Source organism: Artemia franciscana, chromosome 4 (genome assembly GCF_032884065.1).
Source record: "Artemia franciscana chromosome 4, ASM3288406v1, whole genome shotgun sequence".
Taxonomy (NCBI): Eukaryota; Metazoa; Arthropoda; class Branchiopoda; order Anostraca; family Artemiidae; genus Artemia; species Artemia franciscana.
Genome location: NC_088866.1, coordinates 678,242 through 750,330, shown reverse-complemented (window position 1 = coordinate 750,330; position 72,089 = coordinate 678,242). Strand labels below are relative to the sequence as shown.

Sequence of the window (72,089 nt, the reverse complement as noted above, 5' to 3'; positions counted from 1 at the left end):
ATTATGTAACACCCCCATGTGCGCTTCCATTATGTAACACCCACGTAGGCGTCATCATTACGTAGCATCCAAGTGTGTGCCGTGCTTTGTTACAAAATGGGATTCCCCACGGGCCCTTGAAGGAACAAGTCATGTGAGGTAATGTTATTTCCAAAAAATCTAACAAGTCATGCAAGATTTTGTCACCCTCAACATAAGTAAAAAAAACCTATTACGTATTATACACCTACATCTTGAACAAGTTTTTTTTTTTAAAGTGTCCAGATCGGGATTCGAAGGTATAGGGCCCCTTTTAAAGCCTTCTTGGCCTCACTGCTAGAAACTTCTAATGCCTAGTATAAAATCTAATAGAATAAAATTGACAGAAAATGGTTGCATCATTTCAAAGTTTATGTGCACTTAATGAGTAGCTGCGTATCTTTTTAGTCCATCAATATATGAGCTAAGTGTCTTGGTGGCCCATGGTCTGGGTTGCCACTAACTTGTAGATAACAAAAACAGGTGCATGAAACTTCTAAAATTCTGTAGGCTAAAGGAACACCGAAAAAATTGAACGAGAATTACGAAGAGAATTACGTCACGGCTTAACATTTTTGTAGAAACTAAAAAATTAAATCTTAAGTTACTAAGTACTTTCAGAGGAGCCTTATATTTTCTAATATAGATTTGTTTTAAAGCGTCTGTGGACTTCAAGGGTACTCTGTTTTTGTTTTTTGCGCATTCATATATGACCAGAGAATCTTGACGGCCAATGGTCAGGGTTGCCACTAACTCGCAGACTACAAAAAAAAGTGAACAAAATGTGCAAATTTTACTAGACTGAACAAATACTAGAAAAAACATAAACTTATTTGATCTACGTCACAACCTGGCTTTTGTGTCAAGGATATCAAGTTCATTTTTGTTCTATTGGAACATTTTAACCAAAAATTTCAATTGGCCTTGGTTTTAAGCTAAAGATTCTATAAATAATTTTTGTTGACCAATGCTCTTTAGACTCGAAATACATCTTTGCTGGAAATCAGGCTCGCAAAGCTTTTACAAAGATTTCAAATATCTGAATATTTGGAACCATTTCTTTAACTTATACTTTCATTTCTCTATTTTTGCTTTCTCTTCCATTTTTTTGTTTTTGCTTTCTCCTATTTAGGAACCCCCCACCCTGTAACAGATTCACTGGTGCATTTTTATTGTACGCGGTTGAAAATAAGTTCTTGAACAGAATTGGCTGAGATTTAATTGATACCAGGTCAACAGCCAAAATTTTTTAACACATTTTTGCAAAAGCTGTCACCTGTCCAAGGCAAATCGAATACTATTTATAATTTGCATACATTTGCAGTTCAACCATATTACTTTGCGTTGAGTACCATAATAGAAATGAAGTTAAACTGGTTTTAGTTTAGTCGTCCCTGATGGACTAAACTAAAAAATATTCTTTTGAAGAATATTTCAATTTATATGCTATACAACTTTTAAAGTTATGTTAAGAGCCCGAACTACGAGCTTAAGAAAACATGCTCTATCTATTTGTATTGTCTTCAGCATATTATGGATTATTATTGCAAAGGGCATCGATAAACCCTTTGAGTGTGCAAAAGAGAAAGTTGAGGTTATTAATCTAAAAAGGAATGTCGTGAGACTGGAGGAAAGGGCAAATAAATTGCTCATTAATAAGGAATTACTAGTTTCGGATACTGATTTTTTCAAGCAGAATACTGGAGCCGCCTGGATTGATGCAGTGCTTCTTATAGAAACTAATTCTCTCAATGATAAGAAGGTAAGGGTAATTATTTTTTGGTCAGTCGCATACAAGCGAAAACCTATATAGGTGAGGTTCTAGGCTCACCCCCTGAAATTCTAAGTTTTAATTTCTAAGCACTTCTTGTTAAAATTAATCTTTTTTATTTCCCCCCTCCCAAAAAAAAATCCTGGCTATGTGTATTCAAACCAATTAAAATAATTTTGAAGTCAAGTTTAGTGAGACTTCCTAAGATAAGTTCAATTCCAGCATTTGAGGATGCTCCGAAGTCGGTGATTCAGTATAGTGTTGTCATAGGGCTAGAATCACGCTAAAAACTGAAAAAGAAAAAAAACTAATAAAAGGAAAAAAACTGACAAATAAAGGGAAAAAGAAAACTAAAAAAAAAATTAAAATAAAAAAAACTAAAAAAGGTAAATGTATTCAAGCCAAAGTAGCTGAGCTGGTAAAGCGTTATGTTCCAGGTTCTAGGTCCGAGAGGTTCCAGGTTTGAACCTTGGCTTTAGCATTAATACAAAAGAAAAAAAAAACTAAAAAAGAAAAAAAAACTAAAAAAAACTAAAAAAAGGTAAAAAACTAAAAACTAAAAAAGAAAAAAAAACTAAAAAAGGGTAAAAACAGCAAAAAAACTAAAAACTAATAAAAAAAATTAAAAACTGAAAAAGAAAAAAAAACTAAAAAAAGGAAAAAAACTGAAAAAAAAGGAGAAAAAGAAAACTAAAAAAAATAAAAATAAAAAAAACTAAAAAAGGTTAAAACTACAAAAAAAACTAAAAAGAAAAAATAAGAAAAACTAAAAAGCTAAAAAATAGTTAAAAACCAAAAAAAACTAAAAAGAAAAAAAGGAAAAAACAAAAAATTTATTTCATCATATACCAATTCAAAAACGAATGTATATACAGACCGGGACACAGGGAATATAAATGACGACCGGGACACTCAAAGAAAAATTACAGACAGGGACACCGGGACACAAATGACGACTGGGACGTGTGTGTCGACTGACGTCATGTTTGTCGACTATAAATGACGACTGGGACACAGGGACAAAAATACAACGGGGACGCCGGGGGGCACAGGGTGATATATAAATGACGATGGGGACACAGGGAATGTTTGATTAGCAATCGTCATCAACAAAGCTCAAGGGCAATCATTAGAATAATGAGGTATAGATCTGAATACGGATTGTTTTTCCATGGGCAATTATATGTTGCATGTTCAAGAGTCGGTAAACCTTACAATCTATTTGTATGTACAGACAATGGGACAGCGAAGAATGCTGTATATTCGCAAGTTTTACGCAGTTAAAATATATATATATATATATATATATATATATATATATATATATATATATATATATATATATATATATATATATATATATATATATATATATATATATATATATATATGTATATATATATATATATATATATATATATATATATATATATATATATATATATATATATATATATATATATATATATATATATATATATATATATATATATATATATATATATATATATATATATATCTATATTCACAGGTGGGACACAGGGAAACAACTAATATGGCGCGTAACGACTTACGCGTGGGGGGGCTTGGGGCCCCCCCGTTTGAGTGAAAAACTCAAAAGAATTTTACAAAATAATGGCTTAAAGGTAGCTTTAAGAGGTAGTAATACTTTGGCTAGTTTTTAAATTCTGGAAAGGATCGGACTTCTGTAGAGCAACAAAGTGGGGCTTATAAAATCCCATGTACTTATGGAAGCTCTTATGTGGGACGTACTAACCAGAATTTAAAAATGAGATTGCTACAACATCATAATTCTATTTCATCGTCTTTAAAGCAAAATACCAAACCTGCAGCTTTCATGTCGGCCCTCTCGGAACATATCTTTAATTTTCCAAATCATTTTATTTTGTTTGAAAATGTTTCTTTGATTTCTAGGGAGCAAGGTTTAAAGCAAATTTTCAGGGAAACAATCGAAATTAAAAAATTTTTATTCAAGAATAATTACATAAGCAGAGATACAGGTGAATTTGGATTGAACTCAATTTATGATAATTTACTTAGGTCAAATAAAGTAAATATCACCTCACCTAAGAGCTATGACCTCTGTCCACGTAATATGTCAGATAATTCTAATGAACCGGAACCGAAAAGGTCAAAGAGATTTGCCTCAGCTGTTGCATTGAAAATAATAAGAGCAATAAACTATATGTAATTAGTATAGTAGGTATAAATTTTTTTTATTTTTATTCATGTCTTTTAGTTTTACTGCTGATGATGAACACTGTATATGTGTTCGAAATATCCAGTTAAATAATTTTATATCTATTCACTGTCAATAAAAAGGTTTCATCCCTATTTTGAACTGTTTTACTTTCGTCATGGAAAGGCAGTGCGGTCTTCGGAGTTATCTACGTCGAGTATATGGGGACAATGTGACCAAGGAGGTGTCTAAATATATTAACACCCATAAGAGACACGCAAACGTTATAAATCAACAAGATTTTCTTCATCAATGTAAGAAGAAAATGATTTTGCCACCTTTAATAAAATTCAATCTACATTTAGGCACTTTTAAAGGGAAAAAGTTCGAACGAGGTCTACAATTCAAGACTTTAAATCATCTGATTAAATATAAAAGGAGAAAAAGAGCTTTATTAGTGAAAGATAAACTTTTCCTGGAAAATATTATATCAAAAAAGGTGAGTGCAAGTGATTTTTGTTTTATTCAACAAACAGCAAGAAATCATTTCAATCATGACTTTCACCTTTCCAGAGAAAGATTACTCAAAAAGTTTTCAAAATTATATGAAAATAAAGCCGTAATACCTTCGTCAACTCTTGGACCAGGTGTAATTAATTTTTCATGAAGGACCTTAACGTTCCAGGAAAAGACCGTATTAGAAAAAGGTCCAAAATTTTGTTTTAAAACTAATAAAGTCCCAGTAGAAGAAATTATCTCTTCAATAGAAACATCTTTACATAGAAACCCCATCCTAATCAAAGATGTTAGCCTAGTAAGAGCTTCTACAGTTGAACCCCTGTCAGAGTTTGCTTTAAAACCAGAAATCCCTAACAATTCTATCAAAGACATAAAGATTCTTAATAATTTAAGACGGGATGAATCTATTATTATTACAAAAGCAAACAAGGGTAATACTTTACTGGTAATGGATACCAAGGACTGCGATTCAAAATTAAACGCTTTACTGAAAGATGAAAAAACATACAAAAAACTTTCTTTTGACCCGACGGACTCATACACAAAGAAGTTTAAGAACGAGTTAAAGAGTTTGAAGAAAGAAGGGAAGAGTACACCTCAACTTTTCTACAAATTCTAACCAAGAGGTTCTTTATGCCCTAAATTATATGGACTTCCAAAGATCCATAAGCCAAATCTGCCATTACGACCAATTGCTGCGAGTACAAAGTCGCCAACAAGTGCTCTGAGTAAGTGGCTAGTGTCATTGTGTAAACCACTCATGTCTACACAAATTTCTTACATTAAGAATTCGTCAGAACTTGTAAAAAACTAAAAGAAGTGGAGATTTCTTCAAATTCTATAATTTCAAGTTTCGACATAGTGTCAATGTATACGAGTATTGATGTAAAAGCCGCAGAAATTCTTCTTGAAAGAAAGATACTAAGAAATTTGGACTTAATTAATGGTGAAACAGTTTTGGAAGTCGGTGTAATTATGAATTTAGTTAGGTTGTGCAACATATTCTCTTATTTTTTTCAATTCAGAGGGGTTTTTTTTCGAACAAGTAAATGGTTTACCCATGGGGGCCCCTTTAAGTCCTTTATTAGCAAATTGTTTTGTAGAAAATGTTGAAACAATAGTGTTAGATTCATACTTTTTAAAACATAAATTTTGGGGGAGATATATGGATGACATAATTTCAGTGTGGAATTATGGGGTGGAGGAATTAAAAAGTTTTTTAGAACATCTTAATTTCTAATACTTAATTTCTAATAGAATTAGAAGAGGATAATAAACTTCCTTTTCTGGATGTCCTTCTTTTAAAAAATGAAAATAGTCTGGATTTTAAGATTTACAGAAAACCTACAAACAATAACAGCTTTTTGTCGTTTTTCTCCGGTCTTGCTCGCCAAGTAAAAATTGGTTTAATCATATCCTTAACTGACCGCATTTTTAGAATTTGTTCTCCAAAATTCGTTGAGGAGGAATTATTGTTGTTAGAAGAGATTTTTAATAAGTAATCATTATCCGGGTTGGTTAATTGACCAGACTTTTTCGAAAAGAAGGAAAAAATTTCTAGAATTTTCCGACGATATTCTGGAAACAACAGAAAAGAAAGATATTTTTTGTTGTCTACCATATGTCCAGGTTTGAGTGAAAAATTAAAAGAATTTTACAAAATAATGGCTTAAAGGTAGCTTTAAGAGGTAGTAATACTTTGGCTAGTTTTTTTTTTTAATTCTGGAAAGGATCGGACTTCCGTAGAGCAACAAAGTGGGGTTTATAAAATCCCATGTACTTATGGAAGCTCTTATGTGGTACGTACTAGCCAGAATTTAAAAATGAGATTACTACAACATCATAATTCTATTTCATCGTCTTTAAAGCAAAATACCAAACCTGCAGATTTCACGTCGGCCCTCTCGGAATATATATTTAATTTCCAAATCATTTTATTTCGTTTGAAAATGTTTCTTTGATTTCTAGGGACCAAGGTTTAAAGCAAATTTTCAGGGAAACAATCGAAATTAAAAAAAAATTATTCAAGAATAATTCCATAAGCAGAGATACAGGTGAATTTGGATTGAACTCAATTTATGATAATTTACTGAGATCAAATAAAGTAAATATCACCTCACCTAAGAGCTATGACCTCTGTCCACGTAATATGTCAGATAACTCTAATGAACCGGAACCGAAAAGGTCAAAGAGATTTACCTCAGCTGTTGCATTGAAAAAAATATTAGCAATAAACTATATGTAATTAGTTCATTAGGGATAAATTTTGTTTATTTTTATTCATGTCTTTTAGTTTTACTGCTAATGATGAACACTGTATATGTGTTCGAAATATCCAGTTAAATAATTTTATATCTATTCACTGTCAATAAAAAGGTTTCATCCCTATTTCGAACTGTTTTACTTTAGCCTATTTAAACCATCAGATTTTATTTTCACTATATGGTACTATATGGTTCATGTATTTTCGGAACACGTAATCTTATGAAAGGATTGTAGCAATGGCTTCCACCGAAAGGGTAAGATAATTCTGTATTTGGATTCTTTAGTTTCAGATTTGTCCATTTACCAAGCCAGTTTTGCGATATTATTCAAACTTTCTTTTAGAGAAAAATCTAAGCTTACAAAAAATAAAGTAAAATAGGATAATCGCTCGTTTTTTCAGCAATTTGCAACCATTTACAATATGTTTTCTATTTTCTATGGAAAGCAAGTTTCAAACGTAATTCAGTAGATGGTTGCAGTGCAATCTCAGATATGTAATTATATAATATTATTCGTCTTTCGTTTGAAACTTTAAAACTATGGTATTACCAGAATTTAAATTTCCAAAAGATTGGAATAAATCCCCCCTCCCAAATAAATCCTCCCCCAAAAGAGGGAATAAATTTTATGGGAGAAACACTTTATTATCATTGTTCATCCTTGGCACGTAAATGCCATAGTCCAAGCATGTAAATGTCGAAAAACTCAGTCTATAAAACCCCACATTTCTGCACGATTGCCTAAAACAAAATAAGCCAAGTGAAAAAAAAAACAACCAAAATATATTATTTTTTTGCTTTAGAAAATATTCCTATTTAAACTTTTATTTCTTGGTTTCCTTAGGAGCCTACAGCTTTCTAAGTTCTAGACACGATTTATGGCAGTGCCACCCAATTTGCTAACGCAAAGAAAGTCAAGCAATCACCTAAACAGAGATTTTTCTGCATGAAAGGGAAAGGTCACCTTTGTAGGGGGGCCTGGGGTCGATAAAAAGAGGCAAATAATAATTTACATATAAAGAATAATGAGGAGACCAAATGCCACCCTTGCGTATGGGTAGAGAGTAAAGTCGTTGATTTATCCCTTAACTATACTATAGAATTACTAGTAAAGTCATTCACCTAACTATACACATTTGCACGCAAAGGCTGCAAATGTACAGAGTAAATGCAGACTATTCAACATTACACGGAACGTCGTATAGTCTATCCCTAAAAAGTGATTTAAAATCAGGATAAATTTCCATCAGACCGACTTTTCACTATTTTAGAAAATAGTTAGGGTGAATGATTTTTCGGGAATTGATCCTGAGCCTAAATTATACCCCAAGAAGTTTTCTTTCGACCATCTGTCCATATCCCTTCTCCCTCTATAGGGTACTGACTATTGATGACCTTCACAAACTAGGGTTTACCGAAGCAAAATATTCAAAATACGTAAATCTACAGCACAGCAAGGCTGAAGTTAAGGGTCTTGAGTCTCATACTGTAGATAAATCTCTGTTAGCAGGCTTAAGCTATCTTTTTTTTGTACCGAACTTGGGCAACTGTGTTGGTCTCAACTGGCTTGGTGCTGCAGTGAGTTGTTAGTAGTAGTAGCAGTATTATTACCATTTTGTGTTTATAAACTTAAAACATATTATACATAGAATACTAATATATTATTTATAGTAATAAAACTGATTTTTTTTTTATATTTTCTTTTACTGGCTCTCGCCCCAAGGAGTATAGTACGAATTATGTTGAATTAATTTTTTTTTTCAAATAAACGCAACTGATTTAGATTCATCCCTTACGTCTTTGATAGCCCTATAGATTGATGTGCTAATAGAAGTTGAAGAATACATTTATGTATAGTTTTATCTTTTTTATATAAATTGAATTTCTTTTTTTTGGAAAACAGTTTATTTGCTGAAAACTAAGCTAACTTCATTTTTTTTGATAATTTAAATTGTATACCAAAGTTCTTGGATAATAAGCTAATCGTTTTCTAGAACTTGATTAATTATATATTTAATTTTAGCTTCGAGGCCGATTGTTTGGAGACGCTGATGAATGATCGTCATATCATTTGACGCTTCTCGTGTTTTCCCCCAGATTCTCTCACGTACCCATTCAGAGCTGGGTTGACTCTGGCTAAGCTTACACAGTCACAGTGTTGACCCCGTTTCAAAACTAAATAATCAGCAAGACCGGGATTTGAACCCCTTCCCATACGGACAGAGATTTCAAGTCTAGCGTGCAAACCCCGCGGCTATTACGGCCGAAAATCCGAAATATAACTAGAATGGACTTATTTTTACGGAGAGACTCAGAGGTCTTTCCCCCATTCCCAGAGGAGATTCCTGTAGCCACTGTAGTTTAGTAACGGAAAAAAATCCGTATGACCTGGCCTCTAAAAGTTTTTGTTGAATTGTTTGTATTGAGCTGTCTTAGTCGAGTTGGATTTTTTTTTTCCATTTTTGGGTGTGTGCGTTGAATTAAATCGCTTGTAGGTTCAGCTGCTATTGCAAGTTTATTATTGTTTTACGATGTCTGTTTACCGAACTGTTTTATCTGGTACATTGAACTGCTCTGTACTCAGCAGGGTATACTCAGGATTTCTTCGAATAGAGGTAGTGGGGGGATGACAATACAACTTTAATTGATAGTTTGAATAGGAAATAGCCAAAAATTTGGAAAAATTTAGGACTTCGGAGGGGGCCGGAACCCTTCGCCACCCCCTGGATTACTGTGTTTCTATGTAAACATATACACAATGATTTATTTCAGGGGGAGTGAAGTAATAATAAAAGGTCCCCAGATAATTCTAATAAAAAGTGCCCCAGAATTATCTGGAACATAGGATTGCAGGGTCTCGAGGCACCAATGCGAAGGTGCCTGCTGTTCGTACTAAGTCGACAGTTGCTCCTGTAATTCTGAACAACATATTAAAATGGATTCTTTGTTGTTTTTTTTTTTTTTTTTTTTCAGACACAAAGCAAACGGACCTACATTGAAGCATATGCAGCAGATGGCGAGTTTTATTCTCAATCGTTATTTTTGGATACTTTCCAAAAATGGGATGGTATACTGGTCGAGCCAGATCCATTTTATTTTGACGAGTTAAAAAATAAAAAGAGAAACGCAACGCTGATAAACGCATGTTTAAGCACATCCAACACTACAGAGAGTATTAGCAGTAAGTATAAAAAGAGCTTGTTACCGTCAGTGTTGGATATTCATGACTCGAGCCCATCAGAAACCTTGACGAAAGTAAAACAGTTCAAAATAGGGATGAAACCTTTTTAGTGACAGTGAACAGATATAAAATTCAACTGGAAAAAAAAATCTTATTCAAGAATAAATCCATAAACAGAGATACGGGTGAATTTGGATTGAATTCAATTTGATAATTTACTGAGTTCAAATAAAGTAAATATCACCTCATCTAAAAGCTATGACCTCTGTCCACCTAGTATGTCAGATAAATCTAATGAACCGGAACCGAAAAGGTCAAAGAGACTCGCTTCCGCTGTTGCATTGAAAAAAATAAGAGCAATAAACTATATGTAATTAGTTTATTAGGTATAAATTTTGTTTGGTTTTATTCATGTCTTTTAGTTTTACTGCTGATGATGAACACTGTATATGTGTTCGAAATATCCAGTTAAATTTTATATCTGTTCACTGTCAATAAAAAGGTTTCATCCCTTTTTTTAACTGTTTTACTTTCGTCATGGAAAGGCAGTGTGGTCTTCGAATCAGAAACCATCAGAAACGTTATCCATCAGAAACCTTATTAAACAAATTAACACTTTTTTTAATCCCAGGGCAGTCATTTGCTATAAACAAATCTTTCACGTAAACCTTCAATACATGATTTCATATCTGACAAACTAAGAATTTAAAAGTAGTTATTGCTAAATTACTATCTAAAGGCTTTTTTTCCTTAACACTACCTCCTTATATTAGACTAACGAGAGCTAAGCCAGGGTTAAAGGTAAAATTTATGTTGCCCCTATTATGTATAAAAAACAATCCAATCTGTAATAGTTTCAAAATAGTCAATATTTTTCAAGCCCTCTTGGGTACCACGGTCTAACAGCCTAGTTATATATACATCTTTATAGTTATATTTACATCTTTATATACATCTTAAATTTTTAAGATGTATATACATACATCTGATTAGAGAAAATCAGGAATCAAACTTTCGATTAAAAAAAGGAGACCTACATTTGCCGTTATGCGGCTTTTGTAGGTGCTAAAGTAAAACAAAAATGAAAGGTGAGCATAAAATAAGCATAAACTGGTAACCCCTGGTTCCCACTGCTGCGATTTCGCGCAAAATCCTGCGACATGTGACAAGTGACACAAATCGTGCGACAAACGACGCACTGTTTTGCTGCAATGTCAGATATGTTGAATAATTTCAACTCATACGACAAATCGCATGCGTTGTTGTGATTAAAAAAAAAAAGAAAAAAAAATCATAACCAACGATTTGATGTGATTACGAAGGATCCCGAGTTTGAGATCCTGATTTGAATTCTTCTAGAGTTTGCCGCAGCGACGCAAAAGTCTGCGTTTCTTTGTGAACCTCCATCCGATTCTGTCGTACGTCTGTTCCGCCAGAAAAAAATCGTGTCGGGATTGACGCAGCAGTGGGAACTATTAGTAAAACACATTTGGCACATAATAGCGTAAGAAGCTGCTTATGCTGTTATTGCAGCTTCATAGCTAGCTAGAAGCTGCAGCTGTCATTTGAAGGTGTAGCTGATCGAATTTTTACGGACGAACAGCATTGTCAAACTTAACCAAGTTGTCCTTCTTATTTATTTCACTGTGGTAACATTGTTGGAAGTGTGGAACTACGGAAGAATATTCATAGTTCTGAAACAACCAAAAGAAAAATGAGAAAATTGACGTTTTCAGGTAATGAAAAGACCTATAATGGGTCAGGGGACAAAAATTATTCTTTTATTTGAGTGCCCTTGGTACTTCAACTTGGTACTTTAAATCGCAACAGAAAGCTGGTCTCCGACATTTCAATTCTGAACAAGACATTAATATTTTAAGGCTCCCTGTATCTTAATAATATTTATCAAGATCTGCTTCATAGCTTCAATTCATTTCACCCATTTCATGTTATTTACTAAAACATTCAGTTTAAGGTTGGATGAGGGTATGCTACTAAACAAAATAATGAGATTATTATTGTTATCATTGCGCTAATGTTGGACTTAGTAAACTGGGTCATTATTATTATTAAATTAAAAAAAACTAGTTTTTTTAAATGAAAGTAAGGAGCAACATTAAAACTTAAAACGAACAGAAATTACTCCGTATATGAAAGGGGCTTTTCCTCCTCAACGCCCCGTTCTTTACGCTAATGTTTGACTCTTTCTCTTGGCTCTATTTTTAAAACAGTAAAAAACTTTAGCGTAAAGAGCGGGGCATTGAGGAGTAAAAGCCCCTTTCATATACGGAGTAATTTCTGTTCGTTTTAAGTTTTAATGTTGCTCCTTACTTTCATTTAAAAAAAAGTTGTTTTTTTCTCTCTAATTTCTGGACGTTTTTGAATTAATACATGTCTTGATCTTGGCTCTCCGCACATAAATAATTAAAAGAAACTTTGCATATTAATTATTTGTAATTAATCATAAGACTTTGAGAAAAAATAACTTTGAGACTTTGAGAAAATTTGGGAGGAGGCCAAGTTGCCCTCCAATTTTTTGATTACTTAAAAAAGCAACTAGAACTTTTAATTTTTTACAAACGTTTTCATTGGTAAAAAATATACGTAGCTTACGAATTAACTTACTGAACGAACTTGTATATTCGTATGTTTTTAAAGCGTATATGAGGGGGTTCAACCCTCGTCGATACCTCACTCTTTACACTAAAGCTTAAATTGTGTCCCAAATCTTTAAGAATGACCTCTGAATCACAAAGGCCGTAGAATAAATAGTTGAAATTAACTATTTAAGTTATTTAAGTAATTAACTTAAATATTTAAAATAGTTAAATACCTCGCTGTTTACACTAAAGCTTAAATTGTGTCCCAATTCCTTAAGAATGACCTCTGAATCACAAAGGCCGTAGAATAAATAGTTGAAATTAACTATTTAAGTTCGTTTTAAGTTTTGATGCTGCTCCTTACTTTCAGTAGAAAAAACTTTTCATATTTACTTTTCAATGTTTTTTCTCAAATAATGCTAAAAGATCCTGCGCTCCCTTATTGAAATTCTCTTCCCCCTGAGAAGTTCCTCCATGGAAATATCCTCCCACGTAACTCCCCCCCCCCTCAACTATCCCCCTAAACCAAAAAAATCCCCCTGTAAACGTCTGTGCACTTCCCAGTAATCATTACTATATGTAAATACAGGCCAAAGTTTGTAACTTGCAGCCCCTCCCACGGGGACTGCGGGGGAGTAAGTCGTCCCTAAAAACATAGTTAAAAGGTTTTTCGACCATGGTGAATAAAATTGCTATCTCAGAATTTTGATCCGGTGACTTTGGGGAAAAAACTGAGCGTGGGAGGGGGCCTAGGGGCCTTCTAATTTTTTTCGTCACTTAAAAAGGGCAGTGGAACTTTTAATTTCCTTTAGAATGAGACCTCTCGCGACATTCTAGGACCACTGAGTCGATACGATCACGCCTGGGGAAAAAACAACAAACAAAAAATCAAACAAATAAACACGCATCCGTGATCTGTCTTCTCGCAAAAAATGCGAAATTCCAAATTTTCAAACAGTTCGTGGTAACGGACTGTAGTAAGGAACGACCCGGCTCAATAGTAAACGAAACTCTAAAAAAAGGAACTTCGATGCTAAAAGATATATCAAAAGAATCGGATTTTATGCTGATTTTAAATATATAAGTTTGTCATCAAAAGTTAAGAGCCTGAGAAAATTTGCCTTATTTTGGAAAATAGGGGGAAACACCCTCTAAAAGTTATAGGATCTCAACGAAAATCACACCATCGCATTCAGTGTATCAGAGAACCCTATAGAAAAAATTTCAAGGTCCAATCTACAAAAATATGGAATTTCGTATTTATTGCCAGAAGACAGATCACGGGTGCGTGTTTGTTCTGTTTTTTTTTCCCAGGGGTCATCGTATCGACCAAGTGGTCCTAGAGTGTTGCAAGAGGGCTCATTCTAACGGAAATGAAAAGTTCTAGTGCCATTTTTAACTGACCAAAAAAATTGGAGGGCACTTAGGCCACCTCCCACGCTCATTCTTTTCCCAAAGTCAACGGATCAAAATTTTGAGATAGCCATTTTGTTCCACATATTCGAAAACCATAATAACTATGTATTTGGGGATGATTTACTCCCCCACAGTCCCTGGGGTGAGGCTGCAAGTTACAAACTTTGACCAATGTTTACATACAGTAATGGTTATTGGGAAGTGTACCGACGTTTTCAGTGGGATGTTTTGGTTTGGGTGTGGGGTTAAGGGGAGGGGGCTATGTGGGAGGATCTTTCCTTGGAGGTATATTTCATGGGGGAAGAGAAATTCAATGAAAAGGGTGCAGGATTTTCTAGCATTACTATTAAAAAAAAATGAAAATATAAACATGAAAAAGTTTTTTTCAATTGAAAGCAAGGAGTAGCATTAAAACTTAAAACGAATAGAGATTATTACGCATATAAGGGGTTCTAAAAACACTTTAGCATAAAGAGCGAGGTATTTAGGACGAGATAAATACTTCGCTCTTTATGTTAAATTATTTTTAGTAATTTCAACTATTTATTCTACGGCCTTTCTGATTCAGGGGTCATTCTTAAATAATTGGGAAAAAACTTAAGATTTAGTGTGAAGAGCGAGGTATTAACGGGTGGACAAACCCCATCATTTATATAATCAAAAATATAAGAATATAAAAGTTTGTTACGTAAATTAATTCTTAAGTTAGTTTTATTTTTTACTAATAAAAACGTTCATTAAAAATTAAAAGTTCTAGTTGCCTTTTCAAGTAACCGAAAAATTGAAAGGCAACTAGACCTTCTTCCCCACCCCCACCCCTTATTTCTCAAAATCGTCTGATCAAAACTGAGAGAAAGCCATTTAGCCAAAAAAAGAATTATTATGCAAATTTCATTTTAATAATTTATGTACGGAGAGCCAAAATCAAACATGCATTAATTCAAAACGTTCAGAAATTAAATAAAAAAAACTAGTTTTTTTAACTGAAAGTAAGGAGCGACATCAAAAATTAAAACGAACAGAAATTACTCGGTATATGAAATGGGTTGTCCCCTCCGCAATCCCTCGCTCTTTACGCTAAAGTTTGACTCTTTGCCAAAATTCTACTTTTTAAAACAATTAAAAACTTTAGAGTAAAGAGCGAGGGATTGCGGAGGGGACAACCCATTTCATATACGGAGTAATTTCTGTTCGTTTTAAGTTTTAATGTCGCTCCTTACTTTCAGTTGAAAAAAAACTAGTTTTTTTTTTATTTAATTGTAGATAGGAGCTTGAAACTTCTCAGTTAAGTTTTCTAATGCGCTGAATCTGATGATGTGATTTTCGTTAAGATTGTATGAATTTTAGGGGGCATTTCCCCCCATTTTCTAAAATGAGGCAAATTTTCTCAGGCTCGTAACTTTTGATGGGTATGACTGATCTTGATGAAACTTATATATTTAAAATCAGCATTAAAATGCGATTCTTTTGATGTAGCTATTGGTATCAAAATTCCATTTTTTAGAGTTTCAGTTACTATTGAGCTGGGTCGCTCCTTACTACAGTTCGTTACCACGAACTGTTTGAAACTGAAAGGCACACTGAGTTTAGTCGGCCAGTAATGATATAATATGTAATGATATATTAGTATTTAAATGGTAGAAGTTCCCCTTAGACTTTCCTACTGAACAGCTTTAGTGTTTTTTGTTCCTGTCTGTTTTCTCTAATATCTTATTAAATAAAACGCGCATAATTAATTCAAATTTACATAATTAAAAAAGTTGTTAAAATTCCAAGGTAGCGCATTGCGGTGCCCAGGTAGAGAGCAAAATCTGCTCAACTGAAAGAAAGGAGCAAAATTAGAACTTAAAGCGAAAAGAAATTACTCGGTATTTGAGGGGCGCGGCTGATTCATCATACATTGCTCCTTACGCTACAGTCTTAGAGTTCGTTAAAAACACTTCTCATTCAAATTTGACGGCCATTAAGCCTGAGCAGTCTTTCATAGAGAATTGCGACAAAAAGTCGAACTTTAGCATAAAGAGAGGGTTGTATACACTGACCGATTCGCTTATAACTTACAGTTGTCTACCACGAACTGTTTGACCTTTGTCTACCACGAACTGTTTGACCTTTTTTACCAGGGCATTTCGTATGGAAGTGGTCATGGAAACTAAAAAGGGAATTTATTCGACTGAAGATTAAAAGTCTCAGTAACCTTTGTAAGAGTAAAAAGTGATTGGAGGGTACGCAACCCCTCCCCTCATGTGTCCCTTTTTTCCCTAAATACATCTAATAACAATTAAGGAATCATCTGGGTTAGTTTAGTTACTGTAACTATGCTTTTGGGGATGACAAGGCCCCCAAACCCTTAGGGGTAGAAATGTAAGCCATGTTCGCCCACAGTTTACATATACCCTTCGTTATTGCGAAAAGGGGCATGTTTGATCCCTGGTGTCTAAAAAGTCTAAGGTACTAAGATGAAATTTTTAAGAAACATCTAGGGGGGTGTTGAACCAATTTAAACGCACTACGTGCACGCAGGTTCTCTAAAAAGCATATCTCGGGAATCGCTTAAGGTATTACTTCGGACCTTTCGCGGAATAATGAGCAGAAAATCAATTTATCAAAAAACAATATATGTGCCATCAATGCTACGGCTACTGCTTCTATTGTGACTATTACTAAGGCTAAGGGTAGTAATTTGAAATTTTCAGAAAATGCTTAGGGGGAAGTTGAAGCAAATCAAAAGACACTAGATGCATACACTTTGTAAAAAAAGGTGCATCCACAATATAATGGGAGCTGCTTAGAGTAAGTTGAAACTTACTGGGCATATTGAGGAGATGTTGAGCTAACCAAAAGCCACGTTGTAGGCCAGGATTCATAGGCCCTATAGACCCTAGAAAAGGGGCGTACAACACAGAGGGGCACAAAAACAATACCGAGCGAGTTTTTTCTTAATAAAATTGGACTAATGTGATTTATTGTCAAAGTGCCAAGAGTGCTTTGCTGCTATGATGCCTGTTCACAAAAAAGTAAATTTAAAACAACACAGGAATCACGTAGCCACCTATAAACTGTCAGATCTCCCCAAGATTGGCAGCTGAGAGCTCAGTATCACCTCGCTCTTGCATTACTTTTGGCTCATCACCGATCAATTGCCTTCTATTCAGGGCTCCCACTATCCCCAAAATTTCAGGGACTTCCTTGTAAATCTCTGTCTTACTGAAAACTTGCTTGGGCCTAGGAGTGCCAAAACACTGGGGCCTAGTAGTGTCAAACATGTAATTCCAGCTCTACCACAATGTGAATACGACTGCTACTACTTCTACAGCTCCCATTGTTGCTAGTGCTACTTCTAATACTAATACTAAGGCTAAAGGTATTAAGGTGAAAATCATAGGGAATGTTTAGGGGATATTGAACTAAATGAATACACTCTATGTTCATGTAGGCTGTCAAAAATGAGCATCGGCAATATTTCAGGAGTGGCCTAGGTTATTAAGTTGAAAGTTTCTGGGTATGATGAAACGGAGGATTCAATATGCTAAGGGGTATTATATGAATACTACTGCGGCTACTGCTATTACTATTACTACAACTACTACTGCTAAAGCTAAGAGTATAGAGGTGAAAGTTTCAGCAAATATTGAGGGAGAAGTTGAACTAAATCAGAATAGACTTTTTTCGTCCAGTTTGTCAAAAAGGCCTATTGGTGATGTCTTAGGAACGGCTTAGAGCATTATATTGAAACTTACACGGGATATTGAACCTATCAAAAGGCACTATGTGTATACTACTAGTACTAGTTCTGCAGTTACTACCTTTACTAATGGCACAGCTACTAGGCTACTACTGCTAAGGCTGAGGGCATTAAGATCAGAATTGCAGGAAATGTTAAGGGGATGTTGAACATAATCAGCATCCTGTAGGTATACGAAGTGTAAAACGATACATCAGCAATATGTCAAGAGCAACTTAGAGATTTAAGTTGAAACTTCTAGAACAATAAGAAGGGGGTGCTCAACTTATCAAGGTGCATTCTATGCATACTACTACAGCCACTACTACTACTCCTATTATTAAGGTTAAGAGTATTAAGGTAAAAATCTCAGGAATCAATGAGAGGGAATCTGAACTAAGTCAAACAAATTATGGGCATGCAGTATTTCATCACCAATGTCTTATCACCAATATCTTAGGAACGGCTTAGAGTATTAGGTTGAAACTTCTGTTGAGGAGGATGTTGAACTAAACAAATATCACAATGTGCTTGCTACTCCCACGAATTCTACTACTACTACTACTACACCTACTGCTACAACTACTACAACAAATACTTCTATAAAGGTAAGGGTAATAAAATTACTTGCATGTAAGTTTTTAAAAGGGTGTATTAGAAATATCCAAGGAACAGCTTAGGTCATTGAGTTAAACTATTTGTGGTTGTTGAGGAGTATAATGAACTAACCAAAAGGCACTGCGTGAACATTACTACTACTATAACTATGATTACTGCTACCTCTGGGGCAAATGATATTAAGATGAAATTTTCACAAGTACTGAGGGGATGCTGTACTAACCAAAAGCAAATATGTACTTGTTATTATTTTTCCTTCTAGTGGCAGTCTACTACTTCTATTAAGGGTTAGTTTAAAGATTAGTGCTAAGGTGAAATTTCTTGAATATAATTAGGGAGATTTTGAGCTAAATCAAAAGATACTATGAGACGGCAGGTTTTCAAAAGGACATACCAGCATCTCAAGAATAGCTTAAAGCACTAAGTTGACAACTTTTGGGCATGCTGAGGGGTATGTTGAGCTAACGACAGGCTTTACGTGCATTCTACTGATACTACTACTACTGTTACTACTATTATTACTACTACAATGACTATTACTACTGAGACTAAGGTTATTAAGGTGAAACAGTTAAGGAAAGTTTATTGGAATGTTAGAGCAAATCAAAACAATATGTGCCTACAGGCTGTCAAAAAGGCGTAACAGCAATATCTTAATAATGGCTTAGTGTATTATGTTGAAATCTCTAAGACATGTTGAAGGAGATTTCGAACAGAACAAGAAGCAATGTGTGATACTATTGCTACTAACGCTACTACTTTAAATGGAAATCATGCCGCAGTCGATCCGCTCTTCGCCCTGCCATAACATTTTTCTTTTAAAAAGGTGTCAGCTGTATAGAAATTTTGTATTGAGAGGCGTGAGGAATAAAGTTATTTATTTATTACTGCTACGACTAATACTACTAGCGAGGCTTCAGACGTTAAAGTGAGACTCCCGGGGAATCATTGGGGGACGTAAAAGAAAAAAGAATTGCTTGTGGGTTGAAGTTTGATACTTTTTAAGTTGAAGCTTTCAAATTAAAGCTTTTTAAGTTGAAGCTTTAAGGGCATTTTTAGGGGAATCATGAATTAGCCAAATGGTGCCGTGTGCATGTCGCTACTACTATTACCATTGCTGCCACTACCACTGGCGCTAAGGATGTTGAGAGGAAGGGAATATTTCGGGAAGCGTGTTCTAAAGGAAAATACACAATTTGTAAGTCGCCAATCAAAAGGGTGTATCTTATTGGTTCAGGAATGGCTTAGAGCATCAAGTTGAAACCTTCACGCCATCTTGAGCAGGATGGTGAGCTAAACAAAGGCACCTTATGCACACTACTACTAGTGCTACTACTAAGACAGCTATTGCCACAGCTATAAGGTGAAACTATCTGGGAATACTTAGGGAGATTTTGCTCTAATTCAAAGCCTACTATTTGTATGCAGTTAAAAAGATGCATTAGCAATTGAGGAGGTAGTCGAGTCATCAATAAGGCACTTTGTGTATGCTACTACAGTAGTTTTACTAGTTTTCATCTTACAGTCTTACTAGTTTTACTGCTACAACAATTATTATGACTTAGGGTATGAAGTTGAATATTTCAGGGCATGGGTTGTTGAACTAAACATAAGACATTCTGTGTATGATTCTACTAATGCTGCTATAACTGCTACCAATACTATTACTACAGCTATAACTGCTACTATAGATACTGCTAGTCTAGTACTTCTTCTAAGTACAAGGGTTTAAAGTTGAAATTGTATTTTATGTTGAAGAGGTTGTTGAACTAGAACAAAACAAACAATGTGCATCTACGTTTTTCGAAGTACGTATCAGCATTAGTCTGATACTGTCAGGATACCTTGAGGGGAATGTTTTGTTAACCAAGACGCTTATAGCATTAAGTTAAAATTCCTATGGCATGCTGAGAAGGATTTTGAACTAAGTCAAAACTCACCCAGTGCATGAAGTTTGCAAAAAGGGAGTATCAGCAGCATCCAACGAATGGTTTATGGTATTAATTTGAAATATACAGATAATTTAACGGGGGATATTGAACCAACCAAAAGGCACTATTTGCCTAATGCTACAACTACTACTACAGCTGTTACTAATACTAAAAATACTATTTCTACTACTGCTACTTCTATTACTACTAAAATTACAACTAATTTTACTGTGACAACAACTACCACTATGAGTATTAAGATGAAACTTTCAGAGAATGTTAAGATTGAACCAAAACACAATATGGGGATGCAAGGAATCCAAAGGAAGGTTCAGCTAAATCCTTGGAACAGCTTAGAGTATTAAGTTGAAACTTTCAGGGCATGCTGAGGGGGATGTTGAACCAAAGGAGCAAATATATGGAATGTGGAACAAGTGCGAAAAATTATAACCTTTTAAACTGTAAAGAAAAAACAATGAAAAAGTAAAAAGAGAAATAAAAAATGGAACAAATAAAAATTGCAACAAAAATAATGAAAAGCAAGACATTTAGAATAAGTATTATAAATTATAACCTTTAAACTGCAAAAAGAAAAATTGAATCAGATAAGGTCCACGAAAAAGAGAAAAGACAAAATAATAAGAGCTAGAAAGAAAACCATTAAAAACAGAAAAAAAATAAAGATAACTCAAGATAAAAAGATTGAATATAAAGCATATATGTAGGAAAATATAAATAGAAATTAAAAATTTAGAGTAAGTATCAGAAATATAATTATAAGGAAATTAAGTAGATTTCAATCTTTAAACAGAGAAATTGACTGAAAATTTCTTTTCTAGAGTACTCCAGAAAGAAGGGACGTCATTGGAAACCGATTGCCGTTGTCTGCCACCCACTACCGAAAATTTTTCAGTTTATGAACATGAATCATGTAGATGTGCTTTTTCTTGACACACATGGAACAGAATTACTGGTTCTTGAAACTATTCCATTTTCAGAGGTTACAATTAAAATTATTGTCGTTGAGCTTTTTAGGAATGAGGTTCGCCATTTTGATGAAAATCACCCCATTATTAAGTATCTAAAACAATATGATTATTCACTTTTTTCTGGACTTACCCTCCCTAACCGCCCAAAAGATGGCGTTTTTATATTGAATAAGGAGATAAGCGTAGCAAAGTTGAAAGAACTTACGGCATGTCGATTCTTCGATATAATCTTCGGAGAAGCAAGTAAAGGGAAACAGTGCGACAGTTCTTTATTTAGTGTCTATAAGAAGTCTTTTCAAATTTTATCTGAAGATTATTCCGATCTTCCAAGTGAATTGACCAATAAATTTACCTAGTTTCGTTAAGTTAAGTTTAGTTTAAGTTAAGTTTAGTTAAGTTAGTAATTAAGTTAAGTTTACCTAGATCGTTGTTTACATCCTACGTTAGACGAGCATTCAGTCAAATGCCTTTTTGTAGGGATATCGTCCAGGGTCTTCATTCAAAACAAACGTTCAAAAGCACAAGGTGTGTAACCTAATCACCCAATTATCCAGTACTAGTAAAAACATGAGTAACATCAAATGCTGAACCATCCTAAGAAGCCACCCTAAATATGGTGTTTTGGTAGCTAGAGCCACAATAAGCTCTGATGAATTTGTTGCATTGCGATCATCCCATTTCTCCTAAGACCTGACGTATATATTGACATATATATATATATTTATAAAATTAACAATTTTCATTTTTGTTTTTTTATTAAAGTTCTTTTCAAATTTCGTTAGTGTGATGCTAAGATTGCCAACTTTTGTTGTTATATGTTCATACTTTTTAAATTTTGGTAAATAAGTTGTTGGATTTTCCACTTTTAAGAAGTGCTCATAATTTAAAAAAAAAATTTTCATTCGTTTTTCAAATCTTGTTCACTTGCTTTTATTTTTTCGTGTTTTCTGGTATATTTGATTTCTTTAATATGTTTGGGTGTGTTACTCTCTGGTTTTATGGTTGTGATTTAGTTAAGATGTGGTTGGCATGATACTTTATCTGCTATATCATGTTTTCATATGGAACGACTGATTTTTTCCATTGCTGAACCCGAGGCTGTATCGACTCGAAAAGGATAAAGTTTTTCATAATGAATTTTCAAATGTGTATGCTAAGCTTTCATTGATGAGTCGCCCGTATTGATTTGAAAGGGCTAAATTTCTTCATAATGAGTTTTCAAAGTTGTATATTGAGTTTCCCGTTACTAAGTGTTAAGCTTTTGAATTTTCTGTTGTGACTCGGTCCGTTTGAAATTTGTGATTGTGAGTTACTAGATGTGCATGTCGAGTTTCCAGTCGATAAGTTCTCCGCATGGACTCGAGAATCACTATGAAACTTCGATGTTTGATGTAGTTTTATTTCAAGGATTGGCCTGCAAGTGTCATTATGTTGATTTTTATGCATTGAATGTTGTTCAATTTACTGTGTACTCGCACATGACATACTGTACGTATTTGTAATGTGTACGTATTGACGTACTGTACGCACTGTACTGTACTTTACATGATGTACTCGCACTGGCGTTTGCTACTTTGATTAATAAAGTATCTTATCTCAACCTTAACCTGTTGTAGCACAGTGGATTGGTGCTCTGCTTGGCAATACGGGGCCCAGGGTTCGATACCCGCCGTAGCAAGGTTGGGCGACAAGCTTGCTACTTGTTCCTGTAAAAACACCCAGCAACTGAAACGTTGATTCTACGCCCTATGCGCCAGCAATGGTTCTGGAGGATCTTAATCCTTTTTTTTCTCAACCTTGGAAGATTTTTTAGATTTAAAGACTCAAAGAAGTCTCATTTGTGACGGCACCCAAATTAAATAATTATGATGCCATACTTCTATGAAAAAAGTCACCCAGGAGGTTGTGGAGACCAAGTTGAAAACCATCGGTATTGCGAAAACGGTGTTATGAAATTTGAAACTTGTGATGGATGCCCACCTAATTCTCCAGTCAGGCTTTGTTCAGACTCTGGTATACCACTTGTGAGCTAGTTGGAGTGTCTGTATCTGACTGAACCTTGATAAAATCCCACTTCATATCTCTCTAACTATAAAAAGAATCCGATTTAGCTGAGACATGTATCAACAGATGAACCAAGACTTTCAATGTAATATTAGATTAAGTGCCCAAGGATTAATTCTGCTGCACCAAAAATAGTCTCCTTCATAAGAATTAATTTTAAAACTACAAAGTTTTTCTGTGGGAAGTAAAGCGTGAAGTTGAAACTTAAAACAATCAAAAATTATTAATTCACAGCCTATCTAACATATATCGATAAAACCAGTCCAGCTAAACCAAATGGTAATATTTCCCTATGTTTGTAAGATTATAGAAAACTAGTGCTGAAAACACAAAACAATATAAGGGTTTTGGTACAGTAAAATCATACTATTTAAGGACACTTATAAGAGTGAAAAAATAAAGCATTTTAGGAGTATTGCTTTTCGTTTAATTTTTTTTCATTGCTTTTTTTTAATTTTTAATTTTTAGTTTATTTTTTTAATTTTTTTTTAATTGCTTTTCGTTTAATTTTTTAATTTTTAATCTTTTTCGTTTAATTTGGTATCCCTTCCACCCAATGAACTACCTCCAAGGATTGACTGTCATTATGGATCTGGAAAGGACATTTCATGATTAATTTTTTGACAAGTTCGAAGCGAAGCAATTTTATTGGTATTAGGACCACATACTCGCTTTAGAATGTGTATTAAATAAAAAAAAAAATAGTTTTTTTTAACTGAAAGTAAGGAGCGACATTAAAACTTAAAAAGAACAGAAATTACTTCGTATATGAAAGGGGCTGCTTCCTCGTTAACGCCCCGCTCTTTACGCTAAAGTTTGATTCTTTCTCTCAACTCTACTTTTTAAAACAATAAAAAACTTTAGCGTAAAGAGCAGGGCGTTGATGAGGAAGCAGCCCCTTTCATATACGAAGTAATTTCTGTTCTTTTTAAGTTTTAATGTCGATCCTTGCTTTCAGTTAAAAAAAAACCTGTTTTTTTATTTAATTTCTGAACGTTTTTGGATGAATGTATGTTTATATTTTGGCTCTCCGCAGAGGAATAATTAAAACGAAATTTGCATATTTTTTTTTCGCTAAATGGTTTTCTCATAGTTTTGATCGAATGATTTCGAGAAAAAAAGTAGCGGGGGAAGAAGCCTAGTTACCCTTCGATTTTTTGGTTACTTAAAAAGGCAACTAGAACTTTTAATGTTTTACGAATGTTTTTATTAGTAAAAGATATACGTAACTTATAAATTAGCTTACGTAACGAACTTCTGTGTTCTCACGTTTTTATTGCATATATGAGGAGGTTCATCCCCTCGTCCGTACCTCGCTCTTTACACCAAAGTTCAAATTTTGTCCCAATTCATTAATATTGACCCCTGAATCACAAAAGCCGTAGAATAAATAGTTTAAATTACCAAAAATACTTTAGCGTAAAGAGCGAGGTATCAGGAGGAGGTGAGCCCCTCATATGCGTAATAATTTCTGTTCGTCTTAAGTTTTAATGCTGCTCCTTACTTCCAGTTGAAAAAGCTTTTTCAAATCTATTTTTTCATTGTTTTCGCTTGCTCACCTCAATAGTCCAGCAACGTCTATAAATAGTTCGTTGGTCTCGGATAGTAAGGGTACCAATCGAAAACCTTCATACGCCGTCGTTCTTAAATATCCGCCTCCAGAACTAAGAGACTCTGTTTCTCGCAAGGAAAAGCTTGATTCTTTAGCCGGATATGACGAAATTATGTCGGTAAAGTCCGATCCGGCAAGGAAAAAATGGGTTGTTGTTACGCGGGATAAAGTTTCCGCCAATTCTCTTGCCACATCTGCTGTTGCTAGCTATCCAAATATTCTTGCTAAAGTTATTGATCGCAAACCTCATGGAGTAATTAGGGGACTTCCCGATAGTGTTTCTAGCAGTATACTCATCTCCGCTATTCCTGGTCTTGTTGAGGCCAGCCGGATCGGCTCTTCTCATACATTCCGTTTAGAGTTCCTTGATTCTGCTGCACTAAAATCTGCCATCGCTACAGGTCTGCGCTTGGTTTACGAGTCTTTTAAAATATCGGAATACAAAGAACTGCCCAGACGGTGTCTTAAATGCCAAAGTATCCATTATTCGTTAGCTCACTGCCCATGTGCTCCGAATGAGATGAAGTGCTCTAAATGTTCTGGATGCCATTCCAATACTAAAGTGAAGAGAAGACAATCCTTGCTTAGAGGCTCCGAAATGTGCCAACTGCGGCGAAGCTCATGTTTCCCATAGTATGAATTGCCCAGTGATCAAACGCGCTCTGAACTCTGCTTAAAAATGAACCAAGCCACTATTTTAAGTTTTGCTTCTCTCAATATTGACGGCAGAAGAGACAAAGACTTGTTAATTAATGAATTATTAGTCCATGACATAGTGTTCTTGCAAGAACATCTTTTGACCAAATTAAACGTTTCTAGCCTGAAGCGATCTTCTATCCACCATTTTTTTCATAAGAGGCCAAGAAAACTAGAGGCCACCCTTCCGATGGCCTAGCAATTTTCTTCCGTTCCCCATCAAAGCCCTCAGTGATTCATTGCGATGATAATATCTTAGCGATTCAATGTGACAGTACTGCCTTTATAAAACGTTTACTTATCTTGCGATCGACGTTCTATAGCATCTTTCACATCTTTCGCTAAATGTTGCTCCAGTTTAAAGTCTCTACTCAAAAGTCTACGTTTGAAAGACCTAAATTGGGTTTTAGCTGGTGACCTTAACTGTGACATTCTTGGTACCTCCGATAGGTCAATCCTCTTGCTAGAATCACTTCCTAGCATATATCACGTCGCAGTTAAGAGCCTCCCATTCACATATATTCATAACAGAGGCTGTTCAAAATGGAACCTGGATCATGTAATCTCTTCCAGTTCCAGCTTAATATCATCGATTGTCAGGGTGGATGAAGAGAAGATTGATGACGATCACCTTATTCTGAGCTTTAATTTGTCCTTTGAGCTATCTGGCAAAACACTTTCGGCTCAGCCGAAGTGGCATACGATATTGAACTGGGATCGTTCTAATGTCCCACTATACCTTGCTACGCTAATTGCTTTACTGTCGACCATAAAAGTGCCATATCACCTGCTGCAAACGTCAGTTTTCTCGCCTTCAAGTCAGTTGACCTAAATTGCTATTATTATCAAATTGTCCATTGCCTTAAATCAGCGTCCAAAGCTACATTGCTTTTGAATAAAGTTCGGATTGGTACAAGAAAGCCTAATCGAAACGTTGATCCTGAAGTAAAACGTGCTAAGCAAAAAACCAAATTTTGGCTACGTATGTGGATATCATATGGCCGACCATCGTCCTTTCTCTGTGAAACAAAGTGTAAACTTGAATATAAGGCTAGCTTGAAGAGAGCACGCTTGAATGCATGGCCAGGCCCCACCGATAAGGCCTCCTGGAATAAGGTTATTAATAGTGAGAAATGTCCCCCATCTACCCTATCTTGTCTCCAGCTTGCTAACTTTGTTGATCAGTATAAGCGTGTGTTCAGTGTATCTAATAGTTTTCTTCAGTCTTTTTATTATAAGCTGCTTAAACCACTTTTACCATACCGTCTCCTACAGGCTCACGTCCAGCCTATAGCAATATCTGAAATTCGCCGGGCTTTAAGAAAAATTAAGCGTTCAAATAGCATTTATGGTGACGGCCTTTCTTACCGATTTTCCGCTTATGATTGTCCCGCTCTACTTAACCACTTACGAATATTTTTCCAGTCTTGCTTAGCACAGTCGCTTGTTCCTGATAGTTTCCTTTGTGGCCGTGTAACGTCTATTCAAAAGTGAGGCAAGGCGTCCCATTAAAGTATCGTGTTTTTTAAGTAAGTTGCTAGAACATTTGTTACTACCAGACATTGAGTCGAATTGTGATTTTACGCCTTTTCAATTTGGCTTTCGGAAAAGTTTCGGTTGCTCCCATGCACATCATGTTTTAAGCCGACTCATGAAAGATGCCTTAAAAACTAAAATGTCTTTATACTGTCTTACTGTTGATATTTCTGGAGCTTTCGACAATGTTGTGCACTCTCAGGCTCCATTTTCCCTTTCGTCTTCAGGTGTTAATCCTTCCGTATTAAGTTTATTGCCTTCTTGGTATTCAAAGTCTAATATTCAAGTTACCTGAAATGGCCGAATATCAGACCCGGTAAAAATTAATAAGGGAGTTCGGCAAGGTGCCGTATTGTCTCCTAGTATATTCAAGTGCGTGCTTGCATCGTGCCTGCGTCCCCTTAGAAGTTCTGTTTTTTACGGTAATATTGGTTTGTACGCCGTGAATTGTTTTCTAATTTTACTATATTGACCAATGAACTATCTAAGATTGGACTGTCAATTAATGCGTCTAAATGCGAGTTTATTTGTTTTAATAGCCTTTATGTGGTCGCTCCATTCGTTGCTGGGACTGCAGTTCTACCATGTTCTTCTTTAGTTAGTTGGCTTGGTCTGTGTTTCGGCCCAACACTTTCCACTACCTGTTCATCCCTAGTGAATCAAGCCGTGAAAAACCTACGCGTCGCTTACGGAAAAATATCCCCAAACAAAAGCCGTTACAACCGCAAAGGTTTGTGTATGATTCACAACACTTATTGCGCCCCTGTGTTTTTGTTTTTATCAGGCATGGCTCGTCTGTTTCGTAAGAAAGATCAACATACTCTACGTACGGCTTATTTCAGATATTGCAAATTCCTCCTCCGGCTTCCTAGATGGCACCTAAACAAAAAAAAATAATTGCTCGATTTGGTTTAATTGATGTGCCTTCTCGGATTCGGTCTTCCAGTGATGATTTATGTAAAAAGACTATCAACTTTATTCACGTTTATGACCCTCTGCAGCCTCTTTTCCATATTGATACTGGTTAATTAGTCCATGTTGTCTTTTGTTAGTTTGAATTTTTCGTCGCTGTTTATCGTTTATGTTTTTGTTTATTGATAATACTCCGTAAAAACTTTGTGCTTCTTATACTTTAACGGGTAATAAAGTTCATTCATTCATTCATTCATATATTTTTATGCCTAATTTTTTAAAATGGTTTTAATTGCGTATTGAAAGCTACTGATATCACAGCTTGTGTTAGAATTTGAAAGGTGTTGTAGATTAGTTTGTTGTTTCGCGGCTACGTTCTCAATGTTGACTCCTTAATCAAAATGCTTGTTTGATAATTTGATGATTGATACCAATAGGCACAATACCTGTACCCCGATACCGATACCACAGATACTGCGTACAGCCCTTTCCCTGGGGACTAAGGAGGCTCATCAGAAAAAGCTTATTTATTGAACCTTTGAACTATTTTGAAAAAAATTTCTATCTCAAAATCTCTGTCGGACGACTTTGGGGGTTGGAGGCACAGAAGGAGGGGAACTAGACGTCCTCCAATTTATTTTGTCACTTAAAAATCACAGAAGCAAATTTAATTTCCTTCCAAATGAGCCACTAAACATTTATTATGTTAAGTGTTCTTTATGATATTATTGTAACACACTAATCCTGCTAATGTTGTAGTAGCCTGTTCGTTAGCAGATGATTTATGAAACTTACTAATGGGGCTGAGAGGGGGAGTATACGGGACGGGCTCTTGTAAGCCTCCAGTTAAAGGTTTTGGACCATAATTATTACAATGGTACTGTTTAATACATCCAAGCTTTTCCTCTTAGAGAGTGGCACCAGAAAAGCTGTTTTTAATAATATGAGTATATAGGTATGAGCAATACCTTTCAAATGAGCTATTGAACAACTCTCTAAGAAGCTCTGGTAGCTGAATATCCCTAGTTTTTGAATTTGGGACACTGGACCATAATTGCCATTTTTGGTGGATGGCAATCTCGTATTTTCAACAGGATGCATTTGGGGGAAAGGGCATAGGGCAGCTAGTTGCTCTCCAGTCATTTTGACTCTCAGGAACGGAACTATAGCTTTTAATTTCCAATCATTTGATCCCCTTTTGAAGTTTATACGACTACCCTCTCGACCAAAACCTTATATGCCCCAGAGGCATAACTAGAAACGCTTGTCTCTGGCTCTGGGAGTTTTGCCGACCCTGATTTTTTTTTTTTTTTAATATGACCTAAGTACCATTTTGAACTCAATGGCTGTCTCAAAATCTTTATCAGATACATTTTGGGGCAAAAGGATGAAGTGGGCGTATTTCACTACGCTAATCTCAAAATTTTGGTCAGATATTTTTTGGGGAAAAGGGTGTTGGTGATGGGAGGCTACTGCACTCTTGTCGCTTTTTACTCCAAAACTGGAGAACTACAACTTTAAATTTCCAATCAAATGAGCCTCCTCAAAAGTTTGTGCGACCACCAAAGGCATTCCTATAGGATAGATGGACTACTTTGAGCCAAATGACTACCTCGAAATCTTGTTCAGAGTGATTTGGGGAAACAGAGTGTATAATGGGCTAGCTGCCCCTTCAACAAAACCTTATAAGCCCCCAGGAATGAATTTAAAACGATGGCCTCTGGGCTCTGAATAGTTTTGTTTACACCGAAGTTTTGTTTTATCGTTTTTTTGAACAACATGGCCATCTAAAAATCTTGATCGGATGCATTTTTGAAAAGAAGGCTTCGAGGCCAGGACTGCCCTCTGTTGTCTTTTGACTCTTAAAAAGAGAAGTATAGCTTTCAATTTCCAATCAAATTATCCTTCTCTGAAGTTTATACGCTCATCCTTTCCAGAAAGTCTTATAACCACCAGAGGCATAAATTACAACACCTGCCCTGGGCTCTAGGGAGGGGGGGGCTTGTATGGACTCTGAAGTCCTTTCTATATTATCCTTGATCTATGTTGAACAGGATGGCTATATCAAAAATTTGATATGGTAAACTTGGGGAAAAGGGGCAGGGGAGGGCTAGCTTTCTTCGGTTCACATTTGACTCTTAAAAAGGGAAATATAAATTTGCATTGAGCCCCTTCTGAAGTTTATACGACCTCTGCTTCGGAAAAACATTATTTTTCCCCAGCCATAGCTTAAAACACTTGTCTCCAGGATCTGGGGTTTTTTCGATCCCAATTTTTGCTATCTGATCTATGCACTATTTTGAACTCAATGGCTATCACAAAATTTTGATCTGAAGCATTCCGAGAAAAGAGGGCGTAGTGAACGGGTCTAGCTACCCTCTGTTGACTTTGACTCTTGACTTTAGCTCTTGAGGGCTAGACCTTTCAATTTTCAATCAAATGAGTGGTCTTGCAATAATAAACTTTTGGGCTGACTTTTATTCCTGTCTTCCTGGTCATGGCCATTGATAGTTAATGGTGTTCTAAAAGTGATTGACTTTGAAGCTTTCATTTATAGGATTGACCAAATATAGGATTTTGGTCAATTTGGTCATTATAGGATTGGTCAATCTTAGGTCCGCTCCTACACAAAGTTCTTTGTATAAGAGCGGTGATTTGTGTTTTAGTCCGTTTTCAGAGTTTCTATTGCTCATTCCTAGACTATAAAGTCTGTATTCAGAGTTTATACATGTATGTTTTGTTAGAGTGACCTTTGGGAGAATAAAGTGAGTTATTTTCTACAACTGTGTAAGATTATTTTCCCTGGACCCAGGCAGGGTAGGAAAGGAGTTCTCGAGAAATACCGTCATTAGTATATCTACAGGAAGTCTGTTTACCCTCCAGAGAGATAGCTAGAGACATTATTGGTGACCCGGGTTGTAGATCACGGTGCTGGTGGCTTTAGGTAACCAGTACAAACAGCGTTACCAGCGGTGATCGATACATTACAAACAATCATCCCTTCAGTGCAGGCCTTTGATGCCCCTAAAGAGTAATTGATAACACCTGCTCTAGGGCTTTGGGATGTGTGTCGACCCCAAGGTTTTGCTACAGGATCTTTGGTCAGTTTTGAACAAAACGGCTATCTCAAAAATTCGGTATTATATATTTGGAAAAAAAGGACTTGGGGAGATAGTTGCCCCTGATCACATCTGACTGTTAAAAAGGAAACTATATCTTTCAATTTCTAATCATTTGAATTTCCTTTAAAGTACATATTACCACCTTTTCAACACTTGCACCTGGGCTCTGGGGTGTTGTATCGACCCCAAAGTTTTGACTATCTGATCTTTACACTATTTTGAACAAACAAGCTATCCAAAATTCACTTCCAACTCTGGAAAAGGAAACTAGAACCTTCAATATGCACTCAAATAAATCCTCTCCGAAGTTTCTGCGGCGCTGGGACTACTTCTACAAAGATCTTATATGCTCCCAGCGTATATGACTTATGCATCTTGCCCCTGGGCTATGGGGGGGGGGTTGTCAACCCCAAAGTTTTTTTTCTGAGCCTTAGACGTTTTAGAACAAAATAGCTGTTATTTAACTTTTGATGGGATATGCTTGGGGAATAGAGGGTAGGCTATAGGGGGGTGGGGTGGTGGTTGCTATTTGATCACTGTACATTCTTGAGAAGAAAACTACAACTTTCAATTCAAAATTAAATGATTTTGCTCTGAAGCTTATGCAACCACCCCTTCCGTAACAACGTTATATATCTCCAGGGAATAAATTAAAATACCTGCTATTTGGCTTTGAAGGATTGTCTTGATCCGAAAGTTTTTGATATATTATTTTTGGTCCATTTCGAACAGTCTAGTTTCTTCCTGGTAAAATTTTAATTGGAACTATTGATGGAAAAAGGGCATGGTGGGAGGGGGGCTTGTTGTCCTCCTGTCATTTTAGATTTCTAACAACGGTACAAAAATTTTCGATTTTCAACATAAATAAATGAAGATTATAGGATCCCTCCTTCCATAAATTAAATAAAAAAACAAGTTTTTTTAACTTAAAGTAAGGAGCGACATTAAAACTTAAAACGAACAGGAATTACTTCGTATACGAAAGGGGCTGCTTCCTCATCAACGCCCCGCTCTTTACGCTAATGTTTGATTCTTTCTCTCAACTCTTCTTTTTAAAACAGTAAAAAACTTTAGTGTAAAGAGCGGGGCGTTGATGAGGAAATAGCACCTTTCGTATACGAAATAATTTCTGTTCGTTTTAAGTTTTAATGTCACTCATTACTTTCAGTTAAAAAAACTTGTTTTTTTTTATTTAATTTCTGAACGTTTTGAATCAATGCATGTTTTGATTTTGGCTCTCTGCAGAGGAATAATTAAAACGAAATTTGCAATTTTTTTTTTTTTGCTGAATGGCTTTCTCATAATTTTGATCGAATAATTTTGAGAAAAAAGAGCGGTGGAGGAAGCCTAGTTGCCCTCAGATTTTCGGTTAATTAAAAAGGCAACTAGAACTTTTAATTTTTTACGAGTCTTTTTATTAGTAAAAGATATACGTAACTTATAAATTAGCTTACGTAAAGAACTTTTGTATTCTCATGTTTTTATTGCATATATGAGGGGGTTCGCCCCCTCGTCAGTACCTCGCTCTTTACACTAAAGCTTAAATTTTGTCCCAATTCATTAAGAATGACTCCTGAATCACAAAAGCCGTAGAGTAAATAGTTGAAATTACTAAAAAATACTTTAGCGTAAAGAGCGAGGTATTAGGAGGAGGTAAGCCCCTCATATGGGTAATAATTTCTGTTCGTTTTAAGTTTTAATGCTGCCCCTTACTTAAAGCTGAAAAAACTTTTTCATATTTATTTTTTCATTGTTTTTTTTTAAGTAATGCTAGTAAATCCTGCGCGCCCTTCATGGAAATTTTCTTCCGCATGACGAATTCCTCGATGGAAAGTTCCCCCAGCATATCCCCCTCTTCTCAACCCCTCCCCCAACCAAAAAAATCCTCCTGAAAACGCCTGTACACTTCCCAATAACCATTGCTATATGTAAGCACTGGTCAAAGTTTGTAACTTGTAGCCCCTCCCATGGGGACTGTGGGGGAGTAAGTCGTCCCCAAAGACATAGTTATAAGGTTTTTCGACTACGTTGAATAAAATGGCTATCTCAGAATTTTGATCCGTTGACTTTGGGAAAATAATTTACCGTGGGAGGGGGCCTAGGTGCCCTCCAATTGTTTTGGTCACTTAAAAAGGGCACTAGAACTTTTCATTTCCGTATGAATGAGCCCTCTCGCAGCATTCTAGGACAACTGGATCAATACGATCACCACTGGAAAAAAAAACAAATAAAAAACAAATAAACACGCATCCGTGATATGCCTTCTGGCAAAAAATACAATATTCCACATTTTTGTAGATTGGAGCTTGAAACTTCTACAGTAGGGTTCTCTGATGCGCTGAATCTGATGGTGTGATTTTCGTTAAGACTCTATGACTTTTAGGGGGTGTTTTCCCCTATTTTCTAAAATAGCGCAAATTTTCTCAGGCTCGTAACTTTTGGTGGGTAAGACTAAACTTGATGAAACTTATATATTTAAAATCAGCATTAAAATGTGATTCTTTTGATGTAGCTATTGGTATCAAAATTCCATTTTTTAGAGTTTTGGTTACTATTGAGCCGGGTCGCTCCTTACTACAGTTCGTTACCACGAACTGTTTGAAACCTTATATGCCCTAGGGGTGGCATGACTTAAAACAGCTGCCTTCGATCTTTGGTGGGTTGTGTTAATCCTGGAGTTTTTTTTTTTTGTTTGATTGCCACAGTTTGCCATTGATTGCCATTTGATTGTTTGATTTCATTGCCATTGTTTCCAATATTCTAATCTTGGGACGCAGACTTAGCTTGGTTAACTATTGTCACTTTTCATCTACTTTTTCATCCTTTTTTCGTTTCCTTTTGATCTTCGCTTATTCTTAGCCTTATAGACTCGGTCTTCTTAAAATTAATCTTCAAACCAATTTTAGCACCCTGAACTCACAAAACTCTAAAAGCTAATTCATTTTGCTCACACTTTCATCTAGAATCCTTAAATTATCAGCATAGTCTATGTCCATCTCCATTTGATTCCGTGTTCCACCATTGCCTTTCCTGTACTCCTTAAGATAAAGTTCGTCAAAATGATCCATTTAAATGGGGATAGAACACAACCCTACTCTACACATCATTGAACACAAAACCAGCTACTGACCTCATTCCCCACATTAAACGCTCGAGTGTTCTTTCTGCATATAGTACTATTCACTTTAATGTATTTTTCTGGTATACCATATAAGCATAAAACCTTCACTAAAGCTTAGCTCATTCGAACGCTTCATAGGCTGATTCGAACGCTTGATCATAATCAATAAAACTGAGGACAAAAGGTATTTGACGACATAGGCACTTCTCAGTTAATAATCTAAGAGTATGAATTTGTTCGACACATCCTTTGCCCAGCCTAAAACCAACTTCTCCTCTCTGAGAACTTTGTCTATAGCATCTCTCAATCTAAAAACTAAGTAATTTACCACTTAGAGAAACCAGATGAATGCCTCTATAATTATCACACTTACTTTTATCACCTTTCTAATTCAGATGTTTGGGTTTTCCTAAAAGCGCTAGTGTAAGAATCTCTTATTATTATGCTTAATAAATCTACTTCTTTTTCGTAACTCAATTGGGTCCAATAATCAGAAATAATCCAGCTATTTCAAGTTACGCTAAACTTGAAAATACCTTCGCTTCTTATTTCGGCTTTAATAAAATGACAAATCGTAAAAGGTCTTAGTTTTAAAGGATAGCAACTACTGAAACATATGAACCCTAATAAATAATGGAAAATCCAATTCAGACAAGTTATTAATAGGCTAGGGATTGGCTAAAATTTAGAGAGGGGGTGTGAAAAACCAGTCTCAGATCAAACCACAACTGAGCGCTAAGTAAATAAAAGATAGGAGCGAGAGGAAATTGGGGTTGTCTTGTGAAGCGACCAGATGAGAAAGCAAAGGAACTTTGGTAAGTAAACTATCTTTAATTAATTATTGCAACCACCTGCCTTGTCTCCATTTTTTAAATGTCAAGTTAAAATAAAAATTGGTCAATGTTGATATTACCTGAACAATTGTTTTGGGTCATGAAACTATTTTTAATAGATGTATTTTGTCTTTTGGAAAATATTTTCTCTCCTGCAAAACTACCGCATATTCACCGTTATGGAGTTATTCCGGCCCAAATATTTTTGTATAAATTGCAATCATTTCCGTTTTCATTGATCGGATATTTGAAATCGCGAATCTGTAATAGTTAGAAACAAATTCGGGCTATATATTTGCACATTAGGGGGGTGGGGGTAAAGCGTAGCATATATTAAATACGTAAACTGAGGTTTATTAGAGCATTGAGTCTCCTGGATAACTTAAAGTAGCTTTGGAAGTTATTCTTTTTTATTAAGGTGTTTCATTAAACTCTATTCTGATCACTAAAATCCCTGGCCATGAAGTCTTTTGAGGGGGAATGTATGGCATTTCCATTTTATATTGTATTGTATTGAATAAACCGCTTCTTCTTTTTCTTCACAGCAGAAGGCTGTGGTTGCCGTTTAAACAACTCAAGGTCTCTGTCAGATTTTACTTTGATTGTTTGTAGGTTTTCTAATTTTTTTCATCACTTTTATCAGTTAAAACCGGGTCAGTCAAAACTGTACCATTCGAAAATTACTTAATTTTAAGAATCACCACTTTCTTAAGTACTTTAGTGAGTTCCTTCCCGGAAGTGTAAAATTTCTTATATTACTAAGAACAACCAGTTGTTAGCCTAACAGGTAACTCTTAACAAGGAATAGAAATCTAATAGAATTGTACACCCTTCCCTTTTCTCACCTTAGTGTCTCTTGGAAATTGGGTCCTGTATTTATAATATATCTTGCACATATAAACTGGATTTCCCTTGGACTTTGAGCTTTTGTTACCTCCTGGATTCACTTCCTTGGGTCTGGATCTTTTTCCTGCTCATTATTGTACCTCCAAATCCTTGTTCTGCTGTCTAAGCAGCTAGGTAGCCGTGATGTCTACACAGAGGGGCTAGGGAAAAGGTAAGTGCTTTTTCCTTCTCGTTATTGTACCTCCAAATCCTTTTCCTACTGTCTAAGCAGCTAGGTAGCCGTGATGTCTACACAGAGGGGCTAGGGAAAAGGTAAGTGCTTTTTCCTGCTCGTTATTGTACCTCCAAATCCTTTTTCTGCTGTCTAAGCAGCTAGGTAGCCGTGATGTCTACACAGAGGGGCTAGGGAAAAGGTAAGTGCTTTTTCCTGCTCGTTATTGTACCTCCAAATCCTTTTTCTGCTGTCTAAGCAGCTAGGTAGCCGTGATGTCTACACAGAGGGGCTAGGGAAAAGGTAAGTGCTTTTTCCTGCTCGTTATTGTACTTCCAAATCCTTTTTCTGCTGTCTAAGCAGCTAGGTAGCCGTGATGTCTACACAGAGGGGCTAGGGAAAAGGTAAGTGCATTTAGTCGAGCTAAAATTCTACGTTCTTCCCACGGTCTAGGAAAATTCAGTCAAGGGTTCTTTGTCTATACAATAGATATTTTTTCAAGATCTTAGATCACCTTAAATGTATTTAGTTTACTCTTGCATTCTAGTTGAAATGAGGGGACTGATTAAACGAAACTTGTGATAGTAGTAGCCACATTTCTAATCCAATTAGCAGAAATTATCTTATTTGATAAATTGGAATAAGGATTATAATACCACAGAACTGAACCTTAACTATTTACTCAAGCGTGTTCTATTAGCAATATTCAGTAGCCCTAAGCTTTACAATAAACCTTTTTTTCTCGGTGACGATATTTGAGCAGTTTACACAACCTTCTTAGAACTGCAAGCATACACCATACCACACCACAATCAAATCAGAAGAAAATCATCGGGGAAGGTTTATCTAGTAACACAAAATACAACAGAGTTTCTTTTCCTTTGTAACTCTTATCAAATTTAAAAATAAAATCAAATTCTCACCAAAATTTCGAGCAGTGATTCGAACGAATTGTTTCCATTAAGAGTGCTACAAATTGATTGATTGTGTCCTTAAGAGCTTTCATTAAAGAAAATTATAAATAGAAATCAAAATCTTAAGAAGAGGTGTATAGAAGGATAGGTTACCAAAATTCTTCGCAAAGCAGCAATCAGACTTAGTTTCTGTTCCTAGAAAGAGGGCAACCTTAGACTAGGAAAATATATTCTATATCACGTAATCTCATGCTTCCTACCCCTAAGATATCGGTTTCTGAAACAACTAAAAAATCCAGTCCAAAGCATCTGAAATCGCAGCTGAAGTCTTAGCTGTCGTATGATTCCAAGTTGCAATTTTCACATTTTTTAAATCATTAAAATTATTTTGGCCTTAAAAAAGCAAAGATCCTAGAAAAGAGTACAGGAGTAGGACAAATGTATCTTCTCATGTCTACACTAAAGCACTTAAGCAGGCTTAAAAATAGACAGCAAGAAGAACTGGGACGTCTAATTGAACGGAGGTTTTTTCAGCCCTGGGCCCATCTTCTTCGAACCACATTTTTCAGCAATTAACTATGCTCTTCTACCAAGAGTCGATATCCAAGAGTCGAAAAGTCGATACCCTCCACAGACAATCTCAAACTTATTAACTCCTAATCATTATATACTCATGTCTATTAAGGGTATGCTACCACGGGGTGGCAGCACATAGTAAATAAATTAGCCAGGAAGAGACCTCTCCACCCAAAAACAGCCGCCAAAATATATCAAGTCAAGAGTAATTAGCCATTAATCAGCATCCTGTCTGAATACTGTTTCGTTTACTAGGCAATAATTTCCTCGAAGGGCACGACTTCTCAAGTTGGAATGAAGTTGACTGTAAGGTCCACTGTCTATCGAGTATACCCACAGGGTCTGAACATGACCTGAATAGATTGATATTTTACACCATGTCGTAGTTGTCCTCCTATCAGTGGTGTTCTGCGTCTCCATGCAATCTAACCATTACTTGGAGAAGGTTTGTAACTCACGAAACTAGTGCATAAACGGATGAACCTTCTTTATTTAAAAAGCCTTCTTCCGCCTCTACCTGTAATTACGACTCCTTGGCAAGGGTGTCCCAGTTTCTATTATGGGTCCCAGGGTAGAAAGCCCCATTGGGTCTGCCTCCTATAGAGGTACCCTACATATAGTTAGGGCATCCCCCTATCCACCACCTGGGGACAGGCTAAGTGGCTTGACAGTCTAAATACTCATATTTCGTTTTCATTTAGTTTAAAATCCCCCAAAACATTTTTGAAAGCCTAATCTCAATGTCCTTGCCCTCAGCAGTATCAACAGTTGTAGTAGAAGTAGTAGCATAAAACACCATCTGTTTTATTCTACAAGACCCTCAACACACTGAAAGTTTCAACTTAACGATATAAACTATTCCTGAGAAATATCTGTTGCATCGTTTTGACAACCTTTACGCAAAAAGTGTGTTTCGATTTATTTCAGCATTATTTCAACGTTCCCTAATTTATTAGCCCCAATACCCTTAGCTTCTTATTAACAGCAGCATAATAGATTTACCCATTTTAGAATTTATTTGTCTTTGATTCCCAATTTTCCCAGTGCCGTTTTAGTGTTGTATTTTTAAAAGACTTAGTGTAGTGCATTCTGTGTTGAATTTTTGCCACTGAATATTTACAATTAAAAGGGTCAGTTTGTCTTAACGAGTCAAAGGGGCTGGTTATTATCTTATGCAGATATTTATGAATTAAGAGGTATAAGAATTTTGCAGAAATTTCACAGGTATTGTTTAGCAGAAATTTTCTAAGATTTTGAATTATAAAAGTTGTTGAAATTGAACAGGGAATTATTGAATTAGTATCTTAAAAACTTTGAAATAATTATAGTAAACCCGTAAATAAAATGTTGGAAAATTAAAAATGTTGGAAAATGTGAAATGATTCTTATAAGAAGGAAACGGTGAAATGATGAGATGGAAACGAACAGTATTGTTGAATATTAAGTATTATTTTTTCAAGGTTTTTGTTTCTGTTTTATTCTACTGTTTTCACTGAAAACTGAAAATTTGACAGACTGAAAATTGAAAACTGATAAATTAAAAACTGCCAAGCTGATCTTAAACTACCGTTTCGAGAGAGCTAGAGAGCCAACCATTTTTATAACAGTTTTGCCCAACTAATCAGCCGACCCCATCCTACTGCCGTCAAGTAAATTTGTCATGTCAAGTCATGTCATGTCATACGATTTCATTATTTCAAGAGCTATTTCACGAAGTCCTGTATTTTCCAACTTATCAAGATAAATTGCGGGATCTATTGGGTCAAAAGCTTTCTTCATGTAAAAAAAATTATTGCCACCAGATGATGATTATCATCCAAAGCCTTTGATAAGAAATTATGTAAATCAGCCATGGCTTTCTCTTTTGACCTACAACTCAAGAAACCAAACTAATTTGAAAAAAAAATATTTTTCATCCGAAATGAGGTACATCTACTCTTTAATACCTTTTCAAGAAACAGGTGATAAAATTGTAATAGGCCAATAGTTGTTTGGTTTATCTTTGTCATCTTTTTTTAGTATGATAAAATACATTTTTTATGCAATATATTAATTTTATATATATACGCAATATATTATATAATTTTTATGCTTATGCAAATTACGAATATATAAAAGCAGCTGAGAAATTACAGCAGCAAAATCTTAAAACAGAGAAGTCGGCATCCCATCACATCCCGTAGAAAACCCATTTTCAAACTAGCAACAGCTTTTGGTACCCGAAGAATTGGATAGTGTACATAAACATAGTCCTGTCTACTTTGTCTGCTAAATTTTTCGATTATCATGTGTTCCATCGGAAATTTGATCAACCAGATTATTTCCAACTTTCCAAAAATGATCAGCAAATGCATTCGACATCCCTCCCTGATCCATTTAACTCCTTTGTCAATTGTAATGTGAGATGTAATTTTTCTCGTTTTAACATTGTTATTTTTTCATTTATTACTTTCGATGTTTTCCGAGGTGAATCGCATTTACGAAATTCATTTTGATATTTTTATTTCTGCCTCTCGGTGAGCAAGAGTTAGCCGATTTCTATATTTTTTTTTAAATTTGCAATATTAATTTAATTTATATACTGATCTTCACCCTGTACAATCTATTATATATTTTTTTACATACTCTTTAACAGGCTTTGGGTTACTATCCCATGGCTTACAAGGTAAATCAGTACTTTTTCTTAAAACCACGAGACTTGCTTTGTCAAATATTTGGTGAAGCTTGCTTTAAAGTAAGACAGTTGACTGATTCAGGTTTACAATACTTAATACGTCATGCCAATCTATTTCTCCTATTTTAATTTCAGCTCATTTATTTTTTGGGGTTAATTACCCTTTTATAACTTTTATAATTTTAAGAATGGAAAAAGAGAAAACTCTGTAAAAAGAGAAAAAATTTGAAAATAAGAAAAAAGGAAAAAATAAATTGACTTATTAATTTTAACTATTACCATTATCATCATCCAAAGGCAAGCAAAATTTAACACGGATCCCTGAGCTGGGTTACAACTTAAATGTAATCATAAATCTAGTCAAGAGAGATCATAAATAAATCATAAATCCACTCAAAATTACTAAACGAATGCTTAAGTTTACCTCTGATACATTCCTTGCGCATCTTACTTGCAAGACATTATGCCATGTAAGCTTCACTTTTTGCTCATTCTCAATCAAGCATAACATAGATGGGACAACTAGGGGAATCCGAGCAAAAATTTCCTTTTCTTTCAATTCTTTTTATTTTATTTTCTGGGAACTGCGAATGCCAAGACTCCTTTTGTCCCATCGTTTGTTAAATAATTATTGAGTGATCAACATCCACCTGATCTACTGAATGGATTCTCATGCAGTTTTTTATATCCTTGAAGGACATAGAATGTTTTCTTATTATCCTGGAGCTGAATTTTGATGAGTCGATCGGTAAACTCAAGTATCTCAAATTGAATACTAATTTCAATATGGGAAAAAAGGATGTCGACACGGTCTTAGGCCCTTGATTTAAATTCATATTTAATGTTCTACTAAAAAATATACCTTTTTCTATCCGTGTTTTCTACCACAAAGATTCTTGATGCTAATTCATCCAGCCAAGGCTTCTTCACAATTTTTGATATTTCCTAATCTAGATATTTTCTGTTTGGAGCATTCATATTTTGGATCTCCCTTGTCAATCCTATATTTTCAACAAGTGATGTTAGGGACGCTAAGCCAGACTTAATGTCACCAATTTCCCTTTTAATTTCTGACACATCATTTTCAGTTTCTTCGACTATTTCAAGGATTTTATCTAACTTCAAACATTATTATTTCATACAGTGGATCCTTTAGCATCTTCGAATTCACTTGGCCTTGATCACCTTCCACTTTTCTTAATCATTTTGATATCTAATAATGCTTATAATTTTCAAATAAATCTATACCTTAAATCTATACACAAGTAAATTGATACAAACACCCAGGATAATTCACAGTCAATTTTATACAGCGCTAGCAAAATGGATCCTACTACTTCAGATTCGTTTATTGAAAAATCAAAAGATTTTACTTTTCAAAGCTAATCCGGCTTAAAATTGTCCAGTTGTTCACAGGTCAGATTATAAGACAGGTCAGACTATTCCGATGTTAACCCGTATCATTTGAACTTCAGAAGTTTGTCATTTGAAACTAGAAACAATAGGAAGGTGATCCGAAAGTAAACATTTAGAAAATACCTAGAAAGTAAAGATTATACGACACAGCGTGGTTAAGATTGGACAAGCAAGAGGAAGAATAAATCTAAGTGAACCTGTTGGATTTTTGTTGAAATCATAAATCAGCACCCAAAATTCCGTATAGTAAAGAAGCACGGATAGAAGCTGAAGACAAACTACAGTTTGAATCATAATTAAATTCACCAACGATCAAAAAACAGATTTTCATTTTAAGGACAGATTTCATTTTAAGATTTTCATTTTCATGTCCGAAGACATGAGCTAAGCTTACAAACTGCCAACACGTATTTATTCCCAGATCTTCATCTTTGTAATCTGTGGATAGATACACATAAATCTCTACGCGCTCGTCTACTCGCATGGCTGAAAATCCATCGTTAGAACAGGAAACATTAAAATTGAGATTTGATGCAACATAAGCAGCAATACCACCAGAAGCTCTCCCTTTAGAAGTGTTTCAATTTTGCTCAACACACCCTCAGCATCGTCTGAGTTGCCCACCTGAACGCCATTCATCTTTTTGGAAATTAAAGCTCAAACTTGCCCACGATAGCATACACTACATTTAAACAGTCGGTGAATCGCATAACTTAAAACTGTTAGCCTAATGCTGTGGGGCCGGGGTGTTGACATCTCGACAGTCATAGTTACTGGATCTATTAGCAATGCTGAACCTAAAGGCTTTCTAAGAATATTTGAAAGTTTAGGGTGCCGAAACGATAGGCATGAGGGAGGGGCACTGGTTGTCCTCCAATCACTTTTGACTCTTAAAAAGCCACTGAAACTTCAAATTTCCTATTGAATGAGCTCATTTCTATGCTTTACAACGACTAGTTCTATACGAAGTACCTGGGTGAAAAAAATAATGCATTGTCCCACTTCACTCTTTACTTAGGTATCGCAATTGTGATCCCTGGGATTGTGATCTCAGCGCTATGTGCGAGAATCATATTGCTATGGTTAAAGTATGGAATGATGTTAGTAGCTGGTTTCTTACTAAATCGGGAATCAAGCAGGGTTGCGTCCTATCCTTATTTAAACGGATCATTTGCATGGAAATTACTCAAAGGAGCCCAGCAAATTCAGTGGGAGAACAGGGAATCAATAAGGGACGTAAACTGTCCCTGGACATAGATTACGAGGATGGTTTAAGCATCTTAAATGAAATTGTTCAGGAAATGGATGGATTTTTAGAGGTTTCACGAATTCAGGGTGCAAGAATATGTTTCAAAATTAACAATAAGAAGACTAATTCCATAAGAATATTGTTCTTAAGAATAATTGTTAAGAATAACAAGAAAAGATATCAAATGGACAGCTTCACTTACCAAGGTAGTGTTATTAGTAAAGATGCCATGAAGACGGCATCTTGGTGGCATGAAGATGTTAAAAGTAGAATATCCACAGATGACAAAGTTTGGAAGAATAGGAAAATAAGTCTATGAATCAGGATTAGAATATTGGAAGCTATATGGATAATAGTGGTAAAGCATGGTTCTTAAGTATGGGCGCTCCAAAAAACGGAGGAGGATTCACTAGATGTTCTCCAGAGTAATATATGGTTCGATTCCACTTTCAAATCCTATAATGAAAGAAAGGTTAAGATGGCTAGGACATGTTCTGTGGTTGAAGGATTACAGATTGCCAGAAATTGTCCTTGTTCACCAGCGTACTAGGACTAAAGTGGGTTTTCTTTTGAATGGAGTGAGAGGACATCGTAAGGAAAGATTTAAGGCAAATGGGAACTTCTTCAGTTGGCATAAAGAGGGAGGTCCTGAATTGATTACGATGAAGAATGAACTTTCGTAGTTACGTTGACCTTGGGCTGTTTGGTGAGGCCCACTGGGTTTTCACTAGGAGTGGTAGCATAAAGCGAATGAGAATGGCATCTTATTCGGTTTCCAAAAAGCATCTGGGACCAACCGTTGGAATGAACCCAGTGATTTTACCGGCCCTTTTTTCAAAAAACAAGAACTCTTATGATGTTCCGAGAACTTTCTTTAATGTATGGGAAACACTGGAATGATATAATTGATACAATAGATTTTCTCCTAAGCTTTTTGTCATTCACAGGTACAGAAAATTCTACTAATACGAGACAAATAGAAAAATAATACAAAACTGTTATAAAAGAATTATTCACTGATATATTATTCACTGATATATACCTCACTCAAAATACCTCACTGATATAATATTAAGTTTCGTAAATTAATCATCATTTTAACCGAAGACTCACTATCCGTATTCCGGAATATAATATCTCGGATTTTATCGTCCGATATATTCAAAACTACCCTCTTATCATATTGATGAACCGTTTCATATCGATATTCATCACGAAATGTCCTTCTTAAAAAGAGAGCGTCTCCATTCGTCCAACTATTTGAATATAGATTAAATAACTCATACCCTATATTAGTAAGAAAACTTTCTATTTTTTGTAGATAATCTTTTCTTCCATCATATTCTACTAAGATGGCACTTATACTTAATTTAGCGAAGGGTATCGTTTTCAAAATATTCAATTCTCCTCCTTCAACGTCCAAGAAAAGCACATCAACTGTTGTGACATCTAAGGCATGGAGAATCATCCAGAATGGAAAACAGGAAACTTTTACAGTCTCTCGAAGTCGAAAAAATCCTTTTTCGTCTTTCCCATAGCCATTGTGGCCTTCTTCATTATAAAGTACTCGTCCGTTTCCCTTATTATACACTGTAAAAAAAAAGTATGCTGTAATGTAAAATCGGATTGCTCATCTGCATGTTTTACCAAGTTTCCGCTAGGATTGAACGACATATTTTTCTTCTCCAAATATTTAAGTATTTTAAATAGTGTTCTTAAAAAAAAGTTAACAAACTCGATCACTAATTTGGAAAAACATGAATTTTCATTGATTTTACCAACAAATTTTTACAGATGAACAAAAACCAAAGATCAATAAAATTCAAATCACCACACAAGCTTTGTTACATTTTACTTTATACAAACCTAAGCATGGGCATTTTTTTAGAAATAGAAAAAAAATTTAAAGGGTTGGAAAGGAAAAAACCAGAAACAGAACAGGTGAACAAAACAAACAGCAGACCTGCTTCTCTTCTACTTTTGATTTCTCTTTTTTTTAATTATTCAAGAAAACCTTTTTAAGTTTATTTTTTTGGTTTACATTCCATGTAAAAAAAAAAACTTTTCCTTTGAAGAGACTCATTCATATTTTCACTTCTCAATGAAATATGTCTAAAAATATCGTAGGTACACCCATTTGCGTGGAAAGGTACATGAGTGGGCAGCTTTTTCTGATCAAACAACTTTTTCACTAACTCAAACATGCAAAAAGCAAGGATATAAAATTAAAAGACAAAAATACTGGCTACAGGTGAAAATAAAAGCTGGGAAAAGAAATTGGGATTTTACTGGATGTTCTTTGGGTACCAGACCTTTCGCAAAAAAAATACTTAGTATCAGTACTAGCAGAAATAGTGCGTCTCGCAGAAAGGATGGTCTAAAACTCAATAGCTCTTAGCCATGGAGCTATCACTCAGAAGAAGCAATTTTTCCCTGATTTGAACTCGCCGTTGTCGCAAGAATCGGTACACCTAGATCTTTTTCGCTTTGACTCAAGAAAATGAATGGTATGTAATCTGAAAATCAAACTTATGTAATCTTAAACTTTTGTCCTTTGTTGACTTTTCGTCATGGTTGCAACGAGTCCAACTAATTTTACTTGATACTTCTGGCAATTTTCTCTTTAAGAAAACATATCACTATTTTAAACTTTTTAGGAAGAACAGCCTTTCAATCCTTTTTTAATTTAAATGTTTTCATTTTGTTCCTTTTTCCGTCCTTCTTTCCCAAGAATATTCTACTATTTAATATAGCCACATTAGTGATAGCATTGTGGATCTAGTGACACACAACCACCTTCAGATCCCTGTCCCAACACTTTTTTAAAAAACTATTTCAAGATACAGGTGCATGTTACGTAATAGGGAATGTTTTCTAAGAGATGCAGGTGTCTTTTACGTAATAGGGAGGGTTTTCTTCAGGAATTCTCTGTTTGTTAACCAATAGGTTTTTTTACATTTTGGTTGTAACGTAATAGGTTCACATTTAGTTGTTACATGATAAGACGTGTTAGAGTTTAAGTGGGGATGTTTCATAAGACATTTTCATCAAGATGTTTTTCAACACGTTTTAAGACATTCCAAGATGTTTTTAAAGACATTTTTCTTCAAGACGTTTTTAACACGTCTTTTAAGACATTTTTCTTTAAGATTTTTTAAATATGTTTCAAGACATTTCAAGACGATTTTAAGGCGTTTTCCCTCATTACGTTTCACGACGTTTTTAAGACATTTTTCTTGTAGATCTTTTTCAAGATCTCTTTGGTTGTTATGTAGTAGAGGAACATTTACTTATGTTAATGATAACGCAATCTTGCGTGTAAGTAAGATTCCCCGCTTGTAAGTGAAGAGGACACGCATGTGGGATGTTATGTAATGACGATTTACGTGTGGGTGTTGCATAATATTTTAAGAGATTTTTTTCTTTCAAGGTTTTTCTTTGTCTTCGGTATTACACGTTTTTTCGATGTGTTTTTTTTTTATTTCATGTTCTTTCAAGACATTTTTCTAAGAAAACCTTTAAATTTTTTGCCCGCAATAGGATTCGAAAGGAACTGGAATGCCAAGGAATGGAGCACTAGATAGATGGACTGTGAAAATCTTTCTGATATTATGATTTGGGGGTTAATTTCTACATGATAACATATTGCATAGAAGGAGAATCCCCTGTCCCGCTTACTCGAACGATTAAATTGTTCGCACGTTTCCAACCCTTTGGAAATGATAACACACAAGTATCCCAATGCTGTTAATTTTTTTTCTCTATTAGATGCACCTGGTCGTTAGAGCGTTGTTAATTTTCTAACGTGACTCAGCGAAATATTACTTAGCATTGGCTTTATATATTTTATTACAGAAATGATTGCATATTGAAGATTCATCCTGAATAACGAAACTTTTATCATACGCAAAAACTTTACTTCTAGAAACAGATTTAAAGCATTATTTAAACACTGAAAAAAGGCGTTAAAAGACAAAAAAAGTGTAAAAAGCTTAAAAAGGATAAGATATAAGCAAAAGAACCATGAATTAAAGAAAGGTGGGAACCCTTACATTCTGTAATTAACTCCAGGGGGGAGGTTAATTAAATACTAAAAGATATTTTTGAGATGTTTCGATGAAAATTCACGGTTTCTCTTGCTCAATTAAACGCACCTTGCAAGAAAAAGCGACACATTTCTTTCTTTTTTTTTGCATTCGGTTATTTGTGAGGTGTTTTAATGAAAGCACAACCTTTCATTGGTCCAAGACAATGCTTGTTTCACACAATTGTGACAATATGTGACTTTGTTCACGTTTCAGCTTTTGTTCACGTCTTATAAAGCTCCTATACGCAAAAATAAATAATTTTCCATTTTTTGCAAGAAATATATCACACATGCGTATATGCTGTGGGTCAGTCTTTTTGGCTCAAATAAATGTCTATGCAGGACCGTTATTTTGCAGGACCGTTATTTTGCAGGACTATCTGCACATTTAGAAAGTAATGCTCTACCATACGGCATTACTGTTTCTAAAAGTCGAGGCTAAACATGTGTATAGTTTTTTGATAATTCAAAACCATTTCTGATTCCATCTCAGAATTTTCATACGATATTTTTTGGACTTCTTTTGACTAGAATTGCTGTTTTGGACCACAAAATGACTGAAAAGACCACTTTTCTATGGGACAGTCCTTTTGGTTAAAATAAATACCTAATGAACTAGATATCCCAAATAATAGGTTTCAGACAACAAACACCTACAAAAAGCTAAGAAGTCTACCATAGAAAAGCCCGAAATAGGAAACTAAAGCTTAGCAAGCAAACAAAAAGAGCCTTTATTATATGGGTGTTGTCTGCAACTTGTGATTTGATGTGTTTTCTATAACTTGTGATTTGATTCTATAAATCGTAATTTTAGGTGTTAAGTTTGCTATGAGCTTGGTTTTTTAGTTTTTCATGGGAGTGTGTTACCTGAAACTTATGATACGGGCTGTTTAGTCTGATTTTCTATGGTTTGACTTGTCTAAAATTCACGATTTAGAATGTTTAGTCTGGTTTTTCGTGGCTTGCCTTGTCCGAAACTTACGATTGGAAATCTTAGCTTGCTAATGTCGACTTTCCTGAGCTACATATTTTTTGGCTTTCAATCAATCAATGGGGTTAGTTTCGTAAGTGTGTTGTCTGAAACCTATAATTTTAGATGTTTAGTTTACTATTTCGAGGTTTTCTGTGCTAGGTTTCTTATCTCTTCGTATTTGTATTTTTTCCGATACCTATATTTTAGAGTGTTTAGTTTGCTAAGAGCCCGGCTTCTTAGCTTTTCGTAGATGGGTGTTGTCTGAATTTTCAAACAGGAAAAGCTTCCTGTTAGTCCTGGTGCTGAGAAAAAGCGCAGTAGAACTAGTTTATAATTATTTAAACGTAAATTTCTAAAATATTCAACAACATCTGATAAAATTTAAAACATAACGATCTAGGTATAATTTAGTGTAATCGAATATTTTTTACATTTAAATAATTTCCAAATAGACTTTGCTTTTATACATTCTTCTTCAGAAATATTTTTTCCTGTTAATCTAAAATAAAACTTGAGAATTGAAGATAATTTTCTCTCATTTTTAATTTTTATATCTATCTATATATTAATAGCGATAAATCCCTTTTTTATTATTTCTCTGAATTTTTCAGCATTTTTAACTACATCCGAAGTATATTTAAAATTATTTCTTAAACAGTTGTAATTTACTTTTCATTCACATTGAGCTAAATTTTCAGAAAAATTATCTAACGGTAAAACCACAAAACAAAAAGAATCTATAAATATCATTTCATATTGGGTCTCATTGAAAGTTATTGCTTTATAGGACGATATAAACTCTCCACTAAATTAAGAATACTTTTAACAGATACTAATTACCAAAGAAGTAAATGAGAATCATATTTTGAGAGATTACCCATTACAATAGGGATATATCTAGGAATTCTACAGTTTCTATTATGCTTCGCACGAGTAAATCCACGTATATTACCAGTCATATGATAGTGATATATTTGAGAATTACTTTATATTTTTTCCGTTTCACTAATGTGAAAGCTTTTATAACTTTTATTGTTCCATTTTGCTCTTACTTGTTCTTGGGTATAACCCAAGACAGGGTATCTATGTCAGGGTCAGGGTCTCTCTGTCCTTTTTCATATTCACTGGCTATTTCTGTACAAACTTCCACTATGCTAGCTACAAAATCCCTCTAGCACCTTCACCAGAGTATAAGTAATATTTATTTTGTGTTGTATCAAAACAACAACAGACTTCAAATTCATAAGCAAATGACTTTTGCTCTACAACTTTAATTGTCTTTTGACCATACTTTTGATTAAATTCTTAATTATTCATATTTATTTTGTTATTTATATTCTTATTATTTATATTTATTTTGTGTTGTATCAAAAGTTGTATCATATACAGTTTTTTCTACATTATACAATACAAAAATACATGATACAATTAATTCAAATGTGTCTTGTTCATCAGATTATTCTTCCATAGAATGTACATAAACGAATTTTAGAACCATTTTTAGCTACTTGAGATGCAAGTAATCTGCTTAAATCTTTAATTAAAAAATATTGATTATCAAAATAGAATAAATTAGTCTCAATTGTAACAGTTTTTCATTAATCTTTGTTTTAGGAATAAAAGCTCTAACTACTTTAATTTTACTTAGTTCAAATAAACAAATTTAAAATTATATTCGTTTTCAAATTTATAAGTATCTTGGAAATCCATTGGAAAATTAGTTGAAAAGAAGTGGAAATTTTATGCAAACATTTTTACTTTTACAAATTCAGGCAATTCTTTATAAGTAGCTCCCACATAAATCGGTCGCTCTTTCAAAGAGTTCGTGGTAACGAACTGTAGTAAAGAGCGACCCGGCTCAATAGTAACCGAAACTCTAAAAATGGAATTTTGATGCCAATAGTGACATCAAAAGAATCGTATTTTAATGCTGAATTTACATATATAAGTTTCATCAAGATTAATCTTACCCGTCAGAAGTTACCAGCCTGAGAAAATTTACCTCATTTTCGAAAATAGGGGGAAATACCCCCTAAAAGTCATACGATCTTAACGAAAATCACACCATAAGATTCAGCATATCCGATAACCGTATTGTAGAAGCTTCAAGCCCCGATTTACAAAAATGTGGAGTTTCTTATTTTTTGCCAGAAGACAAATCACGGATGCGTGTTTATTTGTTTTTTTGTTTGTTTTTTTTCCCCAGGGGTGGTCGTATCGACTCAGTGGTCCTAGAATGTCGCTAAAGGGCTCATTCTAACGGAAATTAAAACTTCTAGTGCCCTTTTTAAGTGACCACAAAAATTGGAGGGCACCTAGGCCCCCTCCCACACTCATTTTTTCCCAAAGACACCGAGTCAAAATGGAGGGCACCTAGGCCCCCTCCCACGCTCATTTTTTCCCAAAGTCACCGAGTCAAAATTCTATGATAGCCATTTTATTCACCATAGTCGAAAACCCTAATAACTATGTCTTTGGGTACGACTCACTCCCCCACAGTCCCCATGGGAGGGGCTGCAAGTTACAAACTTTGACCTGTGTTTACAGCAAATCGTGGGAATTCCCATGGGGGGGGAATGCCAGCCCATTTATAACTGACTTGTTTTTAAGTCAACTAGAATATAAATATATGATGGATAAGAATAATCCAAATAATTTAAAACATGTTTTGTCATATAATAAAAGATATTTAGATGACATTTTGGTCTTAAATTGTAAGGATTTCATTGATATTTCTAAAAATATATATCCATCAAAGCTCACTCTTGAACCTAGTCATGGCGCTGGTCGGGAAGATCATTTCTTAGATTTAAATATTAATATTTGTGATAATGATAAATTAAGTTATAAAATGTATAATAAAACGGATGATTTTGATTTTGAAGTGATTAGTTTCCCATTCCCTGAAAGTAATATACACTCAAATATCACATATTCGGCGTTTTTCTCACAGTTACTTCGTTATGCAAGGATTTGTAGTAATTATATTGATTTTAAAAATAGATGTAAAATCTTGAGCCAAAAATTGATATCAAGAGGTTTTTCTGCAAATAAATTAACTTGGCAATTTAAAAAATTTAGCTTTCATTATAACGAACTTTTAAATAAATATCAAAAGAATTATCTGGAAATACTTAAAGAAATTTTCAACTAATTTCGGAGGTTCGAGAAATGATGATGAAGCGCCATTTATTTTGAATTGTGTTTCTAATAGAGCGGATTTTTTTAAAAAATAGCCACATGGTAAAGATGAATTCTATAATTGTTTAGTTCATTCAGGTTTTTTGCAATGTGTTAATATTTGTGATTTGGTAAAATTTATCATATTTAGTTTACCTATTGTTGCTAAAAAGAGGATATATTAAGAGGATAAGTTTATTTTGGTGTTACTTGGTTGTTTTGAATTTGCTGGTTGTTTTTTTTTCACAGGCATGCATTTTGGGGGTGATACCTGACACGGGGATGCCATGGAAATTATGTGGTAGCCACAACACTTGACTGGGTAGAGAATTTAATGTGGCGAGACCCTATAGGCAAGTGTATTCTCCTGATGAGCCCTTGTGTTGGGTTGTTGCCTCTGAATTATTTGTCTTTATTGTTTATATTGTTTGGTAAATGACGACTTATACTTATTGACGACATGACTGCCTGTCCATGAATTATTCTTTACGGCTGATTGTGTATGGCTATGCTATTTGACCTATGTGATTGTCTGGATGAGTAGAGTTAAGGCCTCATTCAAGTGCTGGTCTATATTAATCACTAATTTAGAAAAACAGTCTTCCTTTTCTCCTTCTGTCTCCTTTTTTTTATGTGTTTTGCTGTTGCATTGGTGATTTCTCTTTTCATAATATAATAATGGTTATTGGGAAGTGTACAGTCGTTTCCAGGGGATTTATTTTGGTTTTGGGGGTGGGGCTGAGGGAAGGGGGCTATGTGAGAGGATCTTTCCTTGGAGAAATATGTCATGGGAGAACAGAAATTCAAAGAAAAGGGCGTAGGATTTTCTAAAATTACTATAAAAAAAAACAATGAAAAAATAAACATGGAAAAGTTTTTTCAATTGAAAATAAAGAGTAGCATTGAAACTTAAAACGAACAGAGATTATTACGCGTATGAGGGGTTCTGAAAAACTTTATCATAAAAAGCGAGGTATTTAGGAGGAGATAAATACCTCGCTCTTTATGCTATAGTATTTTTAGTAATTTCAACTATTTATTCTACGGACTTTCTGATTCAGGGGTAATTGTTAAAGAACTGGGACAAAACTTACGATTTAGTGTAAAGAACGAGGTATTAACGAGGGTACAAACCCCCTCATATACATAATAAAAATTAAAGAATATAAAAGTTTGTTACGTAAGTTAATTCTTAAGTTACGTATATATTTTTTTTATGTGTTTGTGCTGTTGCATTGGTGATTTCTCTTTTCATAATATAGTAATGGTTACTGGGAAGTGTACAGACGTTTTCAGGGGTATTTTTTTAGTTTGGGGGAAGAGTTGAGGGGGGCGGTTACGTGGGAGGATCTTTCCATGGAGGAACTTCTCATGGGGGAAGAAACTTTCAATGGAAGGGGCGCAGGATTTTCTAGCATTATTTAACAAAACAATGAAAAAATAAATATGAAAAGTTTTTTCTACTGAAACTGAGGAGCAGCATTAAAACTTAAAACGAACAGAAATTATTACGCATATGAGGGGTTTACCTCCTCGTAATACCTTGCTCTTTACGCTAAAGTATTTCTAGTAATTTCAACTATTTATTCTACGGCCTTTGTGTTTCAGGGGTCATTCTTAGGGAATTGGGACACAATTTAAGCTTTAGTGTAAAGAGTGAGCATCGAAGAGGGGTGAGCCCCCTCATATACGCTTTTCCTCCTCCCCGCTCTTTACGCTAAAGTTTTTTATTGTTTTAAAATATAGAGTTAAGAGAAAGAGTCAAACTTTAGCGTAAAAAGCGGGGCGTTGAGGAGGAAAAGCCCCTTTCATATACGGAGTAATTTCTGTTCGTTTGAAGTTTTAATGTCGCTCCTTATTTTCATTTAAAAAAACTTGTTTTTTTTCGTTTAATACACTAAAGTTTGACTCTTTCTCTTAACTCTATTTTTAATACAGTAAGAAACTTTAGCGTAAAGAGCGGGACGTTGACGAGGAAAAGCTCCTTTCATATACGGAATAATTTCTGTTCGTTTTAAGTTTTAATGTTGCTCCTTACTTTCATTTAAAAAACTTTCTTTTTATTAAAAATTATTTGTTTATTAAAAAATTAATATGCAAATTTCGTTTTAATTATTTGTATGCGGAGAGCCAAAATCAAAGCATTCATTAATTAAAAAACGTCCAGAAATTAAATAAAAAACAAGTTTTTTAAATGAAAGTTAGGAGCGACATTAAAATTTAAAACGAATAGAAATTACTCCGTATATGAAGGAGGCTTTTCCTCCTCAACGACCCACTCTTTACGCTAAAGTTTTTTACTGTTTTAAAAAGAAGAGTTGAGAAAAACAGTCAAACTTTAGCGTAAAGAGCGGGGCATTGATGAGGAAGCAGCCCCTTCCACATACGAAGTGATTTCTGTTCGTTTAAAGTTTTAATGTTTAAAATTTTTTTTAGTAATGCCAGTAAATCCTGCATAGAAATTTTCTTCCACCATGACAAATTCCTCGATGGAAGTTCCCTCAGCATATCCCCCTCTTCCCAGCCCCTCCCCCCAACCAAAAAATCCTCCTGAAAACGCCTGTACACTTCCCAATAACCATTGCTATATGTAAGCACTGGTCAAAGTTTGTAACTTGTAGCACTCCCACGGGAACTCTGGGGGAGTAAGTCGTCCCCAAAGACATAGTTATAAGGTTTTTCGACTACGCTGAATAAAATGTCTATTTCAGAATTTTGATCCGTTGACTTTGGGAAAATAATTAGCGTGGGAGGGGGCCTAGGTGCCCTCCAATTTTTTGGTCACTTAAAAAGGGCACTAGAACTTTTCATTTCCGTTAGAATGAGCCCTCTCACAACATTCTAGAACAACGGGGTTGATATGATCATCCCTGGGGGAAAAACAAAACAACAAAAAAAACAAAAAACAAATAAACACGCATCCATGGTCTTCCATCTGGCAAAACATACAAAATTCCACATTTTTGTAGAAAGGAGCTTGAAACTTCTACAGTAGGGTTCTCTGGTACGCTGAATCTGATGGTGTGATTTTCGTTTTAAGATTCTATAACTTTTAGGGGGTGTTTCCTAAAATTATTTTCTAAAATAACACAAATTTTCTCAGGCTCGTAACTTTTGATGGGTAAGACTAAACTTGATGAAACTTATATATTTAAAATCAACATTAAAATGAGATTCTTTTGATGTAGCTATTGGTATCAAAATTCCATTTTTCAGAGTTTTGATTACTATTTAGTTGGGTCGCTCCTTACTACAGTTCGTTACCACGAACTGTTTAATTATAAAATCTGGAGCTCAAAATTTTAAAGTAGATGTGGTATATTTATCATTGATGTCACCAGTATTAAGTTCCAGTTTACCCGTAGCGACTGAATTAGAAGCTCGATTAACGAGGAAAGCTGGATCAGGAAAGGGCAGCTCATTTAAATTAAGATGGGAAGCGTGTAATACCTATAAAAGCGATTATAAAATGGAAAAGGAATCAACATGGAGGGTAGTCAGTGACCACTAAAATATAATATACATTGTTTTCGGATTACAGAAATCTGAAAAGGATGACAGTTATACACAAAAGAAATATGATATTTGACCACGTGAATACTAATGGAATTGAAGTGACAATATATGGATATAAATATCCACAATAATATTTGAATATGGTTTTCGTTATGCTAATGAAGGTTATTCTAACGCTTATCAATGATAAAAATATTGATAGTGGAACAGTTGTGAGTTACAATGATATTAAAATAGTATATCCTATATTTTGTTTTGATGTTTCAAAGCAAGACTTTAATATTTATCGAAGCGGATCACCTGATGATATAGAAATCAAACTGTTATTAGATCAAGTACCTGGTATACCACATTTACTGCATAAAAAAACGATCATGAAAGTCCATGATAGTAAATCATATATATTAATATATAAATTAATGTCGATTTGGAAGTTTTTTTTAATTTGATTATTCACTAAGAAATGGGAAAACTTTAAAGTGAAATGAATAAATATAATCGAACTATTAGGAAGAAGATTTATACATGGTAAGTAAATGCACAATTCAACAATGAAATGATGGCAACAAAATATGGAAAGAAAATCGTTGTCATTATTTATTTTAAAGGTGAATCTACAGCTAAGCGTTTGATTCTAATCCAGCTGATCCTGAAAAGCAATTTAGAAAATTAGTTAAAGGTATGATTTTAAAGGCTATTGAAATAAAATGGAACGATTATAACAATTATTTTGGTATTGATATCGAACTATCCAGTAAATGTTATCTCATGTTAAATTGTTATATTTTATTTGTAGTATAGGAAGAATGGAATATAGTTAAACTTTTATTTCACAAATTCATCAAATTCTTATTTCACAAGACCTGTTTTGACCTTAAAACTCATGATGGGAAATTGTAAAAATGTTGTAATTCCTCATTTAAAATGGTGTGAACTCTATTAAAGCCCGTGTTCATACTGCGGAAAAGTATAAAAGTCAGACCAAACTTTTGATTTCCAAAGACTTGTTTTCATTTTGAATGTTGTGATGGAAAATGTTCAAACAGTTTATTATTTGATGTTAAAAAGATAAAATATAGACAGAAAATGATGTAAATTGATGGGGTTATCTAGGTATGCCAGATTTGGCAATTGATATACTACTTTCACATGCCATTTTAGTTAATACAGCTCTTTACTTTCCTATGAAAAGATTTCTTCGTAGAATTTTGTATTTCATCACCATAAAACCCATTTTGTTTGATCTATATATTGTTGTAAAAACTGTGTTCTCGGTGGTTTTCCTGTTATTATCACGAGTCACTACTCACTTATAGAACATTTAGCAAGAAATACTTGATTTTAGGCTTGGTGACGAAGATGGCTCCTATTTTTATGATTTCGAAATATAATTTTATCTTTGAGGGGATATGCAAGAGAATCATACATGGAAGTTCTAAGACCATGTAAATTTTGATGTTTCGGTGGGCGTAACATAAAACTAAGTAGTTGTGGGGATCAAGCCTAAAGTTAATTGTAGGAAAAACGAAGACATATAGTTCGAGTGAGTGAAAGGCAAATCTGGCATAATCACTTTTTATTATTGTATGGAAATGATGCCCTTTCACTTGTTCATAGATAAGTCTATCTATCATCCGTCCATATGCCATTCATTGGGCAGAATTAGGGTAGATAGTCATGTGTTAAAACTGAATTAAATTCAAGTAGTTGTAGGCATCAAACCATGGTTAATTGCAGAAAAAGCCAAGACAAATATTTCGAGAGAGTCAGAGGCCAATCTGGCATAAGTCCTTTTTAGGATTGCATAAAAATAATGTCATTTCGTTTGTTCGTAGATAAATCTGTCTATCATCCGTCCATACGCCATTCCTTGGGCAGAACTAGGGTAGATAGTCATGTGTTAAAATTGAATTAAAGTCAAGTAGTTGTAGGCATCAAACCATGGCTAATTGCAGAAAAAGTCAAGACAAATATTTCGAGTGAGTCAGAGGCCAATCTGGCACACGAAATTTTTAGGATTGCATAAAAATGGTGTCATTTCATTTGTTGATATATAAGTCCATCTTTTATTCGTCCATACGTCACTCTTAGGGCAGCACTAAGGTATATAGTCATAAAAATAAGGCATAAGATATTGGATTTATTTTGGGTTGACGCGTGACGGACAATAATCACTGGACATGTAGTCTAAAGGATACGAGGGCCATCTCTTAGAGTGCCTTCCTGTAACCTTCCTTAAAAACAAGCCTGATTATTGTATGAAAACTATACCTCTCCAGTTATTTTCATAATCAATATTTTAGATAGATAGGTATAATCTGGAATCTAATACATATTAAATGAAAAAAAAAGTTTTTTTAACTGAAAGTAAGGATTGACATTAAAACTTAAAACGAACAGAAATTACTTCGCATATGAAAGAGGCTGCTTCCTCATCAACGCCCCGCTCTTTACGCTAAAGTTTGACTGTGTCTCTCAATTCTTTTTTTTAAAACAGTAAAAAACTTTAGCGTAAAGAGCGGGGCGATGATGAGGAAGCAGCCTCTTTCATATACGAAGTAATTTCTGTTCGTTTTAAGTTTTAATGTCGCTCCTTACTTTCAGTTAAAAAAACTTGTTTTTTTTTTATTTAATTTCTGAACGTTTTTGAATCAATGCATGTTTTGATTTTGGCTCTCCGCAGAGGAATAATTAAAACGAAATTTGCATTTTTTGATTGATCGAATGATTTTGAGAAAAAAAAGAAAGGGGGAGGAAGCCTATTTGCCCTCCGATTTTTTGGTTAATTAAAAAGGCAACTAGAACTTTTAATTCTTTGCGAATATTTTTATTAGTAAAAGATTTACGTAACTTATAAATTAGCTTACGTAAAGAACTTTTGTATTCTCATATTTTTATTACATATATGAGGGGGTTCGCCCCCTTGTCAGATCCTCGCTCTTTACACTAAAGCCTAAATTTTGTCCCAATTCATTAAGAATGACTCCAGAATAAATAAACCGTAGAATAAATAGTTGAAATTACTAAAAATACTTTAGCGTAAAGAGCGAGGTATTAGGAGGAGGTGAGCCCCTCAAATGGGTAAAAATTTCTGTTCGTTTTAAGTTTTAATGCTGCTCCTTACTTCCAGCTGATAGAATTTTTTCGTATTTATTTTTTCATTGTTTTTTTTTTAAATAATACTAGTAAATCCTGCGCTCCCTTCATGGAGATTTTCTTGCCCCATGACAAATTATCGACGGAAAGTTCCCCCAGCATATCCCCCTCTTCTCGACCCCTCCCCCAACCAAAACAATCCTCCTAAAAACGCCTGTACACTTCCCAATAACCATTACTATGTGTAAGCATTGGTCAAAGGTTGTAACTTGTTGCCCCTCCCATGGGGACTGTGGGGGAGTAAGTCGTCCCCAAAGACATAGTTATAAGGTTTTTCGACTACGCTGAGTAAAATAGCTATCTCAGAATTTTGATCCGTTGACTTTGGTAACATAATTAGCGTGGGAGGGGATCTAGGTGCCCTCCAATTTTTTTGGTCACTTAAAAAGGGCACTAAAACTTTTTATTTCCGTTAGATTGAGCCCTCTTGCAACATTCTAGGACAACTGGGTCGATACGATCACCCCTGGGGAAAAAAAAATAAAAAAAACAAATAAACACGCATCCGTGATCTGCCTTCTGGCAAAAAATACAAAATTCAACATTTTTGTAGATAGGAGCTTGAAACTTCTACAATAGGGTTCTCTGATACGCTGAATAAGATGGTGTGATTTTTGTTAAGATTCTATGACTTCTAGGGGGCGTTTCCCCCTATGTTCTAAAATAACGCAAATTTTCTCAGGCTCGTAACTTTTGATCAGTAAGATTAAACTTGATGAAACTTATATATTTAAAATCAGCATTAAAATGCGATTCTTTTGATGTATGTATTGGTATCAAAATTCCATTTTTTAGAGTTTTGGTTACTATTGAGCCGGGTCGCTCCTTACTACAGTTCGTTACCACGAACTGTTTGATAGTTGATCAAAAATTTTTCTCTAGTTTTGCGAATTTTTAAACTGCCGTTCAATGGCACAAATTTACCTTTTGTGGAACAATTTTATTTGGAAAACTGCTGTAGTTTATTTCAAACTTTAACAACACTGGACTATATCTCAAAATCCATTAAAAATTGAGCGGAACTAAGCTTTGGCTTGTACTGTATAACATAAAGCTTAATTGTACTATTAGATAAGCAAAACTTGAAAATACAGTTAGTCTCTTACTTATAAAGTTCGTGTCTTTATTCTCAGCCAAGGGATCTTCATGCTGAAAACTTGTTATATAAGAAGAATTTGAAGAACTCAAACAGGCTTGAATTGCGTAAGCCTTCCGTTTCTTTACGAGCAGTTCCTTGAAGTAGTACGGATCAGCTTCTATAAGCAGGCCGTTCCAAAATTTAAACTTTTCAAGGAATATAGAGTTTCCAAATAATTCTCCGTCTGCACCCCCACATTCAACAAAAAATCTCTTTTTGTCCTGCGAAAAATAAAATAAAATATTAATGTATATAGAATTAGATATAATCCGTTGTTGACGTAAAAGAAAATAAGAGACTTATGAAGCCGGAAAAGAAATCCATTTTTTCAGTATAAAAAAAGCCAAATAAATTCCAAATTCATTTTGAAGTAATGATCTTCCTTTTTTTATATTAATATCAGACCTTAGGAAAAACAATGTGGCGCCTTGTGAAGTTAGCTTCACCCAAATATGAAGTCGTGTAAACCGTTTATAGGTAAGATTTTGTGGACGGAAATATAACAGGCCAAAATACTAATGAAACCTTTCAATCGACAGCTAAACAAATATAAAATTTTTAACTGACTATGTCAGACCCCAATGCAGTGTCCATCATCCACAGTAAAACTGAAATACATCAATAAAACAATAGAATTTATACTCAATAAACTAATTACATTTAGTTTATTGCTCTCTTTTTTTTCAATGCAACAGCAGAAGCAAATCTCCCTGACCTTTTCGGTTCCGGTTCATTATATTGAAATATCAGGTGGACAGAGGTCAAATCTCTTAGGTGAAATGAAATTCATATTATTTGACCTCAGTAAATTATCATAAATTGAATTTGATCCACTTTCCCCTGTATCTCTGTTTATGGAATTATTCTTAAATAATTTTCTTTTCATTTCAATTGCTTCCCTTAAAATTTGCTTTAAACCTTGGTCTCTAGAAATCGAGAGAAATTCTTAAACAAAATAAAATGATTTGGATAATTAAAAATATGTTCCGATAGAGCGGACGCAAAATCTTCAGGGTTGGAAGGACGATGAAAAAGAATTATGATGCTGTAGTAATCTCGTTTTCAAATTCTGGTTAGTATGTCCCACTTAAGAGCTTCTACAAGTACCTGGGATTTTAGAAACCTCACGTGGTTGCTCTGCGAAAGTACGATCTTTTCCAAAATTTAAGGCACTAGCCAAACTATTACGACCTCTTAGACCTACCTTTAAACCATTATTTTGTAAAAATTCTTTTAAGTTTTTCACTCAACTCCGAAACATATGGTAAAGAACAAAAAAAATATTTCTTTTTTGTTGACCTAGGATAGCGTTAGAAAATTCTTGAAATATTTTCCTTCTTTTCGAAAAGGTCTAGTCAGTTAACCATCCTGAACAATGATTACTTATCAAAATTTCCTTTAACAACAACAATTCCTCCTCAATAAATTTTGGAGAGAAAATTCTGAAAATGCGGTTAGTTAAAGATATGATTAAACCAATTTTTACTTGGCGAGCGTGACCGGAGAAGAACGAGAAAAATCTATTATTGCTAGTAGGTTTTCTGTAAATTTTAAAATCCAGACTATTTTCAAATTTAAAAGAAGAACATTCAGAAATGGAAGTTTTTTATTCTCTTGAACGGGAATCGAAAAGAGTAAGGAGATTTGCTTCCACTGTTGCACTGAAAAAATGAGAGCAATAAACTATATGTAATTAGTTTATTTGATATAAATTTTGTTCTTTTTACTGATGTCTTTTAATTTTACTGCTGATGATAAACTCTATATATGTCTCCGAAATATTCAGTTAAAAATTTTATATTTGTTTCACGGTTGATTAAAATGTTTCATCCCTATTTTGAACTGCTAAATTTTCGTCATGGAAACGCAGTGTAGTCTGCGAAGTTATGTGGTTTTGGGGACACCAAAGAAAGATATTTCCTCCGGAAACTTTTTTAAAAAGTTAGGGACTTTGATCACTGTAGCAAACCAATCTGCAGAGTCAGAAAACATACAGATAAACTCATTAAAAACTTAAAAAACAAATAACAGAAATATTTTAAGAATAAAAGTCAAATATTTAAATATATTGAATATTTGGAAATAATCGAGAGATATTGAAAACCTTCAGGGCATTTGGTGGGAACATATTGAACTACATCCCTAGATAATATTGATCTTATACTGTCTAAGGAAATTAAAGAGCAAAATGATACCTAAAACGAGCATAAATAAGCCTTCGAGAGAACTACATAGCTAACCCTTTTGGTAAATACTATAGTTTTACTTAAAGCAATTTCGGTTTTCCCTCTAAAATAACCCAATGCCAAAAACAAATAATATGACATTACTAAATCCAGGGTTACTACAAAGTACTTTTTAATTTTGTTGTCAATTATTATAACTTTTCTATAATGTTTTAAAACTTTAGAACCAACTATTAAGACCAGCTTTGATAAAGAGATTAAAAAAGAAAAGAAATAGTAAAACACAAGTAAATTTGTAATATATACCCCCAACTTAAGAGTATTTATGCCTTGTGCTACATTTAATTAAATTGCCCGCTCATAAGTGATGTATAAGATAGTTCGAGCAGCAATTTGACCCAGAGTAACCTATATTAAAAGCGATAAACCTAAGCTAACCTAAGTTAAAAGTTCAAGTTTAAGTTCTTCAAGTTCTATTTATTTTCATAAAATAACAATAACAAAAACAATATCCCAAAGTGCTCAATGGCCCGTTATTTGGGAAACGGCATACAATAAATAAAGAATCATAAAACTTGTCATAAACATACTAACCAACATCTAAATATAAATATGTAAGGAAAAGAAATCTACTCACCGGCAGTCCCCACGAAACAGCGACCCTCACATCACCCAATAATAAAATACAAATAAAAATTCTCGCGTCAGCGAGGATACAACACCAACAAAACAACAACCCAAAAAAAGAAAAAAAAATAATAAACAAACCATAAGAAACATTTAATAAGAAGCCTTTAATAAGAAACTTTTCATCTGTCTCTTAAAGGAGCCAAGTGTTCGTGACTGCCGGATCTCAGCGGGAACCAAGTTCCAAGCACGTCCCACAGTCACGGCCAGGCCGAAGTCTGAACGAACCGAGGGACTACCTGGAATCATCACATCCTCCCGGTTACGACCGATATACAAATTTACTTCCCCTACTAAAGCAGTCCCGAAAAACAACATGGGAGATCTCTCTGGAAGTATTGATATGCCAACGGAGATAGAGATGAAACATAAATATCTTTAATTTTGAGGAGGTGAAGAGCAGTGTGTGTAGCCGACAGGAGAATTCTTGCCATTATCTCATAAAGATTGTGAATAGGAGCAAGTACCCAGGGAAATATGAACATCCACACAGACGGACACTAACATATATAAGGGTAAATCAGAGAAAAGTATAAAAGACGGAGGATAGGGAATAAACGCTTTAATTTTCGGCTGATCCCAAGTCCACGGGAAATTTTCACTCTCATTATTTGAACATGCCACTTAAATGAAAAATTTTCATCCAAAAGAACTCCCAGGAATCGCACATATCGATCCGGGGGACGACTTATGGAGCCTCTTGGTGTATGAAGCTCAGTAATTGTGGGGCAGCTCACACCTTTACGAGAAAAAATAAGAAGGTAGGACTTTTTTACATTTAAAGTTAGTTGATATATGTCAAACCAAAAGAGTATTTTCTCAGTCATTGCTTGAAGCTTTAGAATAAGGGATGATTCATCCGGAGCTGCAGCAACAAAAGTAGTTTCATCTGCAAATGCTATTAATTCTTCTTGACTATCAGGTGTGAACACCAACGTAATCTGAGAGTAAGATTTGTGACACAATCCACAGCAAACATTGTTAATTGGGGTGTCAAAAGTCGGTAGAGATCGTTCACATATATGAGGAAGAGGGTTGGCCCAAGAATAAAACCTTGGGGTAATCCGTATTCAATTGGAACTTTTTCGTCTGTAACTTCTGGGGCGATAGATCTGTCTGTTAGGTATGACGAGAACCAAGACAATGCTTCCCCACGGACACCAGAATCACAAAGTTTACCAATGAGAATCTTATGTGTTAGGCTGTCAAAAGCTTTCTTTACATCAAGAAAAATGGCTGCAGGAATAAGATTAGAATCTAAAGATCTTCGTATAAACTGAAGAAGTCAATTACAAGCATGTTCTGTAAAATACTTTGCGCGAAACCCAAACTGATGCTGATGGAAAAAAAATTTAGCTTCGAGAAATCTCACCTGACGTTTGAGCATTGCTCTTTCAAATATCTTAGAGAACACTGACAGAAGAGGGATCGGCCTGTAGTTCCCAGGACCCGTTCTGTCACCTTCTTTAAAGAGAGCTATAACACGTGCAAGCCTAAGACGTTGGGGAAATACTCCTAGTTCAAATGACCTATTAATCATATGGTAAATTGGGATTATAATCGATGGAAGAATATGTTTAGTTACTTTAGCAGAAATTTGGTAAAAGCAGACAAAATTTTATTAATTTAAGCTATCTTAGGTTAAAAGTGTTAAAACTAAGACAATTTAAACGCAGTAATCTTAGCCTAACTTAAAAGCGGTAAAAGTTCCTTAACTTAAAGGTTTACTAAAGTATAAAAGTAGATTTACTAAAGTAGTAAATCTACCTTATGTTTAGAAGTGGTAAACCTAACCTAATTTAACGTGTCAAACTTTTGAAGAGATCCTGTTCATTTGTGTCTGACTTATAAAAATTCTGTTCATGTATCTCTGACTTTTGAAATAATCCGCTTGCTTCTTTTTAACTTTTTGAAAACATATTGCATGTTCTGACTCTGAAAAATCCCGTTTACCTGTCTCCAGCTTTTGAAAAATCCCGTTTACCTGTCTCCAGCTTTTGAAAAATCCCGATCATACGTCTCTGACTTTTGAAACTCCCATTCACGTATCTGTGACTTATGAAAAAAATTCCATGTTTTAACTTTTTTTAAAAGAAGATCTGATCGCACGTGTATGCCTTTAGAAAAATCCCGTTCACCTCTCTCAGACTTTTGAAAAATCCCTTCGTGTGTCTCTTACTTTTTGAAAATAATCTTCATTTCACCTTTCAAAGTCTTGAAAAGAACTGGTTCGGAGACTTCTAACTTTGGAAAAGATCCCAATCACCTGTCTTTAGGTTTTGAACAATACCTGTCATAAATCTCTTACTTTTGAAAAAAAATTCGTTTTACTTTTTTACGTTTCTGAAAAATCCATTTCCTACATTTTGACTTCGGAAAAAACTCGTTCACTATGTCAGACTTTGGGAAAATTCTGTTCGTGAGTGTCTAACTTATGAAAAATTTCCGTTCAGATGTCCCTAACTTAAAAAAAGCTGTTTGACTGTTTCTATATTGTCGAAAAAGACCGGTTCGTACGTTTCTTACTTCTGAAAAATTCCTTTCACTTGTCTCAAACTTTTGAAAAATCCCTTCGTTTATCTCTTATTTTTTGAAAATATTCTTCTTTTCACGTTTCAAAGATATGAAAGAAAACTTGTTCGGACATTTCCAACTTCGGAAAAGATTTTAATCACCTATCTCTTAGTTTTGAAGAAATCTCGGTCACGTGTCATTTACTTTTGAAAAATGTGGTTTGCTTTTTTAAGCTTAATAAAATCCATTTCCCACGTTTTTAAATTTGGAAAAAAACTTGTTCACCTGTCTCAGACTTCGGAAAAGATCCTGTTCATGTGTCTCTAGCTTTTGAAAAATTTCTATTCAGATATCTTTGACTCAAAGCAAAGGTTTGGTTGTCTCTATCTTTTCGAAAAAACCGTTTCGTACGTTTTTTACTCCCGAAAAATCCTGTTCACCTTTTTAACTCTTGGAAAACCTCGTACATGTGATGTTAATTGTGTACCAATAGAAACCCTCACCTCTCTAAGAAACCAACAGCCGACCACCCTAAAATATTTACCCGGAGTAAAAGAAAAATGAAGGGTTTAAGTTGGTTATGGAAGCGGTGGTCTTATGAGCTTTACAAATAAGGAGGCTCGTTTGATTTATTATTAGGATGTTACTGAAATGTATTCTTGACAACCAGGATATACACAGTACGGAGATTACCTCTTGATTTAGTTTCAAAGCAGCCCTTAGTTTTAAACGCGCATTGAGTAAACTTCTGTAGCTGGGCTTGACATTTCCAATCTTCCTACAGTCATAGTTAATGGATCGTACAACTATGCTGAACAAAATGGCTTTCTAAAAATTTTTCATTGGATGCGGTTGGAAAATAAATAGTTTTCAGAGGTGGGTCGCTTGCCCTTCCATCACTTTTGACTCTTAAAAGGGAAAAAAATTTAGTTTCCAATTAAATTAGATCCTTTAAAAGTCGCACTGATGTTGGAATCTATGATAGAGCAGCTTTTAATATGATATTTCTTATAAACCCTTTTAAAAACCTAAATGTATAATGAGTTTCATTTAATTTAAGCTCCTCCTAAACATTTCCTATAACTCTTAGCGTCATAGCGTAGTTTTAATGTTAATAGTATACATATAGTGCATTCTGGTTGGCAATTCTCTGTAAGTTTATCACTGAGACCGGGGCTTGAGAATACATTTCCAACAAATGAATTTCGGATCCAATCCTGCGTTCTATCTTGGAGCATAATCAATGGGAAATATGACACACGTTCATCTGACAATTTTGTCAGATACTCCCAAATAAATCACAGATTGTGTTGAGGTTGTCAATTTCACTGTTGCCTACAAACTTGTCTAGGGTTGGGAAGACGCTAACGCTATTCCTTTGAACCTTTTTCCTGCCAGAACTCCCATTTTCTGATGAAAGCACACATTTTCAAATTCAGCGAGTTCATCCGTCCAAAAACCTTGCATTTACAGATTCAGGTCATTCAGTTTGTCCAAAATATCCACAAGATAGGCCAGCCTGCAGACTCAGTCCCGGTTTTTAAAAAGTAAACTGAATGTAGACTTTTGAGCCAGAAGAAACATGTGAACTTTTTTTCAGAGCCCGAAAGGTCTGCTTGAAAACTTCCCACGAGAGAACCAGTGAACCTCTGAGTGTAGATGTAAATGATGATGTTCTGAACCCATCTTTTCTCATAGTAACTTGAACAGTCTTAAGTTCAGTGGTCAGGATTTGATAAAGGTGATCACTTTTACTGTCTCGTTCAAGTCTCATACAGATTCGCGTTCATTCTTTTCGATGCAAGAGGTTGCCGATGAATGATACAGCCACTTCACATTGGTATTTTTCTTCTTTATCCAGGCCATGAGCCTATTATTCTTCCCTATTAGGGTGGCAGCCACATCACTGTAAACTGATAGACACCAGTCCCACAAGATACCCCTTTCCGATAAGAATTGGTCAATCGCATTAAATAGTTCTTCTCCTGTTATCTCGACTGTATGTTTTTACAAGACAGAATATTTTTTCTTATGTCAGAATGATCTTGATATCGGACGAAACAATCATCGGGGCTTCACTTGACACATCCATGCTTTCTTCTGCAACACAAACATCATTTCACACTGCAACGTCAATTTCTTTTGTCACCTTTTCTTGCTCAACAAGCTGCATGACAATATCACTCTCAACTACTTATATCCTTATTGAAACAGTATTGTTCGACAAGGGTATAGCTTTAAGGGCAGTAGCTGTTTTCGTATCAAGCGTTGTTTGACTAGCTTTCATTTGAGCTGTTATTATCAGATTTTTGGCAATGGTGTGCGGTTTTTCTGTTTATATGTGCTGTTATATGAAGCTTAGAGAGCCTTGGAAGGAACGGGCCTCACTTTTTTGATTTCCAAACAGTTACTAGCAAATGCTTCTTGTTTCCACTTGAAAAATTCTATAGGCTTTCCGACATGAGAAGGATGCACAGTGCTGTGATGTCGGTTCATATGAGCAGATTTCATGGAACTGTTGGCCAAGACTTTCCCACAAAGAACACATTGAACATTCACTGGATCAGACATTGTCGCACTAAATCCGAGTCCGTATTCTGACAATTACCGATGCACTTTGACCGAACATGATTCGTCATATTTCTTTTTCTTAGATGCAGGCTCTTGGTCTGTGGTACCATCATTCAGCTGCTTGTTGTTCGTCTACGGCATAAAATAAATTCCCAATAAAGGTGGTAAAGTTTTCTATGTCTTTAGATTGCAAACAAAATGTTGAGTTTACAGTTGCATGCTTGGTTGGTCTCATCTCCCCTTAAACACGACATTTTTATCGTCGTAACCCCTTAAATTAGACATCTTTTTCTCAGATCACTCTGCCCTTCTATGACGAACAAATAAACGTTCAAATGGGAATATCTCTATTTTGTTCAGACAGTGAAAACAGTTGCGAAAGTCTAAATATTTCGATAATATATACAGACACCATCATCAGTAGAAATACTAAAGTATTAAAATTTTATCTCTTCATTAGCATGCTCTACAAAATGTTTGCTGCAATTAGGGAAAAATTAATCGGAACAATATATGTACATTTTTCTCATACTAAAAGTTTTATGTGCACATGTAAGTGGTACCAAACCATACTCTTTATCGATTGTGATCAGTTTTAACATGCAACACTAGGAGACCTAGCTTCGCTTGGTGAAGGAAACTTCAGACATAAGAAAAATTCAGTGCAATCCTCCCTCCCCTCTGGAGATACATACCCCACACAAAAAAACTTTGGAGTATTTTTTTAGATTTTATTTATTTTTAAACAAAGATACAAAGGGGAAGGTAATTTTCAAAATCTAGGTGTCAATTTCCCCCATCTGATCGGCATTCCTGGCAATTTTGTAATTAATGTAAGGTTACTATGGCAATGCTACCCGGAATTGTTCTGATTTTCTAGATATTCTTAATGAAACAACGCTTAACGAGTAAGTTGATAGTTCACTATTTGTTTGGGTACTTAAAAATACTGTCACTATTTCAACGGTTAAGAAAATTTCCATGGATATTTTCCATGGAGGAAAATTTTTGTTGGATTGGGGAAATATTTTTCACCCTTTTTTGATTCGACAACACCCTTTTTGTTACTTTTTATTTAAAAACAAAACAAAGTGCACTTTTTGGGTGTCTAATGGCACTTTATGATTGCTTTAAGTCAATTTTCTAGAGAGCAATTAAATATAAAAATTATTTTATAGATGAGTCCATAATTAGCTCTCTATTTCCTAGTTTTTGGTCCATCCTTTCCATCCAAAAAATGTCACCCAAATTGCGCCTTTTGTGTGCCATGTGTCACTTTGTGACGGCCTTATCGAGTCTAATGCTTAAAAAAGTAAAAGACACAAGAATCAGCTTTTATGGACCCTTAAGCACTTCTTCATGATGTTCCATTGCCTCAAAAACGACAAAGGAAAATAAAAGGACATATCACAGCTCGCCAATGTAAAAAAGTGATATTTTTTTGTGCGATGAGGGGGCTCTAACTTTCCTCTGAAAGGGTTCAAAACTAGCAATTTAAAGAGTGAACTGTTTGATTTACTAAGACGTTATTTTCAAATCATATGCAGCTGAACAACTCAATACAGGGGGCAGTTGAAGTTAGTGGAAGGAAGTTGAAGCTAAGAAATGGAGCTGAATAAAAAAAAAAGCTAAGAAGCTGAATAAAAACCTTGAAATAGAGCCTGAAATACAGCCTTTAAAGCCTTTTTTAAAGGCTTTTTCAGCTTAGAATTTCATCATGAATCAAATGAAATATTACTTTGTGTCACAAATCAATTTTACCTTTACTCCCTCCCTCTTTCCGCCTAATAGTTAAATACACACCCTGAATTGTATATAATCAACGAATTTCTGGTTGTTTTGATAAACTGTCAAACCAATTTGAATGTTACGAGTAACGTAGGAAAAATTCAGTGTATATATACACAATTCGGGGTTTATATTTGACCACTAAAGGAGCGGAGGAAAATAAATCTGTAACAAAAATATATACACTTTAATATTAACGGTATAGCTGGCAAAAAAGCCGAGCTTATTAAGATCATGAGCACCCACGTGGAAGCTTGTATACACTATACAAGCTTGTATAAAAGTTTGTATACACTGTACACTACTGTTGTTAGTAGCAACTCATTGCTGACAGCCCTAGTAAAAACTATGTCCACGACTTAAATAATGTTTGCTTAATGTTCACTTATGTGCTCTTTAATGATTTGAGTTTGTCCGATTAACGTATTTACCAAGTAGTAACTTAACTTCGTTATCGCTTGCAAAAAAATGCTCTATCCAAGATTTAGGGACGGAACGAGCAATTTTTACTTTTTAACTGTTTAGTAAGTTCCCCTTCCCCTCCCCTGTCAGGGGGAAGAGCGCATGCATACATGGTCCCAAGATGCATACAGCTGAACTGCTGGATATTCTAAAAGGAAAAAAGGTGTATAACACAGTATTGGACTTTTCAGTCCCTACCGGCGGTGCTGATCCAGTTTCTTTGTCCTTCAACCAGGAAGTGCAATGGAGGACTGGGGGCTAACCATCCTGTGCTTTCGCACATCCTTCCTTTTTACCTTCCCCAAATTTCTCTTGGTACCCATTTAGAGCTGTGTCGACTCTGACTTAGCTTACAGAGTCATGCTACTGACCCCCGTCCCAAACTCAATAATTGGGTGCTCTAGAATTTGAACCCTCGTCCTCTCAGACAAAGGATCCTGAATTCAGCGCACCAATCCACTCAGCCAGGACGGCTACATATTTGGCAAGTTATTAATTCAAAATAAGTGCGTCGGTAGGCTCATTGATGGTCAAACCTCCCGTTCCTTAACCAGTTTCTTAAAAACTAGCTTGTCCAACTGTTAATTTTGATGTTATTTATAATGCTCTTTAAAATATACTTTGTATCTACTTTGTATATTTAATATACTTTGGTTAAAACAGGCTGATAAAACCAATATGGGGCAGAGCTCCTTACTTTCTGTCTTTGGTTCAGAGCCAACCTTAAAAAAGCAAAACAAGTCGAAAAAGAAGAAGAAGAAAGTATTAAAAAGGGGTTTTATTCTCATCTAGATCTTATTATAGTAACACAATAACAAAAACTGAAGAAAATCATAACAGCAAAAGAAGCTCAACTTTAATCAAATTAGTTAACGTGATCTAATTAATGGGTCAATCTTAACTTTGGCTCATATTATGGTGGCCCCTTTCAACAAAGAGAATTAATTTCTCCTTAGAATATAGGTCAAAAATTCAAAGTAAAATCATTATTATTTTCAGGTAACTTCAAAACATATTCAGGCTCGTTTTGGTCACAATTTTTCCAACACCCCTTTTCCCACAAATGGTTTTAGAGGAGGGAGTTAAGGGGGAACTCATCCCGGGCAGAGAAACTTAAGGGTTAGAAGTTGAAATGGATAATCTAATAATTATAATAGTTTTTTAGTTTTGGAAATTTTATCTTTATTAAAATAATACAGATGTCGTAGTTGGTAGTAAGTTACTTACTCACTGTAATACGTATATAACAATAGTTAATACCTACTGTAAACATAACCAAATTGAAGAAGCCAGGACCACCATTGCTTCTCCTAAAGGGTAAGCTCATGCCTATTGACTATCCGGATGTAGAGCCCCTCTCGTCTCCCAAATAAAAATGCTGGAGCTGCGCCCCTATTGCCGCATATGAAGTAATAGTTCCTTTTCTTGTTTAGTTTTTTATAGCAACTAAGGCTATCTGAGACCATTAAAAGGGAAGGGGATGGGGATAAAGTATCGATAATACGAACATTTAGAAATAATGTTGTAAAAGATATGCTGTGTTAAATAAATAATAAAAAAAAATACTACAAAATTTTATTATTAAAAACAGAACAATTAAACATATACTGGAACCTGTTATTTATCCCGACCAAACTCAAGTTCTTGATTTGAGTAAAAACCAGTTTCTCTGTCTGTATTCAGAGATAGCTATATTAGTCTCAGTTAGATTAATTACTGTACAGGTGAATTTAATTAGTTATTTAGTGTATAGAGTTGGTTTGATTAGATTAGGTACTTAATATAATGTGTTCTGAGCAGCCTGTTTTTCCTAATTTTGTGTTATAGTTTTCATAATTTTGTATCTAAATTACTATATTTTCATCATATTTAAGTATATTTTATTATGATTAACCTAACTTCACTTCTTGAGTGTGGTCAGGGTAACTAACAAGTACCCATTCACTGTTTGTCAACAAATCGATTCTAAAAAAAACAAGTATTTATTTTAGCTACTTACAGTTGGAAAAAATAGATCTAAAATCAAAATGATGTCTATCCAAGGTTGGTCTAAAGTAGCAAGAAAATATTCTAGTGCTGTAAAGTTTCGATTCAAAGGAGTTTCAAAGTTCCAAGCATCTTCTAAGGTATAAGGTGGTATAATATTCTTTTTTAAATATTCTACAGCATCTTCATTTAGTGACAAGTCTTCTTTATAAGCACTTCTGAAACAAAATAGTAGAATAATTGAAGTAATAACAAAGAAGAATATAAAATTTCTGCGAAATAGCACTTTAAACAGTCTCATTTTAAGCTCACTGGCAAATAAGAACTTTGGTCAAAATTCTAGATTATCAAGTTTATGCTATAGGCATATAGGTATCACCTAAAGTAGTGAAGCCCCTCGAGGTAAGTGACGTCATAGACAGGATAAATGTTATATGTAGACAAAAAATCAAATATTTACAGAAACGGGAGAAACACCTAATATTCCGAAGTACATATTGAGAGCAAAAAGTGAAGGATTTGCAGAATGTTGCTTGTCTTTAGGGATTTGTAGATGATGTATATTTACACTGAGGCATAAATGGTTAATGGTCTTATTTGCCTTGGTGTCAAATGCGTTTTAGGTTGTCCAGTGCGTTTTACTTGCTAAATATCCAGAACACAGTGAAAACGTTTTGTTTGTTTGATCTTGTTGTCCTATGCGTTTTACTTGTTAAATATCCAGAACACAGTGAAAAAGTTTGGTTTGTTTGATCTCAGCATACCATTTTTTCTCTCATATTCGGTTATAATTAGCTTATTCTTTTTTGAAATAAACTACGATGCAGGTATA

General features: G+C 34.7%; 2 protein-coding genes across 3 annotated transcripts in view; one reads left to right on the top strand and one right to left on the bottom strand.

The window, feature by feature from the left end:
- Positions 1-22,831, top strand: part of LOC136025823 (uncharacterized) — a 94,293-nt gene extending 71,462 nt beyond the window's left edge. The window contains exons 1-3 of one of the 2 annotated variants that reach the window (XM_065701817.1): positions 1,373-1,780; positions 9,746-9,953; positions 21,082-22,831. In XM_065701817.1, coding sequence (XP_065557889.1) covers positions 1,484-1,780; positions 9,746-9,953; positions 21,082-21,587 — 1,011 coding nt within the window. In that variant the 5' untranslated portion in view covers positions 1,373-1,483 and the 3' untranslated portion in view covers positions 21,588-22,831. Of the gene's footprint in view, positions 1-1,372; positions 1,781-9,745; positions 9,954-21,081 lie in introns of those variants that run through there. The other variant, XM_065701818.1, reaches the window with a different exon arrangement.
- A 21,041-nt stretch (positions 22,832-43,872) lies between these two features.
- LOC136025822 (uncharacterized) lies at positions 43,873-71,597 on the bottom strand. The gene is made up of 3 exons (XM_065701816.1): positions 71,271-71,597; positions 59,032-59,284; positions 43,873-44,603 (listed from the first exon to the last, which is right to left on the bottom strand). Exons 1-3 carry the CDS (start codon positions 71,556-71,558, stop codon positions 44,071-44,073), a joined length of 1,074 nt encoding a protein of 357 aa, XP_065557888.1. The 5' UTR covers positions 71,559-71,597; the 3' UTR covers positions 43,873-44,070.
- Positions 71,598-72,089: the final 492 nt, after the last annotated feature.

What these genes read in the sequence shown, in the direction of transcription:
- LOC136025822 (XM_065701816.1), bottom strand. Translation starts at nt 71,558, where the DNA reads ATGAGACTGTTTAAAGTGCTATTTCGCAGAAATTTTATATTCTTCTTT. An exon ending in TAGATCTATTTTTTCCAACT is followed by an intron (nt 59,285 to 71,270) that starts GTAAGTAGCTAA and finishes TATTTTTCGCAG; the next exon opens with GACAAAAAGAGATTTTTTGT. An exon ending in TAAAGACACGAACTTTATAA is followed by an intron (nt 44,604 to 59,031) that starts GTAAGAGACTAA and finishes TTTTTTTTACAG; the next exon opens with TGTATAATAAGGGAAACGGA.